Genomic DNA, 67364 nt, shown 5'->3' on the forward strand with positions numbered 1-67364 from the left:
TGCTCCCATTGCTGGGTCGGGAGTTTCAGGCCTGAGCATTTGCTGGCCTGGAGGACGTGGAGGCATCTGTGCGTTTCCTCTCTTCTCCTGCCCCTGTGCCTGTGTTTGCAACATCTTCCTGGGTTGTAGAATCCATGGCTCACTGTCCCTGGTGAATCACTCTGACCCCCGTCTCCTCCTCGCTCTGAGTTTGAGGCTATAACGCAACACCGAAATAACAAAGACAGTCAAATGTGGGCCTGGAAGCTCTCCAGGGCACATCACATGCAAATGTCTCTGCTGAGCCTCGGAGGATGCAGTGACCCTTAGGAACATGGAGGAGCGAGGTGCTGGGCCACTGCAATCCCAGTGACTCAGGAGGCTGAGGCAGGAGGATTGCGTGTTCAAGGCCAGCCTCAGTAACTCAGCGAGACGCTGTCTCAAAATAAAAAATAAAAAGGGCTGGAGGATGTGGCTCTGTGGTAAAGAAAAAAAAAAAAAAAGAAAAGGGAGATTTCTGTGAATTGTCACTGTCGATCTTATGTTGCATGTTTGTGAAATGTAGGTAACAAAAAGGGACCTTTCTCTGTCCTTGTTCTCCATCAACGCAAACTTCCCAGAGAACCCTTTGGTGGACAAAGGACAACCCAGGCCCAATTGGAGAAACAGTCCCCTGGGGTGGGGGACTTCAAGACCTGATCTGTGACGGTGTGAACCCGCAAAAGACCAGGGCTCTGTGCAGGGGTGAGCCTGCTGCAGCTCCCAGAGACCTGGGACCCCAGAGACCTGGATCTGGGTGCCCAGGTCCCCGCTCACGAGGAAGGAGCGCGGAGCCGGGCGAGGCGGAGCTGGGGCCGGACTCTGCGGTGTCTGAGGCCGCTCACCCTGCCCTTCTCCTTTCGTTTCTGGGAGCAGCCCTCTCGTGGGGGTACGAGGACCTTTCTGCAACCTCTGCGGTCACCGCCCCCATCTGGAGGCACCTCCGCCTTCTCTGTTCCCTGAGCAGAAGGAACCGTTGAAAGTCTCGGTGAGTAATTTCACACGGAGGCGCTTCCTCTTCTCTCCACACCCCGCCCGCCCCACCAGGGACCAGCTTGGCCTCCCTTCCACCCTCCCCCATTGTAACCCCTTGTTTTTCTGAAAACAGGTCCCTGAGGGTCTCTGCTCACCCCACACCCACCCCGGGGGACTCTGGGCGGCCCCTCAGCTGGCTTGTGCAGGGCTCCTAGGGCCCTGGACCTGCTCTGGCCTGTGGCCTCCATACCCAGGGTCAGAGCCTTTTGCTACCCCTGGCTGGGAAGGCTTGAGGCTGGGCCACGGGACACCCAGGTCTTCAGAGGGACCCTGACTGGGCTCCGTTGGGGTCAATGCAGTCCCCGTTGCCTTTGACCCCAGGGCCTTCTCCGAGGCTCGCTTCCTGTGGGGGAGGCTGCCCAGGAGATCCAGCCCTGCCACCGCGGCACATGCCCACGTTGTCTCCCCCCACTGCCGGGGCCTGGTCTCCCCAACTGCGTCTCCCAGAGCCGGGCCGGGAGGTCCAGGCAGGTGGCTCCTGGGGGCCCAGCACACTGAGCTGTCCCTGAGAGAGGTTCAGGTGTGCACTCTGAACCCCTGGCTCAGCTGTCTGATTGTCTGAGGGTGGGGACCAGTCTCTGGGCCTGACCCTTCCTGCCTGGAGTCCCCAGGAGCCACCTGTCATACCCTGAAATGGATTTTTTTATTTCTGGAGCTGGGGATGGACCCCCGGGGTGCTCTACCAGGGGGCTATGTCCCCAGCCCTTTTTGTTCTTTGAGACTGGGTCTCACCAAGTTTCTGAGGGTCTAACTGAGTTGCCAGGGTTGGCCTCAAACTTGAACCCCCCCCCCCCCCGCCTGAGCCTCCGAGCCGGCCGCGTCACCAGGCTGCTGACCTGTGGCTTGGTGTCCACGGACAGCCCCTCCCTCCTGCCTCCTTTTCCTTCATCAGCGAGGGAAGGTAAGGACTGGGCGGCCTGGGGGGGCTCCCCATTTTCCTGGGGACGTCTCTCTGAACTGTCCCCACCTCCTGCCAGGCCAGAGTCTGAACACCGCCACCTGCCCGGGTCATGCTGGGGGCTCCCTGCAGGACCTTCTCTGGCCTGAGAGATACCCACGAGTCCCAGGAGCTCTGACGCTGGCCCCTTGGGGGGCTGCTGGGCATCGGGACTTTGTCCCCACAGAGCGCTGGGTGTTGGACCCCAGACCTCGCTGCGCCTGTCATTTGTGCACCAGAGCCGTGGCCTGAGGCCCCATTCTGAACCGCCCCGGGGATCCCTCTGGGGCTGGAGCCAGGGGAGGGGCGCCGAGTCCCCAGGAGCCACTTTCTCTGCTTCCACTTTGGCCACCAGGGTGGCCCTAAGACACCTCCCAGCTGACCGTGGCTCCATTGGATGTCCAAAGCCGCTTGATGACATCCTGCAGCAGTTTGGGTGGCCCGTCTGTCCCAGACCCTCTCCCAGCCCCGCACATGCTGGAGCCCGCCCCATCCCTGGGAGTCTGCTGTGCGCGGTGAAGTCCCCTCTCTGGTGGCTCCTCTTTCCTGCGCCTGTGCATGGAGGGCGCCCTGCATCCAGGGCCAACTCTGAGGCCAGCTGGCAGCCTCAGGACTGCGGGGAGCCCTGGGGGACTTTCAGGGCCCTCGAGGCTCCAGGCTGCTCGCTCAGGGGGTGGCTGCTGGTGATTTCTGTCCCCAGGAGAGGAAGTGCCCTCAGCCAGCTGGTCATGCGGAGGCCAGCCCGAGGCCCAGCTCAGGCTTCCCCGCCCTGGCTGGGTGGGGCGGTTCTGGGGACACCTCAGGGCAGGCCTGAGTCACGGGCCTAAGTTGTCCCGATGACTCCTAAGACAGCTTCCTGGGTGACCTCAGCCCTGATCCTGCAGGAGGCTTCTATGCCTGCTGGGCGCCATGACATGCCACTGCCCCGGGTCTGTGTGGAGTCCTGAAGCTCAGATGTCACAGCAGCGTGGGTGTCCTTCGAGAGCTCCACGTGGGCGTGATGGGCATTCCTACTGTGGCCGCCTTTCACCCTGACCCCTCGTCTTCACGTTGCACTGGGCACAGGACGTGTGGCGTGGCGTGGGGAGATCCCGCATAGGGAAGCTGGGAGGGTGTGCTTGGCTGGGTGGACTGGAATCCGTTCCTGCCCTTGGAGGTCACTGCTGGGCACCAGGTGCCACCACCTGGGCACATTTTAGGGAAATGGAGCGAGGTCCTCCAGGCTGGCCCTGGGGACGTGTGCGTGGCAGGGCACGAGGACAGACGAGTTAGCGGGGACACCTCAGGGCCGGGCGGGAGCTGGGCGCACAGGCCCTTCAGCCAGAGGTGCCAGGAAACGCTGGACAGCAGTCTCCTCTGCCAGGGGACCAAACTACAAACTGTCAACCAGATGATCAGAGTAGAGGAAAGACCAAGGAGGACGGCCTAGCGGGGCCACGGGCAGGTCTCTAATAGAATGTGGCGCTAACTCGTTGGATTTTATTATGCTGATGCTGTTTCCTGGCTATTTATTTATTTAATTTGGGACCAAGGATTGAACTTGGGGCCCTTAACCACTGAGCCACATTCCTAACCCTTTTTATTTTGAGTTGCTGAGGCTGGACTCAAATTTACGATCCTCATGCCTCAGCCTCCCAAGCCCCTGGGATTACAGGAATGCCCACCACGCCTGGCCTGACCTTTTATTTTGCATATTGTTATTATTCTGTGCACAAGGAGGCTTCAATCCAGGCCCCATCTGGGCCACCCCTGACCACATCTGGGCCAGTTTGTTTGTTACATTGTGTCATTGTTGTGACTCTTTTTCCCTGCCGTTCTTTTTTGTGGCACCCAGGACTGAACCTGGGGGTACTTTACCACTGAGCCACTCCCCCAGTCCTTTTTATATTTTTATTTTTAAATTTTGAGACAGGATCTTACTAAGTTGCTGAGGCTGGGCTCCAACTTGTGATCCTCTTGCCTCAGCCTCCTGGTTGCTGGGATTTCAGGAGTGTGCCACCGTGCCCCGCTCAACATTCATTTTGAAACCTGATTTCACACAGTGTTTCATTTTTTTTTCCCATAAAGAGGCCCCCAGAATGCTGTGCCTGGTCCCCGCTGTGCTCTGAGGTGGCCATGCTGGCCATGTTCAGGTGGGATGTCCCCCACCCTCGGGGTCATGCCCGTCCTCTTTCCATCTGTTAAAGGCCACAGAAGGGTTTGCTTTGTCTCAGTGCCGTGGGGCGTGTTTAGTGGGTGGGGGAGCTGGGAACCAGGCGTGGTCAGCCTCGCCCTCCGTGCCCTGCCAGGCTGCAGGACTCATTTTCCACCTGTCAGAGACGCTGACTCAGAAGCACCGTGCATTCCAGTTGTCTGCCTGTGGGTGTCTTCCTGTGTCTCAGTTTCCTCACTTATGAAGGTGGAACGATTCTGAGGCCCCGGGCTCTGTAAAACCTGGGTGGCACGGGGCACGGTGGTGCACACCTGCAATCCCTGTGGCTCAGGAGGCCGAGGCAGGAGGATTGCAAGTTAGAAGCCAGCCTCAGCAACTCAGCGAGGCCCTAAGCAACTTAGCGAGACCCCATCTCAAAACAGAAAATAAAAAGGACTGGGGATGTGGCTCAGTGGTTAAGGGCCCCGGGTTCAATCCCTAGCACCATAAACAAACAAACAAATAAACAAACAAAACCCTTGATGGTGAAGTAGGGTGTCAGATGGGCGCCTCGCCACTAGCAGATTGCCTTCCTGCTGGCCCTGAGCAAAGGGGAGGTCAGGGGTCAGTGTGTCCTCTGTGTCCAGTCACCTCCTCACTCATCTTCCCTCTGGAGGCACCTGTCCCTCTGACCCGTCCCTGCAGCCCGGGGGCTTCTGTGGTCACTGGCGGAAGACCCCACGTTCCTCACTGGACTTTCAGGCCCCTACGACCTGCCCTCCAGGCCCTGCTGCCCAGGGCTCTGCTGGGAGAGGCCAGGAAAAGCCTGGAGGCCTGGCTGCCTCCACCTGGACGGGCTGTTTCCTCTCTAAGAGAGGAGGGGAGGCTGGGCAGGGCCACCCCCAAACACACTGCCCCAACCGTGGACCTGAGCAGCTCCCCTGAGGGCTCTGGCGGAGGACCACTGACTCCCCAAGACCGGCCGAGGAGCAGGGGAGGTGGGGGGCCCTGGCTGCTTCTGCGTCCGTCAGGACAGAGTCGGGGGTGGCACTGGGACTGTCTGACAGGCACATGCTCCTTAACCGCCAGGGACCTCAGTTTGTCTACAGGATGTGACTCGCCCTGGCTCCTCGGGATGACTGCAGGCCGCAGCCTCTGCCCTGAGCTCCCGCGGACCTCCCTGGGTGTCTCCAGCACCTGAGGCCCTGCACCCCACCCTGCATCGCCTGGAGGCACCTGAGCTCCCCGCTCCCCCCTCAGCCAAGCCCTCAATTCAGGCCGCACGGCCCCTGTCCAGCTTGCTCTCGGCCCTGGGCACCGAACCCTCCGCCCCTGACTGTCACAGTCCAGTGGGAGAAGCGGGGCGGGTGGGGTTCGGAGGTGGAGAGGCGGCGGCTGGACTTTGCAGAAGCCCATTCAAGGGCAGCTGTCCCCACAGGAACACAGATTGGGCTCGCATGGCCAGGAAGTGATGGCCCTTGCCCCGCGGGCCGTGCGTGGCCTCTGAACCTGCCGTGGGGGCAGGCCTGAGGGTCCCGCTGCTCTCTAGCACCCTCGCCTGCCCTGAGCACACAGGCAGGGCGCAGCCGACCCCAGGAGGACAGGGTGGCCCTGGGGCGGGTGTGCCTGGGGCAGGGCAGGGGGGCCCAGAGCCAGGAGCCAGCCCCAGGTCCAGGACGCAGGCAGGTCCTGGTCAGGCTGGACGCTCACTCCCTGGTCAGCACACAGCCTGCGTGACCTGGGCCGCCTCAGTGGGGGGCATGGACCAGGCAGAGGGGGCAGAGGAGAGACGTCCGTCCAGCGTCTGTCGGGCCCTCTGTGGGAGCGCCTGTCTCATGGGCTGGGAACTAGGAACAGGGAGCCGATGGGCAGCGGAGCCCACGGGCTGCGCGAGTCCCTCAGGACGCCTGGCCGCAGTGGGAGGAGAGCCACCCTCTGTGGGCAGCCCCAGCGCCATGGTCCTCCGTGTCTGCCCCTGGGTCATGGTCACTCCAGCCGCCGGGGCAGCTCAAGCCGAGTCAGGGTGCCCAAGCCCGTCTGGCCCTGCTGCCATGTGCGAGGCTGTCCCTCCTCCACTCACCAGAGCCACCTGTTCCTCATGCTGCTGGACGTCCACGGGCATCAGGGTGGGCAGGGACAGGGTGCCAACAAACTCAGAAGCGTAGGCTGGGAAGGGGTGACTGAAAGGGGCCTGAGACCCGAGGGAGGGAGTCTGTCCCCAGGCTGCTACTGTGAACCCTGGGTTCCAGCCCAGGGTCACTGCCTCCACCCTCCGGCTTCAGTGCTGTCTCCTGTCACCTGGTGTCACCTTCTGCAGGGGTGGGAAGGACCAGGTTCTTCATTCCAGTGCTCACTGAGGGCCTGTGATGGGCCAGGCACACCTCCAGGCACAGGTGACATCAGTGAACAAGAGACCAACAGCCCCGTCCCCAGGGTATGGCACGGGGGACTGAGACACAGCGGGCCTGAGCCTCTGCAGGACAGGGAGGGGCCCTCAGGCCTACCCTGAGCTCCTCCAGCGCAGTTTGAGCCCAAGGCCGAGGCGGGGACTCCACCTTGTGTGCACAAGCAAACAGCCGCCATCTGCCTGGGTTAGTTAATCAGCAAATCAAAGGACCACCTGGAGCTGCGGGCACTGATGGGCAGCCAGGAGGGAAAACCCGGCCCTGAGCCTGGGGAACACCAGACCAGCAAATGGTGCAACCCCTCGCTGGAGCCCATGGCAGGGTACCCTGACCCTGTCACCTGGTCACTCGTCATGAGCCTTGCCCAGGAAGATCACCACAGCAACCAACCCCCGAACCTCTGTCCTTGGACTTGCTCAAGGTGAGGTGCCTGCGGCCGGTGATGACCGCACATGGCCAAGTCGTCCCCGAGTGGTACTGGGAACCCCGCCGTCTGGAGCTTGGCCCAGAACGAGCTCCGAGCTCCGCTGGCTGTCGTATCTGAGTGCCCACAGGTCTGCCTGGCCAGCCTCCTCACCCCCCTGCCCTGCCTTAACCCTTCCTAGCCTTTGTCCCTGTGTGTGTAAAATCGTGGGAAGTGTGATGTGATGTGAGTCGAGGGTCAGATACTAGAAATTAAGATGGAATAAAGAGCCTGTGGTTCCCGGCTCACGGCTGCCAGGTGACCCTCGGGGATCCAGGGAACGGCCACTGCTGAAGGGGACAGCCTGTGAATTGACTGCTCTCCAGTGAATGCTGATCTACCTTAATGACAGCTGCGAAGCGGGAAAGGGGCAGGAGAGTTCCCAGGACTGGAGGCCTCCGGACAGGGCCCTGGAGAGTTCTAGAACTAATATGACTTGAGCCCTGAAACCAGAGAGTTGATGGGGGGGAGATGGCAGGGGTCAGCAAGGAGACCAGCTGGGCACCAGCACGGTGACCTAGGCGCCTCAGCCGGACTCTGGGTGACTAAGGGGACCTCCCAGCAGACGGCTACAATTGTGGGAGGCACGTGTCAGCAGGTCTGCAACCTGAGTATCAGGCTCCTAGCTAAAGGATGGGGTGGCTCCTGGCCAGGGGTGGTCAGTCTGTCGTGTCTGAGGGTGAGTGGGGGGCAGGGTGTGGCGCGGGGGTCCTGGGGCTGGAGCTTCACCCCTCTGGCTTTGCTGGGGTAGTGATGGGGGTCACTGTGTCCCTAGGAGCTGAGGCCTGGCCTCCTGGAGCTGTAGAGGGGCAGCTCCTCTGTCCTGAACACTGCCTTCCGTGGCACCGGAGCTCACAGGTGGCACCTAGCTCTCTATTTACATCTGTCGATCTCCGTTCCTGGCAGCTCTCTGGGGTGATTAAAACATGCTGCACAGTAAACACGAGTCCCTTCCGGGGAAGGCTCTGAGAGCAAAGGCCTCCTCGCCTCCTCGCCCCTACTGGCAGAGAGGGTCAGCAACACCACCTGGTGCTCACCACAGGCCTTCAAGAACAGAGGCTCCGCAAACACCCAACGCATCAAAGCACCACTGCCCAAGCCCGCCCCAGGGCCTTGTGCCCGGACAGGTGCTCCGTCCCACCATTTTGTTTTTTAATCAACAGATCCCACGTGTGTTTTGCTAAACAGACATTAACCAACATCCTTGATGTACGAAGCACTCCTCAGATAAAAGGAGCCGCCAAGGCCCAAGGATAAATGGGCCCAGGACAGACTCCTTCACCCCTGCTGGGGGACGGCCCACAGAAGGGCACAGTGCAGCCAGGGGCCCACACCCCGCTGAGACGCCTGGGAATGCCCCACAAGCGGCCGCGAGGAAAGCTCCAGAAAGTCACCCCCAGGCCTGGGGTGGGCTGGCTGCTGGCCAGGAAGCCCAATGCAGGGCACAGGGCCGCTTGCCCCCCAGCCCTGAGGGCTCCCGAGAGAGAAGAGCTGCCAGCCAGGGTGGCCAACACGGGTGGAGTCTCCCATGGACACTGCTGGGACGAAGTGTCCCTCCTAGACTCATGAAGCCCGAGTCCCCCTGCGCCAGTGGAGATGGGCCTTAAGGAGATAGCTGAGGTCAAGAGAGGTCAAGGGTGGCACCTGACCAAGAGGGCTGGTGCCGGGTAGGGAGAGGGGGTAATGAGAGGGGGTAGTGAGGGGGGGTAGAGAGGGGGTAATGGGAGGGGGTAGTGAGGGGGGTCAGTGAGGGGGGTCAGTGAGGGGGATAGTGAGGGGGGTCAGTGAGGGGGCTCAGTGAGGGGAGGTAGTGAGGGGGGTCAGTGAGGGGGGTCAGTGAGGGGGTAGTGAGGGGGGTAGTAGGAGAGGGTCAGTGAGGGGGTAGTGAAGGGGTAGTGAGGGGGATAGAGAGGGGGGTAGTGAAAAGGGGTAGTGAGGGGGGTCAGTGAGGGGGGTCAGTGAGGGGGGTAGTGAGGGGGGTCAGTGAGGGGGGTAGTGAGGGGAGGTAGTGAGGAGGGTCAGTGAGGGGGGTCAGTGAGGGGAGGTAGTGAGGGGGGGTCAGTGAGGGGTAGTGAGGGGAGGTAGTGAGGAGGGTCAGTGAGGAGGTAGTGAGGGGGGTTGGGGGGGGTAGTGGGAGGGGGTCAGTGAGGGGATAGTGTAGGGGTAGTGAGGGGGGGTAGTGGGGGGATAGTGAGGGGGGATAGAGAGGGAGGTTGTGAGAAGGGGTAGTGAGGGGGTGAGGGGGTAGTGAGGGGGGTCAGTGAGGGGGTAGTGAGGGGGGATAGAGAGGGGGTTAGTGAGAGGGGGTAGTGAGGGGGGTATAGAGGGGGTACTCGTGGGAGGGTAGTGAGGGGGGTCAGTGAGGGGGGTAGAGAGGGGTCAGTGGGGGGGCAGTGAGGGGGGTATAGAGGGGGTACTTGTGGGAGGGTAGTGAGGGGGCAGTGAGGGGGGTATAGAGGGAGGTAGTGAGGGGGTAGTGAGGGGGTCAGTGAGGGGGTAGTGAGGGGGGTAGAGAGGGGGGGTAGTGAGGGGGGATAGAGAGGGGGGTAGTGAGAAGGGGTAGTGAGGGGGTTAGTGAGAGGGGGTAGTGAGGGGGGTCAGTGGGGGGGCAGTGAGGGGGGTAGAGAGGGAGGTAGTGAGGGGGTCAGTGAGGGATAGTGGGGGGGTAGTGAGGGAGTGCCTTTGAGGTAGCCATGCTCCACCCCAGGCCCAAATGACAAACAGGGAGGGATCCCAGAGGGGAGATGACAAAAGGGTCCTTAAGGCAGGGGCTCCCTCATGCAGGAGGCACCTCACCGGAAACCAACCCTGAGGACACGGCCCTGGACTGTGAGGAAGCACCTGTCCACTGTCAGGCCCCAGCGGACCCACACCCCCGTCCCCATCAGGACGCGTGAAGAACATCCGTTAATGGAATCCACCCACATTAAGAGCATCGCCCTGGTCTGCTGCACCACGGTCCTGACCCACAAAGACGTCAGTTAAAAACGAAGCAAAGGAAACATGGCTCACGGGATCTGCTGCGACTGTTTATTGTATTTAGGAGTCTACAAATTTGAGCTTTTAAGAAAGATTCACAAAATATTCATTTGAAATCACATTTTTGGTTCATCAAATTTCAAATATATTTTACGGCTGAACAACATACCCCAGTGCCTCTATCACACAGCCAGATTGTCTTTATTTATTGATTCACAAACATTCTGTGACTTTTTGAAAACCAAGATTAAGACAAAAAATCATAACAAAGCTATTTCACTACGATGACTGCTGTCTGCAGTTGTGCCCCCTCGCCTTCTCCAACCGTAATTCTGCCACTGGACTGATTCATAAGCACACGCAGGGAGCTCTCGGCTTTCACTTCTCATAGATTCAAACAGCAACACCTCGTCAAAAGACCAAATTAATTCCCTTGACAATGTGGAAGCTTAGGTTTGTTAAAAGCACTACGGGGAAGTATTTTTAACTTTACAGAACATAACAAGTAACTTACAAAGGGACATTATTTTGAAATCACCTCAATATATGGAAATAAAAACGAACAGTCAATCTGTCAAATCAGACACCAGTCATTTTTGGTCTTTTGTTTTATTCTCTGCTCCCTTTTCAACGAAATGTGTGCTGTGAATTTGTTTCTCCAGGCCAATCCCGGGTCAGCGGACAGTGTGCGCCCTGCTCCCCGGAGGAAGGCTCAGTCAGGGAGAAGGGGCGGAGGGGACTGCAGCCCCACTGCTGGAACTAAGGATTCCTGGAAATCAAAGCGAGGATCCGCTGGGACGTGCCCACAGGGGCATGCGCAGGACTGGTGCAAGTGGAAATTACAATAAGGCTTCTCTCTACATCAAAAATAGGAATTTCTCAAAAAGAAATACTAAAAATCAGAAGTGTATATATACCATGTGAAAAAGTAGCAAAACAATCTTGAAAACTGGTGTGTCTGGTCTTTATCGCAGCCTGTGATGCGGTCACTGGTCCACGAGAAGAGGCAATTTTTCCAGGAAGCGCAGAGCCTGACCTGGGGATCAGGAGCCATAGCGATCCTGGGGAGAACCAAAGCCAGGGTTTGCTTGGGGCTTCCCAACAGCGCAGCGCAGCTGATGCGGCTGTTGACCCAGGGCACGAGAGGTGGGGACAGGTGTGTGTGTGTGTGTGTGTGTGTGTGTGTGTGTGTGTGGCATCGGCACCGACGCTGCACCCCAAGCACAGGGCAAGACACAGGTTGCTGGGCCTCCCGATGCTCTCCGACGTCCAGGACATGGCGAGGGCTTTGGGAACCTGCGGGTGGACGTGCTGCAGGGTTCGTCCAGGGCCCGTGAGCGTGTGAGGCAGGGGTGTTGGGAAGGTGATGGCCACATGCTGAGCCCTCTGGGGAGGACAGAGGAACACCCGCCAGTCTGAAACCCTAAAATTTGGGGCCAGCTGCTGATGGTAGAGAAGTGACTCGCCCTCTGGGCCTCCACCTCTTCACTGTAAAACAGGGACCTGAAAAGGTGGCGATCTGTACAATGAGGCCACCACCTTCCAAATGGGGGTGCTACTCACTAGAAGGGACCCATGTAGGTTCAGCCAACCGAGGGGTGGGAAGCAGCTCTGTGGCTCTGCAGAGAGCCTGTGACAGAGACCCAGTCAGGCAAGGTGACCCCCACAGGGATCCCCACCCTACCCACCCCAGCAGCCACAGCAGCAGCCCCTGGGACTAGGAATCCCCTTGGGGGCACCAGAGACCACCTGGATTCAGCAACCTGCCAGAGCCATGCTTTTTGTTTGTTTTGTGATACCGGGGATTGAACCTGGGGTATTTTGTATTTTTTATGTTGAGACAGGGTCTCACTAAGTTGCTGAGGCTGGCCTTGAACCTGCAATCCTCCTCCCTCAGCCCCTGAGTTGCTGGGATTACAGGCGTGCACCACTGTGCCCAACTAGAGTCGTTTTATGTTAACAGAGTCCTTCTAAAATGATACAAATTAGAAGGTTCCAGAAATAAGCCTTTCACATAATCTGAGATGGCTTTATTTCAGATTCCATCTCTGCTTCATTTAAAAGATTGAAATACAATCTAAATATCCAACATGGGAATAGTAACTAAATTAGATGTTCTAAGGATATAAAATCATAGACTATATAATCCCCTTTTAATTTAATGTCTTGCACAGAAATCTGGAACTAAACTATACCAAAATATTAACAGATTTTTTTCTCTGAGCAGGGGCATTAGTGATGATTTTATAAACACTTTCTTCTTAATAATCCTCTGCTCCAAACTAGGAGAAAACTAAATAACTACCATGCCATATCCATGTCATAAGTTAGAGAATTTGAAGCCAATATAGAATTGTGACTTCTGGTTTCCTGAGGCCCTGGGTCACACTGCAGCAAACACACAAAGCAGCAACCCACCACCCACTGCCCTGCGACTGTGTGGGGAGGAGGGGTCAGAGCATGCCCTCACTGACCTGGATGGAAGTCATCACTCCGTTGGCAAACACAGACAGCTTTCCGGCCACGGACCTCACGCCCTGCTTGAACTGCGCCATGTCGGGGGCATTGGGCAGCACGTTGGAGAGCTTGTAATTTCCTGCATACACAGGGCAGATGCCAGTTTGTCCCTCAACCACAGCCAGGACACTAGTGACTTTAGAGGACAAGGGCCGCCCCTCCCGCTTACTCCAGACAGCTACACAGGAGGGGCCCAGCAACATTCTAGCAGCTGGGAGGGGACACCTGCACTGGGCACATGCTCTGCTCTTAAGGCTGGTATGGGAAGGGAACATCACCACAGCCACCTGGCATTGGCTGTGGGACCTCAGGGTGCTGGGCAAAGGGTCCACACACGTTCCTGCAGCCAGTGGGCAGGCTCCCAGGCCAGCCAGTGGCTGGATGCTTTGTCTGCCCAGCTGCCCATCACTCATCCTGCCAATGCTCCACCATGTGCCACGGAAAAGTGAAGAGACAGTTCTTCCCCAGAGAGCTCCTCAGTTGTCAGGGGAGACAGCGTGGGATGGTCTCGCCCCTGCTGTGAGGCACCTGGGCAGAGTGGGTGGGAGGGGGGGGGCCTCCCAGGCTCAGGCGGTAAGTGAAAGAAATGAGGTTGGCAGGAGCCGAGGTGGGTGAGTGGGCAGGGGAGCTGCAGGCCCACCTGGGGCAGGATTCTAAACAGAGGGCTGAACTGTGCGGGCAGGAGGCCATCGCAGCAGCCCCTGGCCATGGCGCAGGCTGGACCACGAGGATTTTTAATGGAACATTATGTACCAATTTCCCTGAAATCGAGACAATCAAGAGAAAAGTTTTTCCAAGATTTAAAGAACAACGAATCCAACAAGAACAAAGTGCTCTCCACAGATTGCTGCTTCTGAGAAGGGTCAGGGCTGGGATGCACTGAGTCAGTGAGGACTCTGCCTAAGGGACTCTCAGCCTCCCAGCTGCGATGTCCGACAAATGCTCCAAATGCTCCGACCAACAGCCAAGCAAGACCTCAGGCCGACTGAGCACAGTGCTCCAGGGCCTCCAGCCATCAAGCCCCACAGGAGAGAGCCAAGGCCTAGACTAGAGGGGCAGGCGCTGGGATAAAGCGGTCTCCTGCACCTGGGAGAGCCAGTGCTCTAACCCTGAGCCACCCCCAGGCCCTACAACTGGTTTTCTTGAAACAAGTATTCTGAGAAGGGCGGGTGGGGCTTCCAGCTACTTTGTTCTCACATGGCTCTCAAGTTACCTGCACTCTGTCACCTGGGCCTGAGCTCCCCTCTCCCAGGCAGGGCCTAGTCCATGGCAATCCATGTCCCCATTGGCCCTGCTCCCTGGGAGTGACCACAGGCACTGCAGGAGCAGGCTGGCCAAGGGTGCTGACGCGCATTTCCCACTCAGTCCTTCCACCCCTGAAGGGGACAGCTGCCAGAAGTCTTGGTGCTCCTGGTGGGGACACAGTGGGGGAGTTACTTCACAGGCAGGAGTCTCAACTGGAACTACCTTCCCCTTCTCCCCAGGTTAAATTACGAGGCCCTCAATGCACCCAGACTCCACACACAGGGGCAAGCGCCTGAAGCTAAGGCACACAGGACCATTTCTTAAAACCAGCGTTCGCTCTGCTGAATGTTCTCTAAGTAAAAAGTCAGCGTTTCCAGAAAACCACGGAATGTGCTGGCATCCTGGGGGAACCTGGAAGTGCAGGGGGGTGGCCCCAGGTCTGCATCACTTGGTTCCGAATGGGGGCAAGCCCAATAGGGACCACCCGCCTGGGCCAAGACTAGGGTGGTGGCGCCCCAGGGTGCACCTTACAATGATCTTGAATTGTTATGGACGGTTGTCTGACACAGGGTCAAAGAAATCAATGAACCTTTGTTTTCTTACAGGGACAGGATGCAGACAGGGGCTGCCTTAGTCCTCCCACAGCAACAAGCAGGCCACTGCCATTTGATCTCCAAGAGTTTAAAAACAAACAAAAACCCATTTTTAGAAGTAAACCTCCCAGCAACTTGAATTAGGAAACCATCCATGGCTGGGGTGGTTCTATAACCCAGGTATCTGGCCTGAGAAGACTGGCGGTGCCAGGCCCGGAGCTGACCTGAGTGGGCCCTGGGGTGGGTCTGCTGGGAGCACTGGAAGGCGGCCTACGTGCCAGGCTGATGGAAAGAGGAAGTTGCCTGACAAAGGCCAGGATCCTGAAAGTTCAGAGCACATGGCCCAGGGCCACCCCTGCCCCAGTAGACCTGGGGCTGGGAAACGCTGGTCAGATGGAGATTGAGCAAGACCAACAGTCCCCTCGCTTGAGGTCAGAGGTGAGGCACAGGGAGCCGTGGCCCTGGCTGCCCTGCCACAGTCTAGCAAAAGTCGAGGTGCAGGGCCTGCCCACTCTGGCACAGTGCCCACCTGCCCCCTGTTCACCCTGCCAGCCACTCTGCCAGCCACACACCTGGAGAGAATGCTCTTTCCTGCACAGCACATTGATCTATCTGGTGGTGCCCGCTGTACCCCAAGGCCACAGTGGGTCTCTAACATGCTCTAAGCCGCATCACAGAAGGCCCTGGACACTGGCTGTCTGTGCTATGGCCTTCTATGTCACTTCTCCATAGCTGGAAGCCACTGAGTCACTCAGCCACCCCTGCAGAGAGACCCATGACCTTCCTCTCCAGCACATCCAGCTCCCTACGGGTGCCGGGCCTGGAACACTCGCTGCCGGGGTCCCCTCCCCTCAGCTCTCTTGCTGAGGAGGGGTTCCTAAAGTGACCTCAGAGGACACTGCCCTTCCACGTCAACCACACAGCCTCCCCTCACACCTGTGGTCTGGGGGGGCCCATGGCCATGCACCAGGCCCTCCTGCAGCTCGGGGTGTGGAGCAGAAGCCGGAAGGCAGGGCTCTGGGCGGTCCCCAAGTGGCTGCACTGAAGCTCACACCTGCGCTCTCAGGCCATCCCCTCCCAACCCAGCCCTGGGATGAAAGGACACCTGTCACTGGGGTCCCACCCTGAGGCAAGATGGCATAGACAGGCACTTCTTCACCTGCCGGCTTCCTGGATGTTTGACCTTCCTGGGGGATCCCTGTTCTTATGGGCTGCCACCCACCCCTGGGGGCTGAGGCCCGTGAGGCACCTGCTGTGAGTCAGACCCGACTGGGTGACACAGAACACACAGCATCCATCTAAGCTTCACTGCGACCTTGAGGCAGGACTTGTGGTCAGCTGGCAGGAGCCCCGTGTCCCCAGGGCCAGCACCCTGTGGCGTCTGCACACCCACATGTGCCAGGAGACACCAGTTCACCACATGTGCTAAGAGACAGCCTGCCAGATGCTGTGCGCGCCGCTGCTTAAGTTTCACGATGTGGCCTCCCCAAGAGTGACTCCAGAAGAGTAGCCTCCTCCTTCCCAGCTTCACAGGACACAGGAGGCGGAGGACACTTGCTCAAGTATTTTGGGACAACAAAACCCCCAAGGAAGCATGATGTGCCCGTGTGGTGGACACAAGCCACAAGCCGTGCCCGTCAGCCTCTCACCTGCCGTCTGCTTCCTCTGCTCCTCAAACAGGTCGGCGGAACTTATGGAGGAACTGGCTGCCAGCCGCTCCAGCCGGGCCCTGCTCTCGTACTAGGAGAAAGGAGAGGGCCGTCAGGCTCCCTGCAGGGAGCGCAGCGGCAGGAAAAGGCTCCCCAAGGCGCTGCTTCCCTCTAGGCTCTGTTCTCTCAGTTACTGTAACTGCCAGGCAGGGTCCTGGGGACAGCACAGGCAGCCAAATCCACTGTGACATCAAGGCCATGTGAGCGGTGCAGGGGGAGAGGCTGGATCTGTGCTGTGTTCAGCCAGCTGCCAGGTATCACGCCATTTTAGAACCGAACCTGAATGCTATCAACCTTAACTGAAAAAGGCTTTTGCAGTGCTGGGGGCCGAACCCGGGGCCTCAGGTGTGCCGGCAGGTGCTGAACCACCGAGCTACCCCCAGCCCTGCCAGGGACTTGAAAACAAAGCAGATTTTACAGGTGGGGGAACACACAGGAGGCCATTCGATTCTGAAAATGATGGTATTGCTATGAAATAAAATCTGCAGAGTGGGGTCCAAGAAGCCTCGAGAACAGGGACCTCTAAGAGTGTGGCAGACAGAGCCGCACCTCGAAACCGGCTGGCTGGGACCTTCCACCCCCACCACAGCCCCCAGTGCAGCAGGCCTCCTTGGCACGGCCCCAGAGCAACAACCCGGACATAATGCAGCCACCCACAAATCAACCCATGTTCCCCATTTCACGATGGCTAAAGATTATCAGTTCATTACAGCTGTATCAAAAATCACCTGTCATTCACTCAAAATACTGAGGGGAAGAGAAAGGAGGCCCAGCCTCTACCGCCCAGCACTTGTCTTGCTGAAGTGGCCGGCGATGAGCGGTCAGAAAGGCCTCGCTCCAGTCCTGGCTCGGGCACTCAGCCTGGGGCCTTGGCAGCATCCCCGCTGCCCCCACCCCCAGGCCTTCTTCCTGCCTTGTGGGGTTCCCTGTGAAGGAACTCTCTGGGCCTTACATCAGCCTGGGCTTGCCTTCCAAAGTACATGTCTGATGAAATGGCCTTGACGTTACCAAACTTCTTCTGGGCCTCATCTGTGCTCTCAGTGGGCTCATAGTCAGGCTTGCGACGAGCAGTAGCTCTGCAATCACAAGAGTCAGAGGAGGTAAACCAACTTGTGAGGCAGAAATCGCCCTCATCTGTAGAGTGCACATAATACAGTTTATAATTTAAAAATCTAATAGCAGCAATTTTGTAAAAGAACTCAAGGTTACTTTAAAAAGCCTGAAAATTCTAATAAAAAAATCCAAACAATACAACATTTAAAGGAATTCTTGCCTAAACAGGTCTGTTGTTTCTTTTCAGTTCTGACGTGTAATTGCGCATGTCGGATATGACACTGCGTACACAGTGTGTGGTGCAGGTAGGGTGCCCACACCCCAGGTGCCTAGACCACCTCTGCTTACACACAAGGGGCCCCTGGATGGGGCAATAAATTATACGGTCCTTCGTGATCTCTAACAGCTAGAGAGTCCTGTAGCAGGTGGAAGGATAAGCAACGTTGGTGATAAAGAGGGAGACACAGCCTGATAAGTTGCAGCCAAACACACGAGGAGAGTTACGGAGGCCGGACAGGAGGGGCCACCACTGGGCCCATTCACACAGCATCCTGAGAAAGCCAAGGACAAACCAGGGTACCAAGGCTGTCTACACAGGGCAGCAGGGGCTGGGGGAGGGGGGAAATGTTCTGTTCATTGCTTTCAGTGGCCAGTATACAACCGTACGTGTTTGCCAAAACCTGCACAACTGTAACCTAAAAAGATGAGAGGTGTGGTGGCTCAGGCCTGTCATCCCAGCAACTCCAGAGACTGAGGCAGGAGGATTACAACTTAGCCCATCTCGAGCAAAAAAAAAAAAGGAAAAAAAAAGAAAAAATATCTATACATATGTACATTGTACTGTGTTTAAATAAGACTTCAAAATGGGAAAAGTGATGCATCTTGGTCCAGGCCACCCGGGGCCTTGGGCTGGGAATCCCCAGGAGGAGGCCTCCTCCTGTGTCTGACTGAGATCCACAGGTGAGTCTGTGCCTCCAATGCAGAATCACTCATTTCACATGTAAAGGAGACTTAAAAGAGACGGCTTCAGGAACAGTGCTGCGGAAGGTCTCCATGCCTCCCCTCCCCTCCCCTCGCCTGGTGTTCCCCGCTGCGCTGCGTGTGTCCCCATGGCAACCCCAGGCTGTGCTCATACCTGTCTGAAGAGGCTGCACCTTTCACAACCGCCTCTGAGTCCTTGCTGCTCTCTTTCTTCCAGTAGGAATCTGCACTGTCATCCCAGCTAGATAAGGAACTGCCTCTTAGCTCCATGGGGTCATCAAAGTACCTGTAGGAACAAGAGGGGACAGTGACATGGGAGGTCAGTGGGGACATCCACTCCTGTTGCAGTCTCTCATTTCCCTGCCCCAATGGCTGTGGCTGACAAATAGCAGCAGACACAAGGCGTCACTTCTAAGGCTTTCAAGCGCTGTGCTCAGCCCACCTGTCCCCTCTCTCCCTGCTACTGCAGGGACATGGCTGTGTTTTCCACATGGATAGCCTCAGGCAGGTGACCCTCCATCAGCCTGGACATCTGAGGCACCACATGGAAGATAGCTCCAGACAATCACCTGCACTGCGGCTGACTTGATGTGCCCAGAAATAAACTGATGTGACGCCCTTGAGATTTGGGGCATGTTTACATCGCAGCATGACCTGGCTTCTCCAGGCAGCACGTGACATTGCTCAGTGTTATCCTCCACTGGTCACATATTTCATTTTCTTTAAGTCTAGTTACAAGTAATGCTGCTTGGCCAAGGGAACTGACCCCACATCCCAGCACATCCCAGCACAGCGCTGCTTAGCGTAGCCCGCGACGGCAGTGTCTTGTGTGGTCAGAGCAGCAAGATTTGCCTGGAATAGGACTGAGACTGGCAAGCGAGGTGGACAGGACAGACCTTGATAAACAGTGACTGTGCTATGTCAGAGTCCATGGACAGACTGGCCCCCAAGGGACTCTGAGGAAAGGCAGGTCCCAGGACTCAGGGTTTGGAAGGCAGGTGAAGAGAATGTACCCCTGCCTGTCCCCAGAGAGAGAACCAGGAGCACAGGAAGAAAGGCCAGTGCCAAGCTCCACCTTGAAAGGAGTTGCACAAAAGCTGGAAATGCCAGGCGCAGGGTGTGAGATGGGAAAGAGCGTGAGAGCCTGCAGGACCCACCTGCTGGGACCCAGGAAACAAGATCTGGGCGGAGGCACAGGGTGCAGGAACAAAGGCTCTTTTTTTTTTTTTTAATAACGTTTTTTTAGTTGTAGGTGGACACAATACCTTTATTTTATTTATTCATCTTTTTATGTGGTGCTGAGGATCAAACCCAGGGCCTCACATGTGCTAGGCCAGCGCTCTACCACTGAGCGACAGCCCCAGCACCCACAAAGCTCTTTCCAGGCAGAAAAAAGCAAAAGAGGGAGGCGGGATAAGACTGCTGTTGAAGCAGGTGGTGCGACTTTGTAAGGACTGTGGAGAAGGCTTCTGCCTGCCCTGGAAAGAGGGCACTAGGAACACATCATGTGGGCTGGAGCTAAGGCTCAGTGGTAGAGCACTTGCCAGCATGTGGGGGCCTGGATTTGATCCTTAGCACCATATAAAGATAAATAAAATAAAGGTGTTGTGTCAATCTACAACTAAAATATATATGTGTATTAAAAAAGCAACAATAACAACAACAAAAAAACACGTCTTGTTGCATGAGACTCCTCACCGCTGTGCCAGGCTCTGGCTTTCAGCTCGAAGGGCCCTGTGCTCCTGCTGGTGAGCAGCTCAGCATGGCGGGCCACAGCTTGGAGGAACAGAGACAACCCATCTTCAGAGAACAGAGACCAGAACAATGAAGGGATTCGAAGTCACATCAGAGGAAGGGACCAAAGATGTGGGACACATCCTGGCCTGGAGAGAGGTCCTCCCATGTTTGACAGACTGCTTTTTAAGGGAGACAGTAAGACCCATTCAATGAGAAAATGACAAACCACTCAACAAGCACTTAGGAGGGCGGGTACTCTGCTAGGGGACCCAGGTGACTTATGGGGCCTTTCTGCCTGCCCTCATGGGTCTCAGGCCCTGGTTCAGGGAGAGGCTACTGTAAGCTCAGAAACCCAGGAAGCATGTGAGCAGTGCTTCTTCCTGAGCTGCTCCGAGACGAAGAGTCCATGGGAGGCTGGGTAGCCCTGGAAGGTGCACAGGGGCCTGAGCATGGAGGCTGGAACCTTCTGGTTCTTCACAACACTGAAATTGAGGCACTTACAATTGCAGACTTAGCATCACTCTAAGGAACTAACGCTTTCTTCACACAGCCGAAGTGCTCTTCTTAGAGCGGAGGGCACTGGGCGGTTTCTAAATGGCTGAACTATCCAGGTCAGGAGGCAAGAGAAAGCCACTGCCTAGGTCTCCTGACCAGCATGGCTCAGGCAGCAGCAGCCACGCCAGCAGCTTCTCTTCCTACCACTCATCACGAGCAGCGCTCTGTGCTCTGGCAACTCGCAGGGGACAGACAGATGTCCAGACAGGCCTGAGCTGCCCTGGGAGGATGGGAGAGTAGGACTGTGTCTCTCCTGGGTACTCAGCAGCCTGGCTCCAGCCTCACTGGTGTTCCCTCCCTGCTCCATCTTTGGTGTCTGCCCTCACAGTGTCCTCACTCCACCCGGAGCACCCTCCCCAGAGCCCTTGCTGAGAGCCCCTGCAGGCACACTGGTAGAGGCCAGGAGCCCTTTGGCTGCACAAAGTGCTCCCTGCTCATTCTGAACTCAGTATGTAATTGCATTGTTTATGTCCTGGAAATAATGGAACTCAATAAAACTCAAAACCCAAGGATGGGCTTGATCTTATTTTTAATAGAAATGACACTCCTTTATAATTCATAATCTGCAAGTTCTAATGGCTAATGAATAATTTGGAAGCAGTAAGAGCTCTTCATGGCATTAAAATGCTGGATCTCGGAGTCCCTGTGTGCCAAAGAACCTAACTAATAGTGCCACGCTTGACTAACAGTGGTCACCTGCTCACAGAGAACTAGACAGACATTTATGTCCCTGGACAACCCGAGGGTCACAATAAACAATGCACTAGGGTCTCTCTGGTGGGAGTCCAGGTAGCCTGGTCTACAATAAAACATTGAGGGCTCCCAGGTTCAAATGGTAAATAACTGCTCCAGGGCCACAAGGGCCAACTCTTCTGTCTAGAGCCCTGAAGGTCCCCAAGGCCACCACCTGGGGCCATGAGGATCTGGGGCTCCCAGTCAGCAGGTGAGCCCACTTGGGGCCCTTCAGCTAGGCTGCTACCAGGTGACAGCAGGGTTCACCTTGAAATTTGCTCCTTACTTCCTACGCCACCATCTGAAGGCATCAGTGAGCAGTGAGATTACCACAAGGCGCGAGCAAGTCAGAGGGGCAAATGCGAGAACCTCCTCCCTGGCTGAACACCTATTCCTGAAGTGGCCAGCGCGTGCACAGCTTCCAAATCAAACTGCAAATTTAATTTCATCCTGTACAAAAGTATTTAAATGCTTTTAAAGGGCATGATTTGGATATAATCCCCAAGTAAACTGAAACCTGGTGCTTTACACAGGTCATAAAAATAGGTAAACATAAACCATGCAGGTCCCTGAAACTACTGAAAGGGAATATGGGAGGCTGTGTTTTTTGTTTTTTTTTTTTCAAACGGGGATTTGAAGTAGTGTTAGAGACAGCAGTCTTTCACAAGTCCTTTTCTTCACGCTTTGATAGGGAAATAAATAATTCTACCATGAGTCTAGCTAGCATGTATTTACATCCATCCTCTAGGTGACACACACACCTGTTATACAATGACATCCCTGAAGCCAGTGTCATTGCTAGACAACTCCATGCCCGCCCCAATGCTATGCAGCTTTTCCCAGCTCCTAGCCTGAGGGGGCCTTTGGTGTGGTTAGTTTAGCCCCCAGCAACAGTGATCAGCCACAGAACTGAGCCAAGCGACTCAGGCTGTTTCCCTATCACAGAGCAGCTAAGCTCACTCAGCCCTCAGAGGCCCTGGGCTGCTTGACTGCTCGGATCCCTGACTTACAACAGGAGGCTCGGCTGCCCGCACTCCCTACGGCCGCTTCACACCAGTTATGCTCATTAGTACCCACACACTCAGGCCACAGGAGTCTCCCAAAGGCATTCTGAAGCAGGAGACTCTGCTGAAGCCCAGGGCAGATGCAGGTCCACCTCTAGGGCGCCACACCCAGCAGCCATCCCTTTGACTGGGGGACTTTGCATATCTCCAATTTCATGTTTTAGATAAACACATCTATCCCCACCTCTAATTTGAACTCTTGGATGCTGATTTTATTATTGGACATTTTAATATTAGCACACACTGTCAACTTACAAATATTTCCCCAATTTTTATTCCAGAGCACAGCTTTGGCACCAGCCGGAGCTATAGAAAACAATGCAGTACATGGATTTGTACTCACTCCCACTGCCAATCAATGAATACCCGAGTGCTCGTCACCACTGTTCAAAGTGGTGGTGATTCTTACTAGATTTACCTTGAGCTGGAAGTAAAGTAAGAATCCTCGCTGTCCTCATGGTACTTTTTTCTCGGTTTTGCCAGGGTGGGAGACTCCTGCTCTATGGTCTGCATATCTGAAGTCACTGAATGAGAAATGCCACTTGAGAGAGCAGAACAGAACAGGGAAAAGTTACATGTTAGTTCATAGAGATCCGCATCTCACTAAGGGAAAAAAGCATGCTTTAAGCTATATTCCAATCAGAGACAAACAAGAGGGTTAAAAACACAGGACAAAACAATTTTTTTCGTTAAACTTTAAAATATATAAAATCTTTGTGAGATCGCTGGGCCCAATCACACCTGTAATCTCAGCAACCCTGTGCTGAGTAGGAAGATGGAAAATTTGAGGCTAATTTCAGCAACTTAGTAAGACTCTGCCTCAAAATAAAAAACAAAAAGGGCTGGAGATGTAGCTCAGTGGTAGAGCACCCCTGAGTCCAATCCTCAGTACAAAAAAGGAAATCTTTCTGTAACTAAACAAAACACAGTCACGCCCGCCCATAGTGATGCTCATGGCATGGGCTCTGGTGCTAGCTCAATGACAAGTCAGACCCTTTTCCTTTTTCTAACAACCATGTTTGCAATTTTTCATACAATTCTGAATCCTGGAGTAAAGCAAATACAACGAAAGAAGGGCAGAAACACCAAGAGGACACCTTCAAGGCTGAAGTGCACACAGCCCCAGGAAGCTCCATTCCTGATTAGGAAGCAGAACCACACCTACCTCCTGCAGTTCCCAAGCCCCATGCCCAGCCTCTCCGCGTCGGCTTTCCGTCTCCCACTCAGGTTCATCTTCTCATCCTTCTTCATTTGAATTTCAAGATCCTTATAGGCTAATCGTAAAGATGACACACTGCCAGAGAAAACAAATGCTCCTGAGCTGAGGGTCGACCCTGTGCTCTTACATAATATACCAGGCCAAATCAGATGACGATTGATTCATACTTCAGCTTTACACTCCTTTCCACAATTAGCGATTATGGAGGAAGATGGAATTTTTTCCTACTAGTCTTTTCTGAATAGATGCTCAGGACATTTGAATGCATTCTACAGATGCTTTTGGTCCTTGCTTTTCAAGTTTAGCTCATCTGACCTATTATTGTGTAATAACAATACAAGTCTCAATGACTTCTCTATGGGACAGTAAAAGGCAAGACTTCCTCCTCGGGTTGATATTTTATCACATTCCCCCAAAGGACATCAGAATCTGATGTCTCACTAATTAGTCAAACTAATCTGCTGTGATTTAAGATTAAAATATATACAATTTTGTCTTCATAAATAAATGAAGGGGGAGATTCACAAGGATTCTTCAGTTTACAAAAGAACCCCCCGTGGGATCTCTATTAGTCAGGTATCTGAGCATTTAAAATGGGACATTCACCAGCCAATGGTCTCTTCAGCACCACTGATCGGTACTGCTCCATCAACCAAACACCTGTTACAAATAATGTACCCAAGAGGTCTGAAGAAGTAGGAAGGTCCTTGCAGTAAGAACCTCAGTTTTCATAAGAAAACTAAACCAGGCTCTGTGGTATCACTGCAGGGTTCCAGCCTATCAGTGAGACAACAACAAAGTGCCAGCACCTCAGGTGACACTCTCTTTGTGGGATTCTGAAGTTATCATCTTATAAGATCAGGAAAAGTCAGGAATTCCTTGTAAGAGAGGCATGGCAAAAACACTAGTAAAATAAATTCTGTGTAGTAACAGATCTCAACAGAATACCTAAGAAAGAGGAAAACATGTTTGCTTTGCTGTTCCTGCTGTTAATGATCAAGCAGGGTTTTGCTCTGTAATATTATTACTACAGAATAGGTCAAGTCTATTTTATTCCTTAGCAAATAAATACTATTCTTTCAAGTGTAATTTTTGGAGAAAAACAATAGACCTGTCGAGAGGGATGTGACAGGAGGTCTGCTGCCTGCTACAGCACGCACTGGACAGTGGCTGGAGGGCTGCTCTGGAAGCACTGGCAGAACCAGGAGGCCAGACTGTCCCGGATCCTCAGAGGCGCAGAGCCTCCAGGCCACACTCCGCTCCGCCTCTTCTTAACCCTCCCAACAGACGGCCTCTGAGGACCACTAGAGGCTGCCAGAAGGCCAGCACTGGGATAGCTCTCAGGCCACGCAGCTCCACAGTGTGACGCTGCAAGAAAGGATGCTGCACCAGGGAACAGCTCACCCAACTGAAGTCTTGATTTGCAGACATTAAAAATTACCCAGGGGCTGGGGCTGCCTAGCACGTGCAAGGCCCTGGGCTTAATCCTCAGCATCACATAAAAATAAATAAATAAATAAAATATTGTGTCCAGCTACAACTACAAATATTTTTTTTAAATTGCCCAACTAGTAGAACATTTTCGATGCTCAGGACAACCCCCCCCCCCCCACCCCCGTGCTCCTGGTCAGCACAGCACTGGTTTGTGACACTGAGGTGAGACGGGTCTGACATCAGTGGCAGGCATTTGGGCACAGTGCTGCAGTGTCCCCAACAGAACTGAGAGTGGCCCACCTGGGTTCCCAAGTCAAATTCATAAAATATCCCTTCTGGGCACCTCTGCTCTCTCGATGCCTTACAGAGCCCAACGGCAGGTGCCAGGGAAGGCTGGGAGTGGCTTCTAGTAGGAACACACTTCTCGGCTGCTTTCCCTGCAGCCAGGGCATGGTCACTTCCCAGATTCCATCTCTGTTCCAAGCAGGCATCGGCCCTTCACCCTCTGGGAAGCCTTAAGGACCAACAGTCTAGACAGAGGCCACTCCCAAACACCAGCTGCAACGCACCCCTTTGTCCTGGGCCAGAAACCTAGCTTTGTATGTGGAAATGAAAGCCTGTCCAGGGTGTGTGGATCTGGCAGGAACACTCCAACACGGGGCAGCGCTGCCCCTGTGTTCTGAGTTCAACCACCCACTGCAGATGACCTGGGCTGGCCTCGGCAATCCCACTTAGCAAAGCGCTGGGAGACGACACTGGCTGAGCACCTCCTGTGTGCCAGGTGTCACTGGACGCATGTCAGTGAACATTAACTAAACTAATCCTAAAACAACCTCAAAAACACGTCTATGTATTTTCTTCATTAAATAGTCTATAGGCGTTCAAGCTAAAGCAGACAAAACACCCACAGAAATAGGAAAACCCCCAGAAAGATAAATACGAATAAAAGTAGGGGTCTGAGTGGCCTTTCGGTGCTTCCCCCCCACCTCACCGTGGATCTCACGTGAACCAGGTCGCCACTGGTGTATGGTGGTTGGTGACCTAGTGACTGGTCTGCGTCTCAGCACAAACTTTCAAGGTCATCCATGCTGTGGCAGGAGTCAGTGTTCTCTCCTTTCCTGACTGAACTCAACTCCACTGTGTGGATACACCACCTGTGGTCAGGCTTCTCTATTCATTAATCAGTTGAGATAAGGCTGGTTTCTGCTTTTGACAGTAAGATTAATGCTGCTGTGAACAGTCACACAGAAATTTTTGTGTGGACGTGTGTTTCCATCTCTCTTAAGTACACTCAGGAACAGAATTACTAGGTCATAAGGTAACTTTAAACAATTTTGGGGGTTACTGAGGATGGAAGCAGGCCTGATGCATGCTGTGCACGTACCCACCACTGAGCTACAGGCCTGGCCTTGTTCATTCTGCTGCCCTGGTGGATGTCAAGTGGCCCCATGTAGCTTGGGTCTGCATTTCCTTCGCACCTCTGAGGCTGAGTGTCTTTCACGTATAACACCTCTTTTTTAAAAACTCTGAGCACCGTATCTGATGGCTCATATTATATTCTCCAACGAGACGATGGTGGAGGAGCAAGGAGGTGTGTGGTCAGGCTTCCTGTGCTGTGTGCAAACACCTCTTGATGTGCCCCGTCCCCTTCTTGCTGATGCCAACAGTCCTGCCCTCACAGGCTCCATAAAACTCAAGTTGGCTTGCCCTCCACGCACCCTGAGATAAGTGGCCTCTGGAAGGCAGACCCAGAGTTGTCGGAGTCAAGTTTGCACCCCCAAATGTCCCACTGTTACAAAATCTCACTTACATGGACTCTTCCTTGGGCACCGCCCTGGCCAGGTCCTCCTGCTCCTTCATTTTGTCCACTGCTTGCGCTTGTTTTTCAATTTCAGTAAAACATGTATTTGCCAGTTTCTGGGCTCCCAAGCTTCCTTTTTTGGCTCCAAGCTGGAACACATGGAAGATTATATCCACCCGTTGGGAGGAAACTGGCAACCGTGGTTGATGCTGATGGAGGTTAGGACCTGCTAGGTACCAAGACAAGCACTGACGCCCGTGCTCCTCCCAGTCCCCACAGCTCTGGGAGGCTGGCGTTATCACTGCCCTGGCTTACAGAAGAGGACCCTGACGCTCATGGGAGTCCAGCAATGTGGCCAAGGTCACACAGGAAGTGGTGAGGCCAGGGTTCGAGCCCTGACACAGGCCACCAGGGATGGCGCTCCAGCACAGCACTGTGCCAGCTCTGCAGACAGCTGCCCCTCTGCCTCACAGGGCAGCACTGAACCCAGGACAGGCAGGAGAGAATTCGGCCTAGAAGGACTCTGCTAATTGTTTTTAGTCATATCAGGGACAGAAGGAACATCAGACATTCGTTCTAAAAACTTTACTAAGTACAACATTCATCTCATTGAACAAAAGCACATGTCAAAACCATGTTCAACACATTATTGCTCAAAGTAAAAAGCAAATAAAACCATAGGACAAAGAGATTCTTTAGCTTTAGAGACAAACTACCAGGTACTTATACATAATACTCACTCCTCTTTTAGCTTGGTTTGGCTTCTTTTTTATGATAGAGGAAACCTCTGCCAAAAAAAGGGAAAATTTAAAATTCAGACCAATGGAAATCAAGCATAATTTTTCTATTTACTATGTATGTTAAAAGAAATTTAAGATGCTGTATATTACTAAAGACTATAAGATTTTCCCACTTTAGTTTGTCATCCAGAAAACTCATGCACATGAGTATAACTTAGATGGACAGAGCATAAGACAGTGTCCTCTGCCTCTCCATGCAGTGTGCAAACTCAAGAGAAAACATGAATTCTGCTGCCCACGCTGAAGACAAAGCACGAACCTGGGACCATCCCATTCAGCATTTTCCTTAGGAGTATTTAAAAATGTATGTGAGAACGAGCTCTACTGTGCTCTGCTCTTCAGAAACTTTAAAAATTATGCTATGATGATAATTTTGTGTGTGTGATGCTGGGGCTCAAACTCAGGGCCTTGCATGTGCTAGGCAAGCTCTCTACCACTGAACTCCATCTGCTCCCCAGTGAAAATTATTTTAAAGTACAAAGTTAGCCCAGCATTATGTGTACAACTAAAGCTGTCAGCAATGAGCTTTTTCACCTCAACTTATACAGATTTTTGTCATATGAGCCACTAAGAAGTATCAAGCAGTCATTTCATTGCTTCTTGGTCTTTTGGCTAAGATCAAGTGAAATAAAACACATGGTTTTAGAAAAAAATTTTTCGTTTTGTTTTGTGTTTTATAATAGCTGGAACTACAGGTGTGTACCACTGAGCCTTACAGAGAAAATTTATTTAAAAATCATTTACTGAGTAAACTTCAAAGAGTATATGTTTTATTTGTATAATAATGTTTAAGATACCCAGCAAAAGTAAAATCTTAATTTTTTTTCCCTATAAAAGTGAGTATGTGCAGGCTGGGGTGTAGCTCAGTGATTGATAGAGCATTGCCTAGCATGAGTGAGATCCTGTGTTCCATCCCCAGCACCACAGAAGAAAGTATTCTATGATGGGAAAAAAGAGCAAGAAACCACAAAGAGCAAAAGATGATCATTAGTCCTAATAAGAGAACATAATTAGAAAAGATACCCATAAAAAATAAAACTTTTTAACCATTTTCTTTTTCTTTTTAGGTATTAGGGATCAAACCTGGGGCACTTAACCACTGAGCTACATCCCCAGCCCTTCTGATTTTTTATTTTGAGACAGTATCTTGCTAAGTTGCTGAGACTGGCCTCAAACTTGTGATCCTCCTGCCTCAGCCTTGAACTGCTGGGATTACTGGTGTGTGTCACCGTGCCAGGCTTCCATCACTCTTGTTTAGGTTTATACTGCCTTTGTCACATAACCCGCTTCTAACCTCTAATGAAAATGTCAGGAACATTTCTACACAGCTTACTTGTTTTCACCAAAGCAGCTATGTCCAGTGAATATGCATCGATTTCAAATGATTCCTTAATAATGAAAAGTCAGTGTTTAGTTCATCTATTATAAAATCAAAGGGGGGCTGGGGTTGTAGCTCAGTGGTTGAGTGCTTGCCTCAAATGCGTGATCCTCAGCACCACATAAATAAAATAAAGATATTGTGTTCATCTACAACTAAAAAAAAAAAAAAAAAATTAAATCAAAGGGAAGAGAATTCTGAGTTCTTGAATGAACCAGAACGGTGTGGTGCTCAGCTCTGCTCATGCTGTGCATCACCACCCCACTCACGCCTGCAGCCACCCTCATCTTCGGGTTCTCCGGGCTGGCTCGCGAGGGATGGAAGTCATGAGGCGTCAGCACTCGACAGCGAGACATGAGGCAGAAGGCAAAGACAGACCTGACTGTCTCGGGTTGTAAAAACATTACCTACAGCAGCCTTCGCTGGGGCATTAAGACCTTCCACGCTCGGGCCTTGCTCTGGTCCCCCTGAAAGTTTAAAACATTAACATTAATAAAGGAAATATGCTCAACAAACTTGCTTTTGCATGCGTAATAATTTAACTTGCTCAATACTGTACATTTTATTCAATTTTGTCAAATATCATCTTTCTCTGTAGCTCCGTATTCTATTTTATCATCATAATTTTGGGGGGTGGAGCTGGTGATGGAAGCCAGGGCCTCACCCATGCCAGGCAAGTATTTCACTACTGAGCTACATTATCAGACCTTATCATAATTACACAATAATCATACACATTTACAGGATATAGTATGACATTTCAATGCATGTCTACAATGTGTAATCAGATCTATCATTTCAAACATTTAGCATTTCTTTGTACTGGGAACACTTAAAATCCTATTAACTATTTTGAAATATATAATTAATTATTGTCAATCATAGTCATTTTATTATGCTATATATGACATTAGAAATTATTCCATCTATCCAACTGTACCCCATACCCAGTAACCATTCTCTCTACATGAGTATAAGCTTTTTGATTTAAACTGAATTTTTGTTTGTTTGCTGGGGATTGAACCCAGGGCCTCACTTGTGCTAGGCAAGTGCTCTACCACATAAGCAATTTGATTTAAAAGCCTGCCTGTGATCCCAACAACTTGGGAGGAGGCAGGAAGACCACAAGTTCAAGGCCAGACACTCTCAAAAAAAAAAAAAAAAAAAAGGACTGGGGATGTAGCACAGGGGTAGAGCACTGGCTTACCATGCCCAAGCCCAAGTTCAATCCTAAGTACTAGGAAAAAAAATCCACTCAAGAAGTGTATTCTTTTTTTTTTTTTTTTGGGTACCGGGGATTGAACTCAGGGCACTCAACCACTGAGCCACACCCCAGCCCTATTTATATTTTATTTAGAGACAGGGTCTCACTGAGTTGCTTAGCACCTAGCTTTCTAATAAGGCTGCTTTGAACTCGCGATCCTCCTGCCTCAACCACCTGAGCCACTGGGATTACAGCCATGCGCCACCATACCCAATAGAGGTGTATTCTATTTTTTTTTCTTTGTAAATATTTTCTCCCTTAGTTGTTAACAGATCTTTATTTTATTTATTTATTTATGTGTGGTGCTGAGAATCAAACCCAGTGCCTCACACGTGCAAGGCAAGTGCTCTACCACTGAGCCATAGTCCAAGCCCCAGAAGCGTATTCTTTATCCTTAGGTTTTACAGAATAAAAATGTTAGTGATCCCTTCAACTAATATTGTTCGGAATTCCACCTCATGATTTAGTGTTTCAAAGAAACATTGTGTGTGTGTGTGTGTGTGTGTGTGTGTGTGTGGTGTGTGTCACTAGGAATTGAATCCAGGGGTGCTTTAATACTGAGCCACATCCCAAGCCTTATTTATTTATTGTACTGAGGATTGAACCCAGGGTGGTTTACCACTGAGCCATATCCCCAGCCTTTTTATGTTTTACTTTGATACAGGATCTCACTAAATTTCTTAGGGCCTCACTAAGTTCCTTAGGGACTCACTAAGTTGTCGAGGCTGGCCTTCAACCTTTTTTCTTTTTTTGAGAGAGAGAGAGAGAGAGAGAGAGAGAATTTTTAATATTTGTTTTTTAGTTCTTGGCGGACACAACATCTTTGTTTGTATGTGGTGCTGAGGATCAAACTCGGGCCACACGCATGCCAGGCGAGCGCGCTACCGCTTGAGCCACATCCTCAGCCCTAACTTTCTTTCTTTTTTAAAAAATATTTTTAGTTATAGATGGACACAATACCTTTATTTTATTTATTTACTTTTATGTGGTGCTGAGGATCAAACCCAGTGCCTCACACTGCTAGGCAAGTGTTCTATCACTGAGCCACAGCCTCAGCCCTGGCCTTTAACTTTGGATCCTCAGCCCCTGGGCTACCTAGTGTGTGTGTGTGTGTGTGTGTGTGTGTGTGTGTGTGTGTGTATATATATATATATATATATATATATATATTCTCAATATATTGGAAAATTTAACACCAGCTTCATTGATGATAGAAGTTCAAATTTCAGTTGCCAAGAAATTTACCCTGTTTTCTAGTTTACCTAAAAACTGATCCTGGTTGGGAGCTATGTTAAGACTTCATTTAAAATATATTTTTCACTGTAATTTGGTTTTACTTATTACTTTAAAAATGGCCAAATAAAATGCAGTATGTCCACACAATATTACTAGGCTACAATCAGGAACAAGGTGAGCCCTAAAACATCCGTGACAAGCATGAGCCGCCAGTCACGGGAGGCCACGTGTTGTATGATTCCACCCGTGTGAGATGTTCAGGTCAGGCCAAGCCACAGAGATGGGACGAGCCCAGCAGCTGCCAGCAGTGGAGGGAAAGGGGACATGAAAGGAGTGTGGGCTGCTGAAAATATCCTGAAATCATTTAGTGGTGAATTGTGCCACAACCTTGTGATTATACTAAAAACCACAGGAATGTACACTTTTTAAAAAGGGTGAATTTTAAAGTTTGGAATTATACGTCAGTAGAGCTATTTTTAAAATGTCAGCCCCAATACTGAACCAGAGGAAACTCTACTTGTCACTTTTGTAACTAAAACGTAAACTCTAGTTACATCGGTGTTTCAATAGGCACAGCGGGGGGAGTGGACACGCACCTCGCTGTGACCTACTGAGTGGGGCTCTGCTCTGACACCGCAGGGGCAGCGGGGACTAAAGGACCTAAGGTGGGGGGCACTGGGTGAAGAAGCTCTTTTGTTCTCTCCTCATTTGATTGACTAAGGTCACTCAAGAGGCTGCCCCTTGCCACCTGTGGGGACAAAGATATCCCAGGTAAAGCACCATCAAAGGTCTCCTCAATCCTCAGCAGCTTGTGTGACCTTCCCACGGGGACAGGAAGGTGCTTTCCCATATTAAAGGCCTTTCAGGGGGAGCTGTCAGTTCAGGGAGCAGGTCACAGAATGGTTCCTCGTCTGAGTTTGGTTGCTGAGGTTCCAGTTAATAAAACGAACCGAGACACTGGACCCTAGAGGCCCCCCAACACCTGCGGCCCATAACCTTCAATCCCAAAGGGCCTTTTATGCCACTAAATTGTAATAGTGACAACAGTCAGATCATCACTTGTACTTTCAGAAAATACATGACCCACCCTCCCTCGTTCATTAGGAAAGTGTTGGAATTGTTTTTCTCTTCTCTCTTTAGGGATAAGGGGACTCAATCAACTGCTCTGATAGATCCCACATCTTAAAAAAAAGCAGGGGAGGAGACACAGTGACATGCGAACTAAGGGACACAGTCATTTCCAGAACAAGGTGTGCTGTGCCACGAGGAGACAAAGTACAAGTACGCAGCTGGGCCGGCAGTGCCCGTGGCAGACCTGGAGCCAAAACGCCAACAAAAAGCCAACCCATGCCAATCAGGGGACAGTCCTGCACCCTACGCAAAACAGAGAGCACACCCAGGAGAGACAGGAAGGGCCGGCGTGGCCGCAGTTTTGTTTTGCAGGAAACAAGAAGTCAAATTGCAGACAGAGGTGTGGAAACCACTTCTGTGCAGCCTGAGAAGTCACACAAGGAATGCGGGACTAGGGGTCTAGCTCAGGGTGGTGCAGCCACTGAGACCTCGTTTCAAATAAATAAATAAATAAATAAAAGCGGGGGGGGGCAGGAGGGGGACAGGGCTAGAGCTCAGTGATAGGCTGCCTCTGGGTTCAATCCTCAGGACCAGAAAACAAAAACCTAGGAAGGGGCCAGGGATATGAGGAAAAAAACCTACAGGTTGCAAATCATGCAAAAAAAGTCATGTTAGAGTTGAGGAACAGCCTTTTACCTATATAAGAATTGCAAATATTTATCATTTGTCTATTTTTTTCAGAATGGAAATGTTAAATATGCATGAAGCCAGATTTATTAATCTTTCCCTATTATGAGGTTTGAATATGCACAGAAGGGCTCCCGCTCCCAGGTCACCGGAAGCTTCTCCAGAGTTTTCTTCTAGGGCCACCATGTTTCCATTCAAATCCTTGATCCACTAGAATTTAGTTTAGTGTCAAGAGGAAAGAAGGGGCTGGGGCTCATTGGTAGAGCACTTGCCTAGCACGTGTGAGGCACTATGTTCCATCCTCAGCACCACATAAAAAAAATAAAATAAAGGTACTGTGCCCATCTACAACTAAAAAGAAAGAAAGAAAGAAAGAAAGAAAGAAGGAATTATGCTTTTCTTAATTCTTTTTTTCCAAAATGTAGATTTGTGTTACAATTCCTCTTACTAAACAGTTCACTGTTGCCCAGAGCTGGAGGGCGTCTTCCTGACCCCTGGGCATGTCTCCTACATGAAGCCAACACTGGCCCTCTGAAGCCTGTGGTTTGAGGCCCTCTCAGACATCCCACTGTGACTCAGCACAGGCTTGGTGACTCTGTTCTCCTCACACTGCTCCAGGCTGCCTTACAATACCTTGTCCCAAAGCTCACTGCCCAGCTGTCAGAATGTTCCTTCTAGTTGTTACTGGCCTAACACTCTGGCTAACAAAAGATGCTCAATTTGGGGATGGGGACATAGCTCAGTTGATAGGAACCTTGCATCCACAAGGCCCTGGGTTCAATCCCCAGCACCACAAAAAAACCCAAAACCCAAAAAACAAAGGGCTGGGGATGTAGCTCAGTGGTTAAGCAAGCCTGGGTTCAATCTCAAAAGATGCTCAATTTTAAGAGAAAGGGATGACTCCTAATATCACATAAGAGATTTTTAATATTTATTTACAATAAATATCCCACAATAAACTCACCAAATGTAAGTCATTAGGTGTCAATTATTTAGGAAATAGTTTTAAAATTAAAATCTTGTTTTCGGATTATACAAGGAGCTTGTACTCATTATAAAAGTTCAGACACTTTGGGGCTAGGGAATGTGTCTCAGTGGTAAAGCACTGGAGTAGCATGTGTGAGGCTCTGGGTTTTACCACCAGTACCACCAAAAAAAAAAAAAAAAAAGGCACATCAATGCTGTATCAAGAAACCAAAAAAATCTTAGGGATTTCTACTCTTTAGTTAACAATGTGGTACATGCCTTCCAGATTGTCTCCTGTGTGTATGTTTTTCTTGCTTTTTTTTAAAAAAATGAGATCATATTACACACTCAGAAATCTCCATGATCTATCATAATCTCTTTTTGCTAACACAGAAGGGTTCACATCTTATTTTTTTTGCAGGGCGGGGGACCTGGGATTGAACCTAAGGAGCTTGCACTGAGTCACATCCCCAGTGCTTTTGTTTTGTATTTTATGTAGAGACAGAGTCTCAGGAAGTTGCTTAGAGCCTCACTAAATTGCTGAGGCTGACTTTGAACTTGTGATCCTCCTACCTCAGCCTCCCAAGCTCCTGGGATTACAGGCATGCGTCACTGTGCCCGCTTCACACCTTAATTTTAACAGTTTGACAACATGCCAAGGAAACAGAACAGCATTATGTGACAGCTCTAGGACCCCACCTTCCTTATTTTCTGGAGTGGCTTCCGTGGCCTGTGGTCCTAAGGGAGCTGGTTCTGGCTGTGCTGATGGCTGCGTTGTGGTGCTCACCTGAAGCAAGGTGAGGAAAGTCATTAGCAAACAAAGCAAGGAGAGTGACAAGAAAGCATTCAGTGCAGGGCAAAACCCAACACGGGAACAGCCGCCTTCCGAGGGCCTGCACAGTGGAGAGGGCGATGCTAAAACACAGTCACACCTGAGCGTCTGCTGCAGGGCTCAAGTGCTCACCGTCCCACCTTTTTAAAAATAACACGTGTATTCTGGAGGCATTTCAGATCTGCCCGAAAGCTGCAAAGCTAGTGCACCGAGTTTCCATGTGCCCGCCACTCAGCCTCCTGTGATGTTAGACACCCCTGATGCACCTGTCAAAACAGGGAATGAAACCATCCCTTGGATCAGCTAACCTCCAGGCTTTATCTGAATTTCACCAGGTTTTAAGCCAACGCCTCTTCTGGCCCAGGATGCCACAGTAAATGTAGCTGTCCTACTTTTTGGGCTCCTCTGGCTTGTGACAATTTCTCAGTCTTTCCATGTTTTTGATGACCTTAAAACTTTTGAAGGACACTAGTCAGGCACTTTGTGGAATGTCCCTTGGTTTGCTTCTCTGATGTTCTCTCCTGCTTAGGCTTGGATTTGGGCAAGACACCACAGAGAAGGGCTCCTCTTATACCACGTCAATGTCACTCAACAGTGTGACACTAGACTTGACACACTATTAAGTGTCCGCCAGCTTCCTCCACCGTAAAGTCACTTTCTCCCTTTCCTGACGCCAGTCTCGGGAGGTAACTCCCCAAGCCCAGGCTGTGCATAAGGGGAGGGCAGCTGAGCGCCACCTCCTGAAGGGGCAATATTCACATACATGACCTGGGATTCGATGAGGAAGACTGTCCCTTCTCCCCTATCCATTTACTTATTTCCCAATCACTTATTTAAAACAGTATGGACTTGTAAATATTTATTTTGTTCCTTGGATTACAATTCAACACCTTCCTTTTTTATTTTCTGGTCCCAGTTGCTCCAGCTTTGAGCACAGGGGGTGGGGGCTCTTTCAGGTTGGTCACGATCCTCTGGACAGCACTCCCTGACTTTCTATTTCCAACAGAGGATGCTCCAGACTCTTCTGGCCCCAACAGCCTCAGCTGCCATTTCTCCACAAGTAACCTGGCTTCTTTTATGGGACAGTGGTGTTTGGAAACCAAGATCTGGACCCCAGGTATGCTTGCTGTCTCAGGCTGCTGCTTCCCTAGGCCCTCTCTGGGACTCAGCTAGGTGACCTCTGTGTGTGCTGATCCCCGTACACACAGGTGTCTGTAGTTCTCTGTCTCTGCATGTGTGTGACATACTTACATATTTTATACACACAGATCACACACTGAGGTCAACATGGATTAGATTCCAGTCTATATCCATATACATTGCCCCTATTTCTCCTCTTTCCAGCCCATCATTTCTAACACTTCTCATCTATTAATCATGGATATTCTATGCCTAGTTCTTTATAAAACAAAAGCAACATACCATAAGACACCACCTGATCTTTTGTTTTCTGTTTCCCTCTTTTTTGGTAACCACTGACTACACCAGTGATAATGTGTGTGCAAATTATAACAGAAAAAAACACAAAGTTTGGCCACTCCTGTGGCCTGCATCTTAAATGCTCCCCAAGGCCTGTGCATCAGAGCTTTGCCCTGGCCCACGGACTAGGAGGAGGTGGTGGAGCCTTTAAGAGTCGGGGCCAAAGAGCTCTTTGGATCACAGGGGGGAGGTGTGCTCTTGAAGGGGACTTTGGGACCCCTTCTCTTCTCTCTCTCCTCTTCAGTCCAGCCTGGCCACAGGTGAGCAGCTTTGCTCATCCACACACTCCCTGCCATGATGTGCTGCCACAGGCCCAAAGGAGCAGGGCAATGGAGCGTGGACTAGGACCTCCAAACCGTGAGCCCAGATGAGCGTCTTCTCTTTATCAGCTGATTCTCTCAGGTATTTGTTTCAGTGACAGAAAGTGAACAACAGGAACTTATACAGCTGTACATAGCTTTAACTTGGAAATTAAACATGAACTGAAGAGCACGTAAGCAGCTGGTGCCCCCTCCCCAGCAGGAGCTGCGGGAGGGAGGGCAAGGTCAAGTGAATGCACCAAGCTTCTCCGGTGCCTAGGGCTCTGGGGGAACCTCCAGAAGTGGCCTGCTGTCAGACCTCCAAGAGGAGAACAGCGAAATGGCATCGACAGAAAGCTCACCAGGTATCAAGAACCTTTTCCTGGATTCACTTATTCATTTCCCACAATGCTCCTGAGGCATATGCTGTGCTGCGTGGCAAAACTGGGCACTAAGACCCACGTCCCCAGTGAAACCACGCTCATCTGCCAGGGGCACAGCTGAGCTGACTGCACGTGCGAGCAGTGTGTCCTAGCCTCGCTGGCAGCTTGGCACACATGGGCACCCGCGTTCCTGAGCAAGGTGAGCTGCCTCCACACTGCTCCGCACTGAGCTCCGTCCTCCGCCCACAGTCTGGGAAAGGCCTCACACTGCAGCAGCCACAGTGGACACCCCGAGGGAAGCCACATGTGGAGGACAGCAGGGGACCCCACCAGGAGACCCCGGGCAGCCTGCCTCTGACCAGTGGAAGTTGATTTCTGTCTTATTCATGTCATGACATCTCAGGGCTTAGCCTGACACCTCAGCAGCTTAGCCTGTATCTTAATTGAAACGTGGTAAATATGTATCTTTTATAACTTTCAGGAAAAGCAGTTTAAATTCATGTGAAGCACAATACATACCTCAGGAGAGACGTGAGAGGCAAAAAAATCTTCCTCCTTTGGTGGAGGAGACAAAGGTGGAGCCACACAGCTGTCAAGCCACAGCTGGAATAGAAACAAAGCAGCCTCAGCTCGGCACCCCACACGGTGTGCAGGGCTCTCCCTCCCCTTGGACAGCTGCCTCCTGCAGACTGGACCTCCCACGAGCTGCCTGCCCAGGGCCCCAGTGTAGGCACTTCACTTCCACACTTGAGGGGCTCAAGTGTCTCAGCTCTAAGGACAGATCAAGGCCTTCAGATGGAAGTGAGGTTCCATCTACAGCCAACCCTCAGTGTTCTCGGATTCGATACCCGGGAAGGCACCCACTCACTCACAGTACTTGTGATCCCAAATCAGTGCTCATGGTATTTTTGTGTTCATTCCAGACACACACAGAGCAGCAAAAACCAAGTAGCAGAAGAAGCACGTTCGAGCCAAGGCTGATAAGGCAAAGCCCGCCTCCCTGCCTCAGTGCTCGGCCTGGAAACAAGGTCCTCTTGGCAGACACTTCAGTACCACGTTTTTCACATTTTTTGGTTTTTTATTGCTAATTTCATTGTTTAAAATGGCCCCTGAGTACAGTGCTAAAGGCTGTCAAGTGTCCCTAAGCTCTGAAGGCTGTGGTGTGTCTCCGTGAGAAGATGATGTGTGAGGTAAGGTCCACTGAGCACAAGGTCCAGCCCCTGGCTGCTGGTTCAGTGTTCATGAGTTACCACATGTTATACGGGCTTCATTCATTCATTCTTTCTTTGCAGTGTTGGGGAGCAAACCCGGGGTCCTGCACATGCTAGGCAAGTGCGCTACCTCTGAGTGGCTCCCCCAGTCCCTGAGTGAGCTACCCCCAGACAGAAACACATGTTCCATTAGGGTCATGTGCTGGATGATGAAGAACCTCACCCTGCAGCTGCCAGGAGTGAGGCTTCAGGACTCGCTGATCCAGTATTCACTGCCAGTTTATGGAAAATAACTACCTTGAATAACGAGAGCCACTGCTTCTTATAAGAGGCTCCAGGGGAAAGCTCTACTGTGCCGGCAAAGCACCACGTCCAGGAGAGACACTCATCTACTCACATCGGTGCCATGTTTCCGGGTAGCCTGGGAGGCCAGAGACTTGACCCTCTCCCTGTAGAGCTGGGCTGCGCGGCTGTTGTACTTGGCATTGGTGTCGTTGGTGGCACACCCGTGTTGATGGAAAAAGGAAGACTGCAGGGAGAGCAGACAGAGTAACAGAATGTTCCACATGACGTGGGGTCCAAGACCAAAATACTTTGAACACCACCAACAGTTCTAAAATAAATTTCCCTTGTAAAATCCAAAGGTAACATAATGCATCAATAAAACTGGATGTGAGATGTGCTTTATAATATGAAGTCACTGGCTCTCATTTCTCCATATAACCAACTGCCATGATGACCATTATTTCGGGGAGAGCTTTCTACTTAGGGCTTTTTTTTTTTTTTTTTTTTTTGGTATTGGGATTGAAGCCAGGGACACTCTACCACTGACCTACACGCCCTGACGTTTTAAACTTTTTATTTGAGACATGTTCTAAGTTCTTGAACCTGTGATCCTTTTGTCTCAGAACTATTTTTAATTCATGAGCAAGCAATTCCAACTTGGACTTCATTAAATCAGAAGTCTTGACAAGTTGGTTAGGTGCTCTGCGAACCCCTACCCTGTGCAGCACCCTTTCTTCATCAGCACAGATAACGGCACAGGTGAGGTGACAGCACAAATGTTCAAACAATTAGAAGAAACGGCCTTCACCACTTCACGAGAGTCCACACGTACAAAGGAATCACAGAACTCATGTATGAGTTAAAGCGGGTCTTCTAGAGACTGGCACAGGCCGTCCTTGCAATGACCCAATCTGATCAGGGCCAGTACTGACGGTCCACATCTCTCAGTTCCTGTCCAAAGCTGGGCATGGGCATTGTCCCACCAAATGCTCACAGTCACTCTATCACGCGGTCACCACTGCCACTACACTGGACAGGTGAGGAAACTGAGCACAGAGGGACTCAACAACGCACCCAAGGTGACAGACATCAAGGGCAGAGCTGGGGTTCAAAGCCAAGCAGACGGGTTCTAGGCCCAGTCAGCAGCTCTGCCGTCTCCCCTCTCCCAGACTCCCTGTCTCCGTATGTTCACTGGTGGGGGCGAGCTGCTCTCTGCACACCTGAAAGGGTGAGCTGGAGGACTGGTGACTCCAACCCTCAGCAATAAGGGCAGCACTATTGAGTCTGTGAGCATCGTGCTAATGAGAAAGGGTTTCTAACAAGGTGCTGGAGACACCTAGTGTATACATGAAGAGGCACAAAGGAGAAAAGGAATGGTTACTGCAATGGTTGTGGCTCTCCAGGGCTCGCCCCTACCTGACCAGATTGTGTCCCTTAGCACTTAATTTCCCTCATTAGGAAATATCCAATCCAAGTTAAGACAACAAAGTTAATGGAATTTTTCTGCTAAGGTGATAATAATGAAAACGGGATGAGAAACATTGACCTAAGGAATTCTGGCATTTTATAAACTACTAATTTAGATATAAATTTAATTTTAAATATTATGCACTCTTTTAAAACTATAAATTATTTGGACTTTTTTGGGGGGGAGGTACCTAGGATTGAAATCAGGGGCACTGAGCCACACCCCCAAATTTCGTATTTTATTTAGAGACAGGGTCTTACTGAGTTGCTTAGCACCTCACTTTTTTTTTTTTTTTTTAAATATCTTTATTTTACTTATTTGTTTTTATGTGGTGCGGAGGATAGAACCCAGGGCCTTGCACATGCTAAGCGAGCGCTGTACCACTGAGCCACAATCCCAGCCAGCACCTCACTTTGGCTGAGGCTGGCTTTGAACTCGAGATCCTCTTGCCTGAGCCTCTCAAGCTGCTGGGATTACAGGAGCATGCCATTGCACCCAGCCTTATTTGAACATTTTTAAAAGTTACTTTTATAGGGCTGGGGTTGTAGCTCAGTGGTTGAGCACTTGCCTCACATTCATGAATCACTGGGTTGGATCCTCAGTACCACATAAAAAAACTTAAAAAATAAAAACAAAAATATTGTGTGCATCTACAACTAAAAAAAAAGTTACTTTTGGGGCTGGGGTTGTGGTTCAGCGGTAGAGCGCTCACCTAGCACATGTGAGGCCCTGGGTTTGGTCCTCAGCACCACATGTATATGTTTTTGTATTGGGATTGAACCTGGGACACTTTACCACTGAGCTATATCCCTAGCCCTTTTACTTTTTGTTCTGAGAGGGCCTCCCTAAATTGCACAGGTAACCTTGAACTTGATCTTTCTGCCTCAGCCTCCCAAGTCCCTAGGGCTTACAAGCATGTGCCATAGACTGGTTGCAAAGTACAGGTTTTTTAATATGTAGATTTTATGTCTGCTATTTTATTGTCAATATACTTATTTTTTGGGGGGAAGGGTACTAGGAATTGAACCTAGGGGCACCTTACTGCTAAGCTACATCCTCAGCCCTTTTTAATTTTGTATTTTGAAACATGGTCTCCTTGTTAAGTTGCTAAGCCTGGCCTCAAATTTGTGATTCTCCTGCCTCAGCCTCCAGAGTCACTGGAAGTACAGTCCTGAACCACGGCTCCTGCCCCACTGTTGATGTTTAAGCTTTCAGTGTGCTCCAACTCTCTACTCATGAGAGGGGTCTTGTCTGTCGCGCATACCCAGCTCTCTGTCCAACAGCTTTCTGCTTAAATCAGATGTTCAACGCATTTTTGCATAAATAAGCCCACCAGGTCTGTCTCTTAGCCCATATGGCCTCCCAAGCACACAGGAGCTGAACTTCTTTACCAGGGAATCTAAGCAAGAAGGAAAAGGACTGAAATGAACTCACGGCATTGGCATTTCCTCCAACTTGCATGCATCGCAGCTGAAACCATGACCAGTTAGAATCCAACTCTGTAGATCTAAACAAAAAATATTCCTAAACGTTAATACTTCTCATTGCTAGAATCAAATCACTAAGCTTTTTTTTTTTTGGGGGGGGGTATCAAAAACAGATGTACCTAGCCACTGAGCCACATCCCCAGCCCTTTTTTATTTTTTATTTTGAGACAGGGTCTCACTAAGTTGCTTGGGGCCTCCCTGAGTTGCTGAGCCTAGCCTCAAACTTGCAATCCTCCTGCCTCAGCCTCTTGAGCCACTGGGATTACAGGTGTGCCCCACCACAAATGGTAAATCACCGAACTTTTGAAAACAAGGTTTCCTTGGGCTTTAGGATCCTGCAGAAGTCTGTGTTAACAGGGATACATACTTTCAGGATATCAGGCCTTCTGGCAGGGACAGTTAAGCAGCCCCTGAAGCCAAGGTCTCCCTGACCCTGTGGACTGCTGTCCTCTGCACTGCCCATGGGCAGGCCAATGGCACTGACTCCTGTAGGTCATCTCCTATAGGGCACAGGGATGTGTCAGGGTCCTGGGGCTGCTGCAATTACTCCAACTGCTTGCCTCTCATCCTTAGGGGGTTATAAGCTAAAATTTCGTAACACATCTCTACCCAAAATAGATACGCCATTTGGATGTCTTCAGGTCAGCTATCTACTTGCAAATTGTGACCCTCGAAGGAGCCTGCAGGATGCGCATGCTGTGATCATCAGGTGGATGACATTACCACCCACAGGAAGGCGGGGAAAGGCAGGTTGCCAGGCTCCTGAAGTGCAAGCTGCATGCCCCCCTCCTCCCACCATGCTTGACATCCTCATCTCCAGTGTGACATCAGCTCAGAGAGGGCAAAAGCAGTAGTGTGCAGAGCACTGACGACGCAGTGTCACCAAAGGATTAATGGTAATCCATCTGGCCAGGTACCAGGTCCACAGACGTGAGCAAGAGCAAGGCAGGCCTGTCATCCCCAACACAGCCCGCCCCCCACCATCACGATGGGAGGAGGCAGAGCATGCTGCACACACTGACAGCAGGGGAGAGGACAAGCATGCCCAGATACACCAGAATCTCCTTCTGGGCTACCCTCCCCTGGCTAATGCCTATGTCTGCTGGTGTCATTTAACTGTGTAAGTGTTAAACTTCAAGATACTAATACACAATGACAAGTGCACTCCATGGTCATGTATAAAACATAGAGATCAAACCACACTTTGTAAGAGATAGGCTTCTAAAATAAAAACAAAACAAGCAAAACTCCCCTCTGTTCAGAAAGTCTGACTTGGTAAAGGAAGAGGATCAGGCGATGCACCTTCCACCAAGTAAGCAATTAGCTCTTCTGAACCCCTCTCAGAAAGGTCTTGCTTAGGCACCACCTTTTCAGGAACATTCTCTCCCTCTGTGACCTCCCCACCTCCCCACCTCGCTCCGTATCATAGGGAAGCGGCTGACAGCACAGCCTCTGGAGAGACTGAGAGTGCCAACCTCAACTCTGCCTCTTGCTGGCCATGTGACCTTGGAGAAGCATTCACCTCTCTGTGCCTTCTTTTCCCATCTACAAAGTAGGAATGATGACAGTGTTATTCATCCTGTTGGTGTAGAAGTGAAGTAAGCTAATATCTGAGAGTATGTGGACCTGGCCCTGATAAATAGCTTGTGCCTGGAAGTCCCTCAACGCCATTGCCATTGGTGGCTTGGACACCCTACTCCAGACAGGGCAGGCCCAAGCTTCCCCCAGTGCTCCTAGGCCAGAGGCGTCCATCACAGGTAGCTGAATATGGGCTGCATTAACGTGTGTCCTCAGGTGAGGCCCTGCCTACTCTGCCTTGCTCTGACTCTGTGACTTTAGTCCTAAGTTCTCTTTACAAAAACGAAGCCCAAGAACTCTCTATGTATTTCTTAAAAATACAGTTCTATAAAAACTGAGAATGAGGGGCTGGGGTTGTGGCTCAGCAGTAGAGCACTCGCCTAGCACGTGTGAGGTGCTGGGTTCAATCCTCAGCACCACATAACAATAAATAAATAAATAAAATAAAGGTATTGTGTCCAACTACAACTATTAAAAAAAGCAACAACAACTAAGAATGAATCGTTCTTGAACTGAGCTGCTGAGCTGCCAGGATTTTCTGTCAGAACACTGGACTTCTAGCTCCGAGTCTCTGGTGACGATGGCTCTGAACATGTCTACAGGAGCCTTAGGAAGAAACGTGAGCTCACAGCATCTCCTCCCACAGGAGGCCAGGACTCCTGCAGGTAATTTCTTATCTTCAATTTAGATTAGGAGATAAGTGAAAGCAGAGAGTGTAAGAAGAAAGTAAGGGGCTGGGGTGTGGCTCAAGCAGCAGTGCGCCTGGCATGCGTGCGGCCCGGGTTCAGAAAGGCTACAGAAGTGTGTGTCCCAACGGCTCCTGTTACCAACCAGGTAAGCGAGAACACAGGGTCCCCAAATCCCGACAATCCTGAGTCAAAATATAACCTTAAAAACTGTACAAACCAGCTTCCCTTAAGGCTGCCAAAGTCAGCACTTTTTCTAAGTAGAGGATTTAAACAGATTTCAGAAGCTTATGAAATCAGAATGATCTTGCAAAGTCAACAGAACAGTTTTCATATAATCAAAACTTAAAAGGGAATAAAGCACACAATTAGCCTAGACGTGTACTCACAGACAGGCTCAGGAATGGCTTCTGGGCACCTGGTTGTTTGTGTGAAACTGTTCCATACAGGGTCAAGAAAGTGTCCCCTTCTATACTAACACAATGAGGGTGGTCTCCAGTGTCCCCTGAGCAGGCACCTGGCTGACTGGTAGCTGGGCTGGTTTCCAGTTCTCATGGAGATCTCTGCAGTCTGCCTTCTGGCATCCTCGTACTCACCCCAGCCCCTGCCCCCTCCCACAGAATCGTGTGGGGCTCCCATTTCATAAGCTCAGGAAATACTTAAAGGCAAACCTGAGAAGAAACAGCTAGAGGGAGCGGAGCAGCCTGACACTTGGGCATTCCAGAAACACAGGTGAAGAGTTCCAGCCCTCAGAGGTGGCGAGACTGGGGACACTTCAGTTGGCCCAGCTTGCCATTTCTGTACGCTTCTAACCTGCCTTCACCTGGTTTGCCGGCAAAAGCCATAGTTTATACTTTTCCTTTGTAAAATGTTGACTTGAAATTCTACTTACAAAATAACAAACTCCACTTAACACTCCTCCCATGACACACTGTGAACAGTGGCCATGCCTGGGAAATGTGTGTGTGGCTGGCAGGGCAGGAAGAAGGGAGAGGGGATCCTAGAAGAGGGACTTTAGCATCTTACTTTATATACTTCGGGGATGCTTGGGACTTTTTTCCAATGAACCAGTGTATGCAATGTTTTTTTTTTTCATCAATAAAAATATTTAAAGAATAGCCATCCCCCAAATAAACCCCAAACCCATGCTGAGTACCTTTTCACCTTTGACTTCTCTTGTCCACATCCTAGACTATTGCCCTCTGCTTATGCACTGATTTTTAATTGCTGTTTTTGAATTGTTCATAAGCAATATGATTCATACACATGTATTTATCTGACCTTTGAAAGACTAGTGGTGAAGCCTGCACCAGCCCAAACAGATCCTGCCATCCAGCCTCCTCCAGATCCAGGCCGGTCCTTCCCTCAACAAGGAACATACCAGAAAACTGCCTGCCTTCCTGGACCAGCGTACTCTGGCAGTATGCTTTAGAGGTGAGGAAGAGGGGGGCCAGATTATAATGGGAGGGAGTGGCAGGGGGAAAGAGGGAAAGAACACCATCAGCAGAGAAAGGGAGTGTACTAGTCACCTCTGGTCTCAAGCCCAGTCCTCACGTGCTCTGGGCACGCTGTCACCATATGTTAACTGCTATCAATCTGGGGAAAAGTACATCAAAATAAATCTAGACTGGAGGAGTAGCTCAGTCACAGAGTGCGTGCTTCGCATGAGCAAGGTCCTGGGTTCAAGCCCCTGCAACTAACTAACTAAATAAATAAAAATCTGGTTACATGGGCAATGAACAGTCTTTTTAACAACCAGTGCTGGCAAAACTAAATATCCATGTGCAAAAGAATGAAGTTGTACTCTTACCTCACACCATAAACAAGAAATTAACTCATCATGGATTAAAGACATAAATGTAGGACCTAAACTATGAAAATACGAAAAGAGGGAGAGCATCATGACATTGGATTTGGCAGTGGTTTCTGGCACCAAAGGCACAGGCAAAAAGGAAAACAGATAAACCAAACTTCATGGAAACTTAAAAATTTTGTTTATCAGAAGACTTGTCAACAGAATAAAAAAAAAAAAACAACAAAAAAGGAGAAAACACCTGGGAATCTTATGTGTGATAAGGAATTAATATCCTCCAAACATACAGAACTCCTAAAATTCAACAACAAAAAGCCAAAATAACCTGATTTTAAAATGGGCAAAGAGTGGAGTATAGTGGTGCACAACTGTAATCCCAGTGACTCACGATGCTGAGGCAGGAGGATTTCAAGTTCAAGGCAACCCTCAGTAATTTAGCAAGATCCTCAGTAACTTAGCAAGACCCTGTCTCAAAATAATAGATAAAAAGGACTGGGATGTAGCTCAGTGGTAAAGCATCCCTGGGTTCAGTCCCCAGTACCAAAAAAAAAAAAAAAAAAAAGTTGAATAACTTGGGTAAACATGCTTCAAAGAAGATAGACAGATAGCCAATAAGCACATGAAAAGATGTCAACATCACTAGGAAACTGCAAATTGAACTACAATGAGACACGATCTCATATCCATTAGGATGGCTACTATAAAAAATAAGTCAGTGGAGAGTGGCTCAGTGGTAGAATGCTTGCATAGTATGCATGAAGCCATGGGTTCCATCTCCAGAGATGGGGAAAAAAAGAAGAAAAAGAAAGACATTGTTGGAGAGCATGCATAAAAACTGGAGCCCTTGTACATTACTGATGGGAATAGAAAGCGGAACAGCCACTGTGAAAAGCAGTATGACAGCTTCTCAAGATATTTGAAGTGGAATTACCATCAGATCCAGCAATGCCACTTCTGGGTATGTGCACAAAGGAATTCAAAACAGATTCTTCTTTTTTTTTTTTTTTAAGAGAGAGAGAGAGAATTTTTTTTTTTAATATTTATTTTTTAGTTTTTGGAGGACACAACATTTTTGTTTGTATGTGGTGCTGAGGATCAAACCCAGGCTGCACACATGCCAGGCGAGCACGCTACTGCTTGAGCCACATCCCCAGCCCCTCAAAACAGATTCTTATAGAGATTTTTTTTTCTTTTAAACAATAAACATTTATCATCAAAGAGATATCTGCATATGCTGTTCATGGCAGCACTGTTCACAGTAGCTGAGATGTGGAAGCAGCTCAAGGTCTATCCATGCTCGATGGACAAGCACAATGTAGTACTGAATAAGGCAGGGTAGGGAACAGCCCCGGAGTAAGGCTTCTTTAATGTAAAGGCCACTCCATGAAGTTAACCTTCCAAACCTTCCAGTCAACTCCTTTGTCCAGCTGGAAAAGGGAGACAGGACAGTGGGGCAGACCTGAGCGAAGGCTGCAGACTCGAGGGCTAACCCGCAGGCTTAACCTTTTCCAATACCTGTTTAGCACAGATTTTGACCAATAGCCTGGGTAGTGTACCAAGACCTGATCAGCACAGCTATCGCTCGGCGCCCCTAGACTGGCACATTTAAGTGGCAACCCTGCAGGCCTGCTCTTGCCGGAGCTCGGTCTCTTTGCTTCTCACTTGAATGAATCCTACTCTTTTAGGCTCACCCTTCCTCAACCATGGATTTCATTCTTCAAATTCACAAGACAAGAACCAGGGAAGAGGAGACAGGCAGGTGACTGAGGCTGGCTATTAACACTGGGGGCATGGCCCGCCATTAGCACTATGACATGCTGCTTGGTGGTAGTGGAGGAGAATCCAGCTTTGCCAGTTGCAATGCTTGGAGCTGACGCTGCAGACATCCTCTGCTTTAACAGGTGCTAACACTAACAAAGGCTCCTGGGCTGCACAGGCCTGCAACTCAAGCAGCCTCCACCCATGGACAGAAGCAGAACACTGGTTTCATCTGGAACTCTGGTTTCAGTACATACATACAATGGAATATTATTCAGCCTTAAAAAGTAAGGAAATTCTGACCTATACTCCAATATAGATTATACTGACAAAAAAGTCACAGTGACAAAAAGACAAATACTTCTGACTCCACTCATATGAGGCACTTACAGTAGTCAAAATCATAGAGGCAGAAAGTAGAATGGTGATTGCCGGGGACTAGGTGGGATGGAAATAGGGAGCTACTGTTTAATGGGTATAGAGTTATCTTTACAAGACTGAGAGTGAGGGAGACGGCTGGCAGCGTTGGTGGCACATCATAAATGTGTGTACATATCTAGGCATTTACTCACTGACTTACCTATTGATTGAGAGATGGGGTCACACCGTGTTGTCCAGGGTGGTCTTGAACTCATAGGCTCAAGTGATCCTCCCACTTCAGCTTCCTGAGTAGCCGGGACTACAGATGTGAGCTACCACAGCCGGCTCATGAACGTATTAAATAACTCATAACTGTACACTTAAAAATGGTAATAAGTTGCCTGTTGTTGAGAGCCACAGCCGAAGGGGCCCCAGCAAACTTCCAGCTGCCAGCAAACTTCCAGCTGCCGGCTGATGATTGGCTCACAGCGGCCCCAGCAACATCTAGCTGATTGGCTCCTCGGCCCCAGCAACATCTAGCTGATTGGCTCCTCTGCGGTGATGCTCATTGGGCTGTTTCCCTGCCCTTTCAGACCACGGAGCTGCTCATTGGGGACTTTTTTGGCTCTGCCCACGTGACCCAGCCAATTGGCCTCAAGAGCAGGAGGATTGTGGGAGGTGGAGAGAAGCTTGGGTGGGAGAGAGAGGCTTGTGGAAAGCCGGTGGTGGCAGTTGAGGCTCTGAGGGTTTTTCCTGAGAGGCTGTTTTGTTTGGCGTGTGTGGTTCTAAAAATAAAGTTAGTTTCTTTTGACAAGTGGCTCCTGATTGTGCCCAGCCAGACTGCGGCATTTGGTGGCCCGTATGGGGAGCGACTGAGGGTAAGTGAACTGCTCGCCCCTGAGGGCAGGGCGAGAGGATGGGTAGCCATTTTAAGATTCTACTTTTGTTATTTTGTTTCACTTTTGTTTTAAGTTGCCTGTCCCTGGAGATGTGTAAGATGGAAGAAAAACCGCTCACATCTGAGGAACAGATAGGGAGAAAGGACGGATGGACATTTCAGGAGGCTATTATAATGATTTTGTGTTGTTCCAATTTTGTTTCACTCAGTTTCAGTTTTGTTAGGCGTTATCTTGTTGGGTTGTATTATAGTAGAAATACGGGATCAGAAATTAGTAAAAAACAAACTGAAAGAGTGTTAAGTAAATTGTTAGAGGAAGGAGGCATCTCAGTAAAATCAAGAACAATCAGGGCATACGTTGATACAATACAAAAATGTAGCCCATGGCTTTTTAAGGAGGAGTTGTTAAATATATCACAATGGAACCATCATGGTGAAGATTTAAAAAGAATAGAAAAGAAAAGCCCAGGGACTCTGCCAGTTGGCACATTGCCATTGTGGACGTTCATATCTTGTTTGCTTAGTCCAAAGCCTTCAATTCAGACAAAGGTAGAGGAAGGAGAAGACATATTGATTCAAGTAAAAGAGAAGGTCTCTCAAGTTAGTCAGACAGAGGAAAAGATTCAAGTAAAAGAGAAGGCCTCTCAAGCTAGTCAGACAGAGAAAGAAAGTGTAAAACAGAAAAAGCCATCAGGGGGAAAGTTACAACAGGAGTCTGCTACTAACACCTTTCTATCACCAGAGGACGTTAAGTGTCCAACTAACAAGGCCACCTCCATATGCTGGGAGGTCCCCAACCCCCGCAGTTGATAGTTGGGATCCTGAGACAAGATCTCAAATATTAACATGCCCTGTATTTGAGGCAGGAGGGCAGCGATTTTACCAAGTTTTAAATTTCAAAACAGTGAAGCAGCTAAAAGAGGCTGTAACAACCTATGGTCCTCAAGCACCCTTCACTGTAAGCATGGTCGAATCCATTAACAACTTGAACATGACGCCAGCAGATTGGGCTAATATGTGTAAAGCTGTGCTAAATGGAGGACAATACCTGTTATGGAAGGTTGCCAATGAGGAATTTTGCAAGGAGACGGCTAGGCGAAATGCAGCAGCTGGTTATCCTCAGAGAAATCTAGATATGTTGTTAGGAAAGGGACCTTATGAGGATCAGCAGCAACAAATTGCATATGATCCTGGTGTATATGCACAAATTGCTGTAGATGCAATTAAGGCATGGAAGACTTTACAAGGACATGGAGGTTTACAAGGTCAATTATCTAAGGTAATACAAGGAGCTAATGAACCTTATGCTGAATTTGTAGATAGGCTTATTCAAACAGCTACCAGAGTTTTTGGGAATACAGAACAAGCAATGCCATTACTAAAACACCTGGCTTATGAGCAAGCGAATCGTTGGTGCAGAGATATCATTAGACCATGGAAACATGAAGATTTAAACACATATATTAAATTATGTAGAGACATTAATGAACAAGAACAAGTCGTGGCAGCTGCAGTAAAACAGGCTTTAGATGCCAGAGACATTAATGAACAAGGGCAAATTGTGGCAGCTGCAGTAAAACAGGCTTTAGATGCCAGGCCAAGAACATGCTACAATTGTGAACAAACAGGACATTTTAAAAGGAATTGCCCCATTGGAGGAGGGTTTAACAAAACTAGGTATCAAAGGAGTAGAATACCAGGTATTTGCCCACGATGCCGTAGAGGGAGACATTGGGCTAATGAATGCCGTTCTCAAACCACCACAGAGGGTACTCCATTATCAAAAAACGAACAAGGACCAGGTGTTTACCCACGATATCGTGGAGAAAGGCATCGGGCTCCATTGCCAAAAAATGGACAGGGGGGCCCAGAACCACAAATATACGGAGCACTGGAGGAACCCAGCAACCCCATCAGGGTAGTGCCCAGGACACATTGTCCATCAGATCCCTCATCAGACAAACCAGAGGGAGCGCAGGGTTGGACATCTGCGCCTCCGCCAGAGCAGTACTAACTCCAGAGATGGGAGTTCAAATCATTCCCACAGGGGTGAAAGGACCTCTTCCCAAAGGAACAGTAGGCTTATTATTGGGACGCAGCTCTTCTACTCTAAAAGGACTTATGATAAGTCCTGGGGTAATTGATCCTGATTATGAAGGTGAAATAAAAATTATAGCCAGTTCTCCAAAGGGTATATCAGTAATTTCACCAGGAGATAGAATAGCACAGTTACTAATAATACCCAGCCTACATGATAAATTTTCCAGTCGTACTGTAGAAAGAGGTTCCAAGGGATTAGGCTCCACAGGTGTAGATTGGGCTATGCTTTCTTTAAATTTAGATTCTCGCCCCATGCTAAAACTAAATATTCAAGGACATGAATTTAATGGACTACTGGATACAGGTGCAGACCTTAGCATCATCTCTCCTCAAGAATGGCCAAAACATTGGCCATTACAACAAGCCACTCAAACGCTTCGAGGCCTAGGAGTGGCGACTAATCCCCATAGAAGTGCAATGGTATTAGATTGGAAGGATCCTGAAGGATGTGAAGGAACTATACAGCCATATGTATTGGATCATCTTCCCGTAAATTTATGGGGACGAGATGTCCTAGATCAATTAGGTTTGACATTAACAAATAACATCAACCAAAATGCACCCACTATTATGACTAGACAAGGTTTTAGGAAAGGAAAAAGATTAGAAAAACAAGAACAAGGTATAGCAGCACCAATACAAATAGATCAAGGAACAGAAAGACATGGGTTGAATTTTCAGAAAGGGCCACTGAGACAATAAAAATTACTTGGAAATCAGAAAGACCAGTATGGGTTCCTCAGTGGCCCCTGACTAAAGAAAAGATACAAGCAGCCCATGACCTGGTCAAACAACAATTAGCGGAAGGACATATACAACCTTCTGTATCTCCCCATAATACTCCCATTTTTGTCATCAAACAGAAACTAACTTTATTTTTAGAACCACACACGCCAAACAAAACAGCCTCTCAGGAAAAACCCTCAGAGCCTCAACTGCCACCACCGGCTTTCCACAAGCCTCTCTCTCCCACCCAAGCTTCTCTCCACCTCCCACAATCCTCCTGCTCTTGAGGCCGATTGGCTGGGTCACGTGGGCGGAGCCAAAAAAGTCCCTCAATGAGCAGCTCCGTGGTCTGAAAGGGCAGGGAAACAGCCCAATGAGCATCACCACAGAGGAGCCAATCAGCTAGATGTTGCTGGGGCCGAGGAGCCAATCAGCTAGATGTTGCTGGGGCCGCTGTGAGCCAATCATCAGCCGGTAGCTGGAAGTTTGCTGGCAGATGGAAGTTTGCTGGGGCCCCTTCGGCTGTGGCTCTCAACATCTCCCCCTCTCTGTTTAAACACTTAAAAATGGTGATAAGTTGCCTGTTATGTGTATTTTACTATTAAAAAAAAACCTGTAATACATAAATAAACTTGCCATGGCAACTAAATCCCTCAATATTTACAAAAGAGATAAGAACAGGATAGTATATTCAAAATATTTTGTAACCAAAGTGTAAGAAAAAAGGAAAAAAAAAAAGAAGAAAATAATAGATACTCTGAAACCACAAGAATACAAAATAACTGCCTTTATAAATAATTATCCAGAATTATATAGCTATATATATTTAACCGACAGTGCTTTTACAAGCTGGTTTCTAAAATAACTCCATGCACTAGTAAGGTATTTTAATATATGAAAAAAGAATGCTATGCTGTGATTATTCCTAGGTTTTTGTGCCACCACATAAAATGTCGTTAGGAGTTATCACAGATTTTAATCCGACAGGAACACTCACTCTGTTACAGCAATCACATCATATCAATACTCCTTAAGTCATAGTAGAGAATAAAACTGCCGTGATTCCAAGTAGCCTGCCCAGCAGGTTCTTTCCTTGGAAAAAGAGGTGACAGGGAAGTGTGTGAGCTGGTTGGCGGAGGTGACTCCTCCAGAGACCTGAGCCGTGGCTGCTCCATGGACCCTGCAGAGGGGCCTGGCAAAGGCCGCGGCCACTGACGTGCAGACCTTGCTCAGCTCCAGACCTTAAGCCTGGACAGAGGCACTTTTCCACTTTTTATTTCAATTTATTTTGCTTCATAGGGTGGCTCTTCCCGCCTCCCACTGTGGGCTCTCTGTGGAGAGGGGGCGCCTCTCTTTGGTGCACACAGAGGTCCCACAGTGGCTCCAGCCATACTGCAAGAAGTGGAAGATGACTGGCAGAGGCCGCAGCGTGGCCCACGTCCTCAGGGAGAGAGCAGAGAGGCTCATGTTATAAATATTTGAAATCGTTACTAAAGTCAAATGAAAATCACTTACTCGGACTCTGGACTATCAGTGTCCTTGGGAGCCAAAGCCAGAAGGGGACGTGGGAAGTGGCACCCTGATATAAGGGGGCTCCCACCTTACCTGAATGCCCTCCTTGGTGTGTAGGAGGGACCCACAGCACTGAAGCCCTCTCCCAAGAGTGTGCACCTCCCACTAATAAAGGGACGGAAGGAAATGTTGCGTCACAGCCTCCATTTTGACTTGGTTGTCACAGTCACAGCCTCATGTCTCTGACAAAATCTCCTCTGTAGATGATACCTGAGTTACCAGGTTACTGAGGGACATAAGACTCAATCTCTATATCTCACAATCACCCTGCCATCTTGCGTGATGTCAGAGCAAACATAATGAAAAAAGGGGAAAGACCCAACATAACAATGGAATCTCTGCCACCCAGCAAGGGAACAGTCACTTACCGAATGAAACTCAGGTGAACACCAAGTGACCGGTGTGACCCTGAGCAGTCAATGCAGAGAAACACCCCATAGGTTATGCTTGCCCAGCTGGGGTTTTTGGCACCACAATCAAAGCACACCTGAAATAAAAATGTTAAATTCAGTTATTAATTAATTTGTATTAGCCAGATGAGTCACCAGCAGGGTATAGCGCAGGACTGGCCTGAAAGTTGTGTTACCTTCACAATCTAAACTTCAGTTATTAGAGAATGTTTTATTTAGGTGTTTAAAACTCTCAAATTTCCACTCCTTTTATATTAGATCTAAGTATATTAATTATGCTATTATTATAGTTAGATGAACATACAGATCAAACTATATTATTATGTACGTGTAACACTCTGCATTGAACGTAGTGGAGAACGAGGCTTGTAGGCCATCTCAATTATTACTCCAGGAAGCTTCAACAAGGACCCTGTAATCATGTAAACAAGTCTTGCCCAGGGATGTGGACTGCTGGACATGCTCCACTCTCACCATCACTGGGCAGGGGCTGTATCTCACATGGTAGGTCCTCCATGTGTTCCTTCTCTCCTCAGCCAGGGGTAGCCAGACAGTCCCAGTGATCCCCACCCTCATGTAATCTCCACTCTCACTTTACCAAATTGATCTGTGTGACACACAGAATATGGCAGAAATGATGGCGTGTTGCTTTCAAGGTCCTTCTCTCCCACCATGAGTGGATCACTAGCTCTGGGTAAAGCAGCCCTATCTCAAGGACACTCAGATAGCCTGGTAGAGAGGCTCAGGTGCCAAGCAACTGGGGTGAAGGCTGGTTCAACAGCCGGGGGAGTAGAGACCTGCCCACACCACTTGAAGAGATGCTCAGAGGACTGAACCAGCCAGCTAAGCTGTCCCCACTCCTGGCCATCAGACCCTGTGCGAGAGAACATATGTTCAAATGTTCATTGGGGGTAATCTGACACACAGCAACAGCAACATGATAGGTGCCGAGGCACATAGGAGTTGATAGCATCACAGATTCCACCAATAAATACTCGGTTCTATTTCCTGCAAGGCCCCATGCTGGTCTTGAAAAGCTCACTGTGTAGTGAGAGAGACAAACATGACATTAAACTGCCCTGAAGTAACAGCCATTCAAGAGGGAGTCTCTCCTGTGGGGCACCAAACAGCGTGACTGACTGTTGAAAGTGCGCTGCTTCCAGAGGCTGGCTGTGACACCACATTGCTGTCAACTGATGTATGCTGTCATTTGCTATCCAGTACTATCCCCGGCACACACAAAGTGGACCCACAAAGGTGATTCAGGATGTGTCTGCCCACATGGAGCCAGGGTCCAGCGGGAAAGACAATGAGTTATACGACTGTCTTAGCAAGCAGAGCTGGAGTGCAGGAGGTTTTCTCGACAGGGTCCAGGAGGCACCTGGGATCTCCAGAACAGTGAGTGGCAAAAGCCTGCTTAGGACATGCCCTGTGGAAGGAGGGGACAGCAGAGGTTTGGTGTGTGTAGCTCTTAGCAGGAGAGTTTGAGAGTTACTTCAGAATGGTGGCAAGGATGGCTATAAGAAGATGGCAGTGGGTTCTTAGCATTGTGGCATCTGCTGCCCACCCCTCACCCAGACCTGAGGAATCACTAAACTGCAGCTGCAGGGGGCGGGGCCGTGTCTATCTTGTTCTCCTGAGCTTAGCACCAAGCTTGGCACAGAGTGGCTACTATTAAATGGACAAACACGGGGCAACAGTGTGTGAGTGAGGGCTGGGTCCTGTGGAGGTCTGAAGGCAGCTAGAGAAATAGGTCTAGCACTCTCAGTGCTGCCTTGATCTCCTCTGTGAACAGAACCCAGCGCTCCCAGAGAAGGGACTGCACTGTGCTTTTTTTATTTGTTTGGTTTTTGGTCCTGGAGATTGGATGCAGGGGCACTTTACCACTGAGCTACACTCCTAGTTCTTTTTATTTTTTATTTTGAGAAGGGTCTTGCTAAGTTACCAAGGGTTTTGCCAAATTGCTGAGAACTTGTGATCCTCCTGGCTCAGTCTCAGGAGTCGCTGGGATTATAGCATGGACCACTGCATCCAGCTAATCTTTTTTTTTAAGCTGGCTTCTCACTCTGTTGCCAGGCTGGCCTTAAACTCCCAGGCTCAAGAGATCCTCTTGCTTCAAGCTCCCGAGTGACAAGGACTACGGGCACGCACAACCATGCTGGTGCAAAGTAGATCTCTATCATATATAAGGGGAAAATATTGGATTCCATATCCTAAAAGTAAACCAAGTTGTTTAACTGCCTTTCATTAATATCTTAGAACTTTTATAAAACTCCATTTTAAAAATGCTTATTGTTGTCTGACTCTTCCACATCATTAAAATTGTTTTTCATTTTTGTTCAGGTAATGGTTTCAAGCCAATGATCAAGAAATAAAATAAACTACTGTGAAACATTACCAGAATATATTTTTGCAAATTGTTTTAAAATTTTATTATAGAACATATAAAAATTTCCAATGGTATGTTCTTCATGATAAAAAATTTAAAATAGCTGACATTTATGGGATACTAGTACATGCATGTATTGCTCCAAATGTCCCATCTCATCTAATACTTACAATAGTCCTTGAATTAGATTTAATTCATATCCTCCTTTTCAGATGAGGGAAATAAGGCACAAAGTGGTCAAGTAACCTGCCCTAGGTAACAGAGCTAGAATAACAGAGTCTAGATAATTTATAAGTCTACACAAATCCCTCAAAATTATCTCTTGGTATAATGACAGACTTCATCCTTTCCCTTTGATGAATTGAATCAAAGAGAATACATCTTGATATGTTCTGAGATAAAGCAGATAAAAATATTTTCCACTTTGCTAACTGCAGATTCAGTCTTGTCTAGTAATGCAGTAACCATGATTACAAATAGATCAATCTGAATTTGAAAAGTAAGAAATGGGCACTGGAAAGTTCCTGGAGCCTTTCTCCTCTCATTCTCATACATCAAACAGACACTGCCTCCAATAAACTACTTCCTTCCTCATTTCTCTTAGTCTATCAAATAAATCTCCCTTCCACAATGAAGATTTAAAATGTACTGGGCACAGTGGCGCCCGCATGTAATCCCAGCGATTTGGGAAGCTGAGACAGTAGGATTGTGAGTTCAAGGCAGTCTCAGCAACTTAGCAAGACCCTCAGCAACCTAGTGAGACCTTGATTCAAAATAAAACATAAAAAGGACTGGGTGCCGGGGCCACGCCTATAATCCCAGCAGGTCAGGAGGCTGAGGCAGGAGGATCCCGATTTCAAAGCCAGCCTCAGCAGAAGTGAGCTCTAAGAAATTCAGCAAGATCTTGTCTCTAAATAAAATACAAAATAGGCCTGGGGATGTGGTTCAGTGGTCGAGTGCCCCTCAATTTAATCTCTGGTATCCAAACCCCTCCCCCCAAAAAAGGGCTGGGGATATACTCTGGGTTCAATCCCTGGTACCAAAATAAATAAATAAATAAAAAGATATAAAACACTTAAATTTTGTAAAATTCAGAAACTTTCTATGCCATCACATTAGAGCTCATAAGCATACTTATTAACAGCTGTTCCCTTTGGGTGACAGTGGGGACCCCCAGATAGAACTGTCCCAGGAAGGGTGGGGTGACAGGACAGCCCTTTGCACTCTGCAGCTTCCACTCTCCTTGTGATCCTTAGAAGGTGTCACCTTAGCCCCATGTGTCATCATTATACCTCCAGCTAGATGCTGAAAGTTGTGAAAGTTATACGAGGTGTGGGGGAGAACGCTGGAGACAAAAAAAAAGGAGTGTGTGTTGGGGGGGTTCCCTATCTCCACAGAGAGCCAAAGGGAGGAAAGAGAGTGTCTGTGGTGGGATTCCTTAGGAATGGAAAAGAGTGGGAAGCCACTGAGAGATGGCTTAGCAGCGTTACTGGAAAGGGAACCTGAGGCTGCCACTCAGAAACAAAGTGAACCAAGAGGTTCCAAGGGCTTCCCCCAATTCCCTGGAACACAGTGAAGGGGGAGCCATGCTTTCCCAGTACCCAGTTCTACCAGCTGGAGTTTCTGACCCCTGGGACCTGCTAGGTCCAGGGGCCCCTTGTGTCACTTGAGCCCTCCACTTGCAGCAGCCCTAGTATGATTAATGTATGCTCCCAGCTCTTCTCAGAGACGCCCTAGGAGCTGGCACCAGACCTGGCAACTCATATTTGTTCACTACCCACCCCTCTGATCAAGTGTCAGGAACCCACAGATGCCCTGGCCTCTTCCTCCCAGGACCCCCAGGTGTCAGACCCAGCCCTCTGTCGGATCCCTTAGGTGCTCTGGCCTCCACCTCCAAGAAGCCCCCCTTCTGGGAGCAGAAGCCTAGGTGCCCAGCCCCTGCCCTCGGTTGGAGTCCTCATGTGTTCTGGCCTCCATCCCCTAGGAACCTCCAAGTGCTCTGGTCTCTTCCTCCTAGGACCACCAGGTGCCCAGCCCCTGCCCTCTGTCGCAGCTCTCAGGTGCTGTGGCCTAGACCTCCCAGAAGCCCCCAGGTGCCTGGCCCCGGCCCCCACGTCGGAGCCCTCAGGTGCTCTGGTCTCCACCCGGCAGGACCCCCATGTGCCTGGCCCGGGCCTCCACCACCGCCCCCCGCACCGCCCCCTCCCCACCCCTCCCTGGCGGGGGCTGGGAGCGGCGCGCCTCCGGACCCGGGCGAGGCCCCGCTGCCGCGGCTCCACAGTGCGACGTGTCACAGGCCGGGCCGGCTCCTCCTCCCACGGCCTTGGCCAAGGCGCCCGCAGGGGCCGCCCGCGGTGTCCCGCGGGGAAGCCAGGCAGGCCCGAACACGCCAGGCGCCGTTACCTTGTTAGTGGGCACCGAGCGGAGGCGCTTGAAGATGGTCAGGATGTCCTGCTTGCTGGGGTCCCCCATCGTCACCGGAGACCCGAGGTGCAGGGGCCCCACCGACCGGGAAGGACCGACCAGGAGCGGTTGCCGCCTCCTGAAGGCTGACGGAGCCGAGGGGCGGGGCTGCGCGCGACGGAGGCCCCGCCCATGGCCGGAGCGCACGCGCCGCGCGCCTTCCTAGGGGCTCCCGCGGGCCCCGCCCCGCCCCCGCCGCGCCCCCGGCGCCGCACGCGCGTGCGCAGGAGGGTCGCGCGCCTTCTGCCTGCCTTCTCCCGCCTTCGGCACCCCGCGTCTGCACGCGGTGTGGCGGAACGAGGCTTTCCGGGGCTGGGGCTCTCACGCGCACGTCCCCGCATGCCCCAGCATTTCGGCTGGGTGGTCGCCGTTTCGCCTGCGGGCTGTTTACGAGGCCAAAGTCTTCTCGCGGCCTTCTCATGAGAGTGGCAGATGTAGCTCTGCAAATGGCAAAGGAGTTGGGGGAAGGGAAGGGCAGCCCTCACACCGGTTGTCGCCGTCGCCTTCTTTTTTAATTTTCCTGCTCGTGCATAAGCTAAGCTTCAAGTGGAAATCTGTGCTGGAAAATTAGTTCTTTTCAAGCCTGGTGTCACGTCAGTGAGGACGTCGTGGTCCTCCTAGAGGCCCAACGTGCACCTCCAGCCAGGAAGACCCCGGACAGAAGCTTGACTTGTAGCCTCCACCCCGTGGGCGCCACCCCACCGTTTGCTGGCATTTTTAGCCAGAGGTTGGAACTGAGGTGGCTGGGGAGACGCTGGGAAACGCGGCCCGAGGTTGGGGCCCCTGTGGGAACTAACAGGTTTTGCCGTCAAGTACAATACCTGGGCGCTGGTCCCAGTTCATCCAGGTGCTTCCGAGCTCCGCGGTCAAGTTACTTTCCTTCTCTAAAAGCATGGTTTGCTCGTCTCCACGAGGAAGTTCCAGACAAAGCATCTGCCCAGCAGCCCCAAGAGCTGCTTCTGGGTGCAGTTGTAGAAAGGCCGTGGGGGACCCTTCCACTCCCAAAGCTGGCAATGCTGCCTGGAGACCCTGCGGGGAAGTGGCGGATTCACACGCCCAGGGCTGGACCTTTTCCAAGGAAGGAAAAATTTACCACCTTCCAGAACAGTGCATTACTTTTGCAGACAGCTCTGCTTGAAAATTATTCCTTACATTCATAGTATATAACCGAGTAGTTTGTGCCCCTTTGGTGCCAGTTTGACTCTATATAGAATGCCTGGCATGTTAATGAGGATCAGTCTTTCCTGATAGTAACGATGGTCCCATTTATTATTTGGAGCTGAGATCTTACTAAGTTATACCAGATTAGGGTGGAGTATTTGTCCATGCTCCACTCCAGAGATTCTCGAGGGTAATTTTAAAAGGGCAATGAAATGTAGACAGAATCTACATTAATAAGGAGGTAAGCAGGTGCCATTTATACAACCTTCATTTTCTTTTCTCTCTGTGCTTAAATATTCATGGAACTTATTGCCACCTAATAGTATGTAGTATTTTATTTGCTTGACTGTCTGCCTCCTCTCAATGGAATATAAATTTCTTGAGGTCAAATGCTTTGTCAGCGTCTCTGTCCCCAACATTTAGAACAATGACTTGCACACGCTGCATATTTAGTAAATATTTGTGGAATGGGCTTGTAGAAAACTATAAAATAATAATGAGAGAAGGCTAATATTCTACGAAATCATAGTAATTCTCTTGAGCCCACCAGAGAGCTGAGATTTCAAGACAACCAAGGAAGTGGAGTTTCAGAGAACTAGGCCATGAGAACTTTTCACCAGTGGCAGAGCAGAGAAGAAGGTGTCTGCCATAGAAGGTGGCATTAGGAAATAGCTAAAATTTTAACGAATTCTTAAAGGTTAGTTTGATTGATTTCCATGGAGTTTGTATCAATGGTACAACTGGTCATTCATATGCAAAAAATAAAATAAACCTCAACTCATTCTTCATAATCATATGAAAACTTAATTTGAAAGCCAGCTGCAGCTGTATGTACCTGTAGCCCCACCTACTTAGGAGGAAAGAAAGAAAAAAGAGGGAGAAAGGAAGGAAGAAAAAAAAGATTAACTTGAAAGGATCATAGACCTAGGTTTGGTAATATGTAGTTACCAAAATTCTGCTTCCTGTTTGCCATGTCCTGAGCTGCTTTTTTCTGCCATGTCCTTCCACCAAGATGCCTGCCTCATCTCAGGCCTAGAGTAATGGAGTTGGCCATCTATGGACTGAGACCTCTGAAACTGATAGCCCCAAATAAAACTTTTTGTCTTCTAAAAAAAAAGAAAAAAAAAGGAAGGAAGGAAGAAGAAGAGGAAGAAAATATAGGCAAAATATCGTATTTTAACATTCTCTTCTCCAGAAGAAATTGCAAAGAAAATGAAGACTAGGAGAAAACACTTGCACAACATATCTGATAAAGGACTTGTAAGCAATAGCAAAACAAATGATTTTTTTTAATCTTGTTTTTTTTGGTGGGTTTTTTTTTTCTTTTTTGGAACTGGGGGTCGAACCCAGGGCTTTGCGAATACAAGGCAGACGCATCGCCACTGAGCTACATCCCAGCCCCAAATGATTTTTTTAAAAAGGGCACTTTATGGGGGGGCTGGGGTTGTGGCTCAGTGGTATAGCACTCGCCTAGCACGTGCAAGGCCCTGGGTTTGACCCTCAGCACCACATAAAAATAAATAAATAAAATAAAGGTATTGTGTCCAACTATAGTTAAAAAATAAAATATTAAAAAAGGTCACTTTACCAAAGAAGATATAGAGGTGGTAATTGGCTCATGAAAAGATATTCAACCTCATTAGTCATTAGAGAAATATAAATTAAAACAACAAGGAGATACCACTATATACCTATTATAATAGCTAAAAGTTTTAAAATTTGCAAGACCAAGTTTTGGCAAGGCTGTGGAACCATTAGAACTCTCATACATTGCCCCACATTGGAAACTCTGAGTGTCCATCACCCAGGGAGTGGATAAACACATTCTGGTATATTTACACAGACTACTAAAAAATAAAGGAACCTGTGTGGGGAGAGAATAGAAGTTCATTGGATTAGACAAAGTAGAATGAAGGAAGAGAAGAGGGTAGGAATAAGAAGAACAGTAGAATGAATTGGATGTAACTTTCCTATGTTCATATGTGAATGCACGGCCGGTGAAACTCCACATTATGAACAACCACATGAATGGAATCATAAATAGGATAAGTTATACTCCATGTGTGTATGATATGCCAAAATACACTCTAATGGGGCTGGGGCTGTAGCCCAGTGGCAGAGCACTTGCCTGGCACATGGGAGGCACTGGTTTCAATCCTCAGCACCACATACAAATAAATAAAGGTATTGTGTCCATCTACAACTAAAAAATATTTTTTAAAATGCAGTCTACTGTCATATATATCCAAAAACAAATAAAATTTATGAAAATAAAGAAACCTGATAGCAACATGAATACATCCCAAAAGGATTACACTATGTGAAAGAAGCCAGTCACCTAAATCTACATACTGTATCATTCCATGTACAGAACCTTCAGGAAGATCCTTGTGGGAGAAACAGCATCCACTAAATATTGCACCTTGTGGTAAGGACTGTAAATGAGATTCAGAAAACCACAGGAGAGAAAGTTACTCTTTTGAGGAACTAAAGAGAACTTTTCATAGGAGGACCTGTTCTACTGGGTCTTGTCCTTCTTGTGGAGCACTTGTATTCTGACAGGTATGGAACTTTATTAAAGAGATTTTTCTCTAAGGTCAATGCCCCAGGGTGGTGCAGATGTGAGGTTTCATCGTGAATCTGGTGTCCTGAGTCCTCACTCATTTCTGCCTGGGTAAGTGGGAAGATGGGTCTTTCAAAAGTAGCAATGAATAGTAAGAATAATAGAGAAGAAAGAAAAGGCGCATGGGACGATATTTGAGAAACGAGGGATAAAAAGAACGCAAGAAGATTTTTTTGTTTTGGTTTTGATTTTTCATTTTTTTTCTTGTGTGTGACAGTGTACAACAGTGGGATTTGTTACGTATTCGTATGTGCACATGACATAACAATGTCAGCCCCTCTCCCTCTGAAAGAAAGGCTTGGCCCACTGACCACATTGCTTCCTGTGGAACTGTCCTTGCTCACCCAGGTGAGGACCTCCTGGCAGGGTCACGACCTGAGTTTATTCACAGTTCAGCCAGGGCCCGCTGAGAGCCAAATGCTTCCCTGAAGGAAAACTAGACGTGCCTAGACAGTCCCAGGATGAATCACAAGGGAGGATAAGTATAGCCTGTGTTCCTTGCCCCTGGAGGACAACGCCCATGGACTTCAGTTCTGAAAGAAAAAAATGAACACGTGTCTCTTAGACACGTCACTTCTGTGTAGGTCAGAAACATTTGAAAACCAATCAACTGAATTGGGACCAGACTCGTGACTTGTGTCAACCCGTATGTATTCAGACAGTGCACACTTGGAAATGCACAAATATCCCATTTTAAAAGATAAAATATTTACATAACACTTGATAAGAAGTAAAAGTAGAAGCTGACGCATTTTCTTCTTTAAGGGGCAAATGGTTTGGAATATCTTTATTACTGTAATATTTGCAATTTCAGCAAAAATAATTGGAAAGTTAAATTAAAGCGAATGGATACACAAAGACCTGTACTTGAATGTTTATAACAGTTGTATTTTCAATCGGTTATGCTTTATTTGGAAACATTAAAAACAACCCAAATATCTTTCAACTGGATTAATGAATTCTGCTACATTCCTTCTGTGGAAACTCCCAAGAATAAGAAGGAGCAAAATATTGATACATTAAACTGCATGGATGAATTGCAAATGAATTATGTGAAGTGAAAGAAGATAAGACCGTCCTCAAAGGCTAACTATGATGTCATTCCACTCATATGACATTCTGGAAAAGGCAAAAGTATAAACAAAAAAGAGGTCAGTGGTTTCAAGAGACTGGGGACGTAAAGGATGGCATAGACGTGGGTGGAAATAGTTCTGTATCTTAATTGTGGTGGTTACACAAGTGTGTGTTCTGTCAAAACTCAAATTCTACACTGGCACAGGAGCGTTTTATTATGTGTGAATTACCTTAGAATGAAAATAGAAATAGGAACTAAAGCAAGTGCTCTGCGATGTGGGAGTGGGGAATATCAGTGCGTTAGTGGACACGTGCTTAGGGATGCGAGAAAGGCTGGGGATGAGATTCTCCATTTGTAATACTGTCCCAATTATGTAAGACACATACAGGAGGTGACAATGACAACAAGGAAAACACATGAAAAACGGGAAAGACGACCATTGAATGTCAGCAATGTGACCTCTGGATGTCAGAATCTTGAATGACTTGACTGTGTTGCTGCTTCTTTTTATTAAATTTCCAAATTCCCTCTGAGCCTTTGTTTCTTGGGTAATGAAGAGACTCTTGATTGCTGTGTGAGAAGATCCAGAGGGCAGGAGCGGGGAGGAACGGCCAGGTGCCTTCACCTGGGAGCGGTCTTGTGCAGCCCATGGTTCAGTGCATCATGCGGCCTTGGTGATCTGAAGGCCCAGGGCTCGGGCTCCCTCGATCCTCTACCTCTGGCCCGGGCACTGTTCCAGGCCTGCCTCCCGGTTCCGTTCTGCACCTGAGTTTTGGCCCACAGTCAGTTAGGTGTCCTTTCCTCAAAAAGAATGACGTTACTTATTTAGTTCACTTGTTCTTTTCTTGGTCCTTCCCACAGGATATGAAGAGGCCTAAAGTCATATAATTTGGTTTTCACAGGATGGGCCTAAACTTATTTCCTCTTTCTTTTCAGCTCAGCCTTCTGGACACTGGGGTGAAAGATGTTCTTGTCCCTGCCTCGAAAGTTTCCTCGGGGGAGAAAAACCAGCAGTGACAGGGCGTGTGGCTGTGTTGTGGTGAGGGGCTGAGGGCACAGGAGGGGCCTTTCAAGTCAGGCAGTTCAGTAAGTGTGGTAACTCCACTTGTGGGAGGTGACATTGGGTAGGCACAGCACATGCAGGCAGAGGGCCATCTGCTGTACCGCTCAGGCAGGGGCCCTCATAGGTGAGGGCCTGGGTCTGAACCGTAGCTCTGCTGTGCAATAGCTGTCACACATTGGGCTAGTTACCTAACCTCTTGTGCCTCAGTTTCCTCACCTACAAACACGGGGATCCTAACATTCCCTAGTTCATGCTGTTGCTGCCAGGGTTAAAGGAGTTAACGCATGTTAAAGAGTTTGGAACAGGGCCTGGCGCAGAGCGAAACGCAGATGCTTACTACTGTTGTTCCCATTTTAGAGATGAGCAAACCAAGCCTTACAAAAATCAAGTGCTTAGTCAAGGTCACACAGCTAATGTCACACAATTGGATCCAAATTTGAGTGCAGGGAATATGACCTCACAGTGACGCTCATAAACAGTGACATGGCTTTTCTGTCTTTGTAGGACTGCTCATCGTCATGAAGCTTCAGAGAAGATAAACCCTTTGTCAGTGGTGGGGACAGTGCAGACGCCTTCTGGGCTGCTCCTCACGGCTAGAGGTGCTCTTGGTGCCCAGCGGCTGGTTGGGGAGGATTGGCATCTCCACTGGGACTTGCATGTTTTGGGTATGACTGGCCTGGGGTGATTTGTGGGGTGGAGACAGCCTCCATACACAGCGTCCTTGACCTCGGGGATCATGAGGGAAGACAGGTACAAACCACTTCTCATTTTCCAGACAAGGAAGCCAAGGGTCAGGGAGATGAAGGGGTTTGTCTGATGACATGCAGCTCATCAGTGACCCAAGAAGCCTGTTCACCCCTGGAAGACACCTTTCCCTCTACCACCTGGCCACCCCCTAATCCTTCCTGCCCTTGCTTGGGAATCAGCTCAGGCTGAGATGTCACGCTGGCCTGTGTCCCTCTCCTTGGATCCTCCTTGTCCATAATGTCCCCACCCACTTGGGCCAGGCAGATGAGTCCTTGGCTCCTGGGGTCCATCCATCTCCTGTGCCCCAGAGGGGCATTATGGAATGTTTGCTGGTCACACAGACAAACCAGTAAGCACACAGCATTGCTGGTGCTTGGGTAGCTCTTTGTAGTTTCAGGGGTTGGTGTTGTCAAATGTCGTCTTGGGCCAGCATCAACTGGGGACTTGTTAGATATGCAAACGTGAGGCCCCATTCCTAACCTAGTAACTCAGGGGAATGCAGCCCAGGGAGCCGAGTTGTAATAAACCCACGAGGTGACCAGAACTGCTGTGTAGACAACAGCCACTGAGAGTCCATGCCTGCTGTCTGGAGCTGGGCACACCTGAGGGCCAACCCCAACTCTGCCTGACTTGCTGTGGGGGCCAACAGAAGTCACTCAGACTCTCTTGCTTAAGTTTCCTCCCCTGTAAACTCAGGTTCATACATCGTGAGGTTTACGTTACTGTTTTCAGGGAACAGTGCTCAGCCCGGGGTCTGACATGAAGCTGATAAATATTAAGCCCAAGGCTGGTTGGAAATAATGGGCTATGTCACCTTTTCCACTGAAGGTGCCCAGGAGTATCAGTGAGCTCAGCTGCTATGACAAAAAACACCACAGACTGGAGCTCAGGGGCAGAGCACTTGCCTCGCATGTGTGAAGCACTGGGTTCGATCGTCAGCATCACATAAAAATAAATAAAGATGTTGTGTCTGCCTACAACTAAAAAAAAATTTTTTTTTTTTAAAAAGGCAAAAAAAAAAAAAACCACACCACAGACTGGGAGGCTTAGACACAAGAGAAATTTATTTTTTTTATTTTACTGTTTTTTTTCAGGGATTTTTTTTTTTCTTTATACCTATGTCCTCCCATGGTGGCAAGGGCCTCTCTTATAAGGCCATCAATCCCATTTACAAGGGCTTCTCTCAAACCTACCTCACCCTCATCCTAATGCCATCACCACAGGGAGAGGATTTCAACATATGAGCTTTGGGGACACAAACATTTGTACCATAGCAGTGGCTCCTTTGACCTTGTGCCTGGTGGTGGCCGCACCGGGCTGCAAATGCACCTTGTACTCAACTGTGGCCTCGACAGGCCCAGCTCAGCCTAGGTGCACCCTTCAGGCTTCATGGAGGCCAACCATCCCGGCCCCAGGCCCATTTGCTTGTTCCCACCACAGTCAGGCTCTGAGGTCACTGCCAACACTTCTGTGGGGAAGACCAGACCAAGAGGGGTATGAGTCCCTGCAAGTGTCTGGGGAATAGATAGGGAGGGGACTGCTCTGCCATGGAGGGGACCTAGGGCAGATGGGCCTGGGGGGCTCCTGACTCCTGGCTTGAACTGTGCGACAGGGAGAAGGGTCATTAGAGGCTCCAATGGGCACGGGGGACTGCTGGCAGGGTCTCTTGGCTTCTCCGCAGTCATCCTAACTAGTCATCCCACCTTGCAGGAAGTGAGGCTCAGGCCACACCTGGGCTGCATCCTCGCTGCCCATTTGCAGTCCAGCCTGACTGACCTCCTGCCTAAGGGGGACTCAAGTGCTTTGCTCTGTGGATAGGGGAACAGCTCAAGGACCAGAGCCTACCTTCCTGAGGCTTCCGGAATCCATGTGCACTCTCAAGACATTCCTGCCCCTTCCTCTCCAGATCTCCTATTCTGAGTCAGAATGACTTGGTCCCTGAGCCTCCGAGGATTCCCCAAGGGCAAAACCTGGCTCTTCCTCATGCCTATCCTGGCACCACAGTCTCCCTCACAGTAGACAGCCAATGAATGCCCATTGAGTGAATGACCCTGAGTGGATAAGGAGGGGCGACCTAAGGGTCAGACCTTATACACGTCCTTCCTCATTCATGGAGAGGATTCACCTTCCTCTCACTTGGCTTCAGTCACCCCAGGAACTAGAAGGCAGCTGATCAGGGGTTCACAGAGGCCCTTCCCTGCCGCAGTCTGGCTGGGCACAATTCACGAGCCACTTGTCAAGCAGAAACGAACTTTATTTTTAGAACACACACACCGCACCACACGAGCTCTTCAGGAATTCCCTCAGAGCCCAACTGTCACCACCGGCTTCCTGCGAGCCTTTCAACCCCCACTCCTCCCGCTCCTGAGGCCTATTGGCTGGGTCGCGTGGGCAGAGCCAAAAGAGTCCCCCAATGAGAAGCTCTGTGGTCTGAAAGGGCGGGGAAACAGCCCAATGAGCATCACTGCAGAGGAGCCAATCAGCTGGA

The 67364-nt window shown here is 49.6% G+C and overlaps 1 protein-coding gene across 1 annotated transcript; it reads right to left on the reverse strand.

The window, feature by feature from the left end:
• Positions 1–9997: 9997 nt before the first annotated feature.
• On the reverse strand, positions 9998–58315 carry Arfgap3 (ADP ribosylation factor GTPase activating protein 3). The gene is made up of 16 exons (XM_046429429.2): positions 58148–58315; positions 53314–53432; positions 41402–41474; positions 38612–38743; positions 37523–37606; positions 34710–34797; positions 29194–29253; positions 27349–27395; positions 26618–26757; positions 23320–23448; positions 22573–22695; positions 18221–18352; positions 16985–17108; positions 15973–16063; positions 12443–12564; positions 9998–11029 (listed from the first exon to the last, which is right to left on the reverse strand). The coding sequence occupies exons 1-16, from the start codon at positions 58214–58216 to the stop codon at positions 11012–11014; spliced, it is 1551 nt and encodes a 516-aa protein (XP_046285385.1). The 5' UTR covers positions 58217–58315; the 3' UTR covers positions 9998–11011.
• Positions 58316–67364: the final 9049 nt, after the last annotated feature.

This window comes from Marmota monax, unplaced genomic scaffold (assembly GCF_021218885.2).
Source record: "Marmota monax isolate L192 unplaced genomic scaffold, Marmota_monax_Labrador192_F-V1.1 WCK01_AAM20220418_F8-fsc00051, whole genome shotgun sequence".
In the NCBI taxonomy this organism is placed as follows: Eukaryota; Metazoa; Chordata; class Mammalia; order Rodentia; family Sciuridae; genus Marmota; species Marmota monax.

Excerpts from the sequence above, each read along its gene's own strand:
- Arfgap3 (XM_046429429.2), bottom strand. The coding sequence starts at position 58,216 with ATGGGGGACCCCAGCAAGCAGGACATCCTGACCATCTTCAAGCGCCTC. Across the intron at positions 29,254-34,709 it reads CACTCCAGAAAATAAGGAAG|GGGGACCAGAGCAAGGCCCG; the intron begins GTGGGGTCCTAG and ends TTAAACTTTCAG. Across the intron at positions 12,565-15,972 it reads GCAGAGGAAGCAGACGGCAG|GAAATTACAAGCTCTCCAAC; the intron begins GTGAGAGGCTGA and ends CTGTGTATGCAG.